Source organism: Papio anubis, chromosome 3, assembly GCF_008728515.1.
Source record: "Papio anubis isolate 15944 chromosome 3, Panubis1.0, whole genome shotgun sequence".
Taxonomy (NCBI): Eukaryota; Metazoa; Chordata; class Mammalia; order Primates; family Cercopithecidae; genus Papio; species Papio anubis.
Window position 1 is genome coordinate 124,011,962 of NC_044978.1, and position 72,089 is coordinate 124,084,050.

At 38.5% G+C, this 72,089-nt stretch overlaps 1 protein-coding gene and 1 pseudogene across 2 annotated transcripts; both read left to right on the forward strand.

The window, feature by feature from the left end:
• Window positions 1-8,271: 8,271 nt before the first annotated feature.
• FGF5 (fibroblast growth factor 5) lies at window positions 8,272-29,097 on the forward strand. 2 transcript variants are annotated; one of them, XM_003898710.4, is made up of 3 exons: window positions 8,272-8,902; window positions 16,537-16,640; window positions 28,096-29,097. In XM_003898710.4, the coding sequence occupies exons 1-3, from the start codon at window positions 8,548-8,550 to the stop codon at window positions 28,441-28,443; spliced, it is 807 nt and encodes a 268-aa protein (XP_003898759.1). In that variant the 5' UTR covers window positions 8,272-8,547; the 3' UTR covers window positions 28,444-29,097. The 2 variants fall into 2 exon arrangements, with proteins under 2 accessions (XP_003898759.1, XP_009205129.1); XM_009206865.1 differs by lacking the exon at window positions 16,537-16,640 and having other exon boundaries at window positions 28,096-28,317.
• A 40,482-nt stretch (window positions 29,098-69,579) lies between these two features.
• The window catches only part of LOC101023372, a 2,513-nt pseudogene continuing 3 nt past the window's right edge, over window positions 69,580-72,089 (forward strand).

A 72,089-nucleotide genomic window follows, 5' to 3' on the forward strand; every position in this document is an offset into this window, starting at 1 on the left:
GATCCTTGTAACATCCAGCTCTGTGGGTAATCTTTCACAGGATCATGGAGGTTCAAGAAATTTCCCAGAGCTACACCCCATAAATATATGTACCTACTATGTACCCACAAAAATTGAAAATAAAAATAAATTTAAAAAAGGAAAATTTTTCTGAGCCAATATGGATTTCTATGTATCTTAAGCATGAGCAACAAAAGACTAGGATTTCTAAAGATAAACACTGGTACTAAAATTTATCTTTGAAAAAATGTGAGCTTTTTAATTTTCTCTTTCTCTTTCCTTGCCAAAGGTTGTTTTTGTTTTTTTTTTTTTTCCATTTTGTTTTCCTCCATTTCCACGTGTAGGCATAAGCCGCATTTAAGTATCTAAACTGTCAAGGGAATTGATAAAGACTTTTCCAGGGACGTCTATTTTACTGGATCTATGTTTATACACAGAACTAGCCCAGTACCGCTAATGCACTCAAAATGGTCACTTTCTGAAAGAAATGATCACATAGAAAAAAATCATCTTTGTCCCTTTTTTCATGTCAATATTTCTTTGTTTCCTCTCCCATTTCTTATTACTTCCCTCTTTCACTCTTATCACCTGGATATTCTCCTATAAAAGGCATTTAGATTTTGATGCCTCAAAGCCCTCATATCTCTTAAACTATTTCCTTTAAAAAGCGATTTTCCTCAAGTTTGGCCACATTCAATCATTCGTTAACAGATGTTGTGGCCACAGGCTGCATTTCTCAGAAGCAGGCAGAGGAAAGGGAATGTATTCATAGACATCTTCGGTCAGAAGTCAATAAGCTGTCATTTGACTCTCCTGGGCCCTAAGCAGGTGCTCCTTCCTTTCTTCTGACAATTGCAAAGTTTCCCTAGACCCCCATGACAGCTCCTGAGTTAGTACTTAGTGGCTTCACTGACAGGTGTTTCTCTGTTTAACCAGACAACAGGTGTTTGCCCAATGCAGCCTGCCAAAAGCCAGGGATTCAGAGTAGAAAACAAAGCCTATTTGCAAAAATGATTACTGTAATTAAGAGCCATGGTGACGCAAACGATGAAAACACTTGTACGTACACCCCCCACACACATACACACTCACACTCACACTCTTTCAAATCCTCACTCCCCTAGAAAAAGGAAACAGCAGGCAGAAAAAAAAAATCATTCACCATTACAATATGCTTTAAAATACTGTAGAGTCTCATTTCTTTGGGGGAGAAAATTTAAATAATTATTAAGTCATCTTTTGAAGCCACTCCTTATAAGGATCTTCATTTAGGATTTCAGTTAATTGTGCATTTGGGGGATTAAAAGGCAGTGTAAACTGACAGATTTCCTTTGAGGAGCTTAAGATTTACTTGAGACCATATATATCATAAGAAAAGTGAAACAGCTAAGCAAAATCAAATCACAATACATTTGATGGTGGCCCTGGTTACAACGTGGAGTTCCACTGTGTGCTCCTCTAGCTCCCAGAAGAAAATTGCCTTCTTTACAAGGAAGAAAAGTTGTATTACAATATGCTGTATGCTCCTAAATCCCCCCCTTAAGGATTACACAGGAACTTCAAAGATAGGGTAGACAGCAGGGTGATTTGCATGAAGTAAATTCTTTGTTTAAAAAAAAATCTGTGAATGTAAGATTAGTCACTTTTTTTTTCTTTTTTTAGGAGCTAAGCTAGGACCTTCTCATTGCTCTGACCTGGGCCAGCTACTGAAATGAAAAGCAAATGGACCAAGGGTGTGGACACAGTAGATATATGAGAAGTCATAGAATTTATCAGCATGATGGTCATAATATGAGCAAATGATCACAACATTAAAACTAAGTTGTATGTGTCATGTCTTTCTACTCCATTTTAAATCTCATTTTGTGTGTGACTGCATGGGAGCTAAAGTGGGGACCTGTAGTAAGTTTGATTTTAGTTGTTATATACCATGATTATCAAATGTTCCCATACTGTGCTTATTGAATAAATGGTCCAAGATTGTTGGGCTAGTTAATTTGCAATTTGAAAAAAAAATGATTAAAGGTGACAAAAAGTGCAGTTTACAAATAATTCCCTTTTAGGAGGCCACAGGAAAAGGAATTCTTTTCTTTACTTCTCTTCTCTCTTTTTCTTTCTCTCTCTCTCTCTCTCTTTTTTTTTTTTTTTTGTTAACAGCTTTTGTTTAAGTCAAAATCATTTTTTTGACTTCACACAAAGTGTCTGGTTTCAGAAAAAGTATGCAAGGAATATTTCTCTAGAATGTGATGCCTATACTTTTCCTCAAAGAAAACAGCAACAAAACACACCAAAAACTAAACTGAAGCAAATTATCTACTTGCTATTGTTGAGGACATCTTTCAGATTTGGTGCACTCTCACCACAACAGTTGCATCTCCAAGTATTGTCCCCCTGAAGAAAACTAAGCACTTTATTTTAAAAAAATAAATAAATAAAACATAGTCTGTGTGTTCTGGCTCTCAGACTTAGTCTGAAAAGTCACATTTGATCAAATTATTTTCTGAACAAACAGCCTTTGAATGGGTTGGTGAATGAATAGCACATGCATCATAGTTCCAGCAGCTTCCTACCTGTTTTCTTGCTGGTACCAGGCTTGGTCTCACTTCTGTTCTCTTCCTGCCCTTCCCATTTTGCACAGGAAAGATGTTCTAGAAGAGGACACAACTTTTCCCCCCATCCTCTACTCCCACTTTTCTTGAATGAGTACCCATTTGCTTATGGTCTGTCTCTGGATACAAACCAAACGCTAGAGCTATTCAAATAGCAGCTATGCTAATTTATCTTTTTTTTTTTTTTTTTTTTGCTTTTCTCATAGATAAGAAAAGTCTGATTTCCACCCAAGGCACTCCTTTAGAGGAATTAAGACTGGAAGTATAGGCCGGGCTTGGTGGCTCATGCCAGTAATCCCAGCACTTTGGGATGCCGAGGCAGGCAAATCATTTGAGTGCAGGAGTTTAAGACCAGCCTGGGCAACATAGTGAGACCGCCCCCCACAAACTCCCGTCTCTATGAAAAATACAAAAACTAGCCAGGTGTGGTGGTGTGTGCCTGTAGTTTCAGCTACTCAGCAGGCTAAGGTGGGAGGATCACTTGAGCATAGTAGATGGAGGCTTCAGTGAACCCTGATTGTGCCACTGCACTGTAGCTTGGGAGAAAGAGTAAGACCTTGTTTCATTTAAAAAAAAAAAAAAAAAAAAAAGACTGGAAGTACTGCACCCATCCACATACGTTTAGAATTTCCCCTTTGGCATTATTAGATACAGACTGTGCCAGTAAGAAAACCCATTGCAAAGAGCAGAGAGGACTTTATTTGGGGGGCAGGGAATGGTGGTATGATTTTAAATCATGATTTTCATATGCATGCGTAAGGAGTACAGGGAATTTTATCCTTCATCTTCTATGGCTGGCCATAGATAGGATAAAAGGCTTCCAGTTCTCAGGAGCAAGTATTTCCCTACAACTGAATAATGTATGCTAAGATAACTGGGGGTCTATAGTGCTTTGGGACTTAGTGCATGGATGTACCAGAAGCTAAAACAAAAATAGTCACTGGGATAATTGGAAAGCACAGGAGTTGGGCTTTATGAGAAAAACTGATTGCATTGAGTTCACTTAGGTCGCAAAGTACCTCTCTTTAGTAGCAAATGCTGCTTTACTTTCTGACTTCACAGATATAATGCCTGGTGGCTATTGGCCATTTGCAAACAGGCCTCTCCTCAGAGAAAAGGACTGGACCCTTGAGGAAGGAGAAATCTAACCTCAGAACTTGCACAATTTCTAACTATACCTTCATCACCCCAAAAGTAGACACTGCACACATTCTTCTGTCTCTCTTGGTCTTTGGTTCTTCCTCTCACAGCCAGCCCTTCCCAGCTCAGTGCTCCTTTATCCGCAGGCTATTTGTTGCTGTAGTTGCTGCCAACTTGGCTGGTGAGAAGCCAGGCCTGGAGGAAATAGAGGGTCCTGGCAAGAACATGGACTGAGGGCCCCCACCAGGTTAGCTTCCGAGTCCTGCAATGCACTGTGATTCTGTCTCAGTTGGCTTGGGTTGCTATAACAAGACAACCATGGACTGAATGGTTTAAACAACAAACATATTTCTCATCGTTCTGGAGGTTGGGAAGTCTGCCATCAGGGTGCCAATATGGAGGGAACCCTTCCTTGTTTCCTCATTTGAGGGACTGGGATTGTGAGAGGAAGCGAGCTCTCTCCTCTTTTTATAAGGGGAAGGGAGAGGGGCCTGCACTAATCCAACCTCATGACCTAATTACTTTCCAAATCCCCATATCCAAATAGTATCACATAAAAGAACAGAGTTTTAACATGAATTTTGGGTACCCAAACATTCAGTCCACAGCAGTCTGTATTAAAAAGTGTATGCAATTAGAGGCCATCGTGGGGCTCCCAGGACCTGATTAACAAAAGATGGTACTATCTGGGTATAGCCTGAGAATATGAAAGGGTGATAGGAATAGAGAGTTGGGTAGGGGTGAGGTGCAGAGGCCTTTAGGGACACGTTTGAAACAGTTCTCCCAGGAAAGCATTCTAAAAATCCTTGGGCTTTCTTAGGATCAAAAAAAGAAAACTTGCCCTTGCCTTCAAACTCCTACAGGCATCTTAAAGCTCAGAACAGGCAAATTTCTCATAGCACCTGCACCTCCAGGAGTAGAGATTTTGGGGTGACTGAAGCTCTTGGAACAGAAGTCTGTGTAAGATTGGCCTGGCACAGTGGCAACCTGGTTGCTGAGTCAGACAGCTTCCCAGTACAGTGGCTTGCATTGCCAGGGTTGTTCATCTTACTCCATCATCTGTCTCTGGTCCTTCCTTCCACCCCAGCATGGGACATTGTAGGATGAACAGTCTTGCCTTCAGGACTCTTGCCTCAGTGAGGCCTGGCCTCAGTTTAAACCCAGGGGAATGTTGTAAATATTGAATTGGCTCCAGAGTGAAGGAAATATTGGGCTTATACACTGACTTGACTTATACACCCTGACTTCTCTTTTCTTAGGCTTCTGGGTTCCAAGCGGAGGTTGCCGGTAACTTCATCTTCTTTTGCATTGATTTCTGTCTCTCATAACCAGATCACACTTCTAGTTACAAAAGGGATAGAGGAAATTCACCACCAGTTTTCCACACAGAAATAGGGGAGGCCCGGAAAGAAAGTTCAGATGCTGGGGTCCAGGAAAAGTGAGCCTGAGGAGGTTGGTGTAGGAAATGTGAGGCCCAGCGGGTGAGAAGCTGCTGAAAGGGAACCCAAGAAGAGGGGGTGGGGACCTAAGCCGAGGCCCGCACACTCACGGCCTGGCGCCTAGGTGGCTGGTGGAATCTGTTATTCTGTTGGGTAGTTGTTCTGTCCTCTGTCAGGTGGCCATGAGTGGAAACTAATCTTCGGGGCCGTTTGTCTTACCTTTGCAGGAAGCACAGCGCATGCACCTTCTCCCAAACTTGCTTTCTTAGCTGGGAGAACCGAGCTGTGGGCTCGAATCCGCTCATGCCCTGGAGATCTGGACCGAGCTCCGACCGAGGCTTAATGGGGAAAGCTGAGATGTACCCAGCAGGGGACTTTGGGTGACAAACTTTTCGGAAAGTCGCCAGATGAAAGTGTGGTGCAGGCTTGCGCTCTTTTGGGTGGAGTTCACGGGACTAGGGCTCCAGGTGGCCAAAACAGTGAATTGAGATTCCTCCCCGCCCCACACTCCCCACTGCAGGTTTGCTGTGGACACAGGCTCTGGAAGACCGGCTCAGCGTGGTAGCAGAATGTAGACCAGGGCGGGCGCGACCCTGGCGCATAGCGCCACCCTTTCCTCTCTCAGCGGAGCTACGGAGGAAGGCGGCTTGGCAACTCAGCTCACGGAACAAGCGCAGTGCTGTCTTTCGTGTTGCACTGTTCAGCTTTGGCAGCTTTTTAAAATGGCCCCATACGTAACCCTCTTGTGAAAAAAAAAAATTAAAAGTTTAATAGCATCCACCCTACACGCTTATGAGCACCAATGGAGATTTTAAGCCCCGCCCATGTGGGCACATTCCTCTGCCCGCCCAACCCCCAATCCTCCCACTCCAGTATGGAAGACAGTTGGGCATTGAGGACTGGTTTGCCAAATTCAATCACTGTCCACATCAGCTGGCCACTTGTCTCCTGTTGGTAAGCCCTTGGCTCTTTCTAAGTTCTTGGAATCCAGAAGAGTGTATCTCGCCATCCTCCAGGTTGAGGTAGACTAAAGTCTGAGCAGGTGTCTTTGCCTTCCTGGGTCATCCCTAGGCAAGGATTTGATCCCCAGTTTGGCTCCTGCAGGAGTCAAGAGGGAAACAAGGATGGTTACTTCAGTGCAGGCTGGGCTGCAGAAACCGAGAGAAGGGAGCAAAGTCAGGAGGCTGATATCAGCTCCAGAAACTGGGCCCCAGAGTCCTCTTGACCTCCTGGGTTTAGACAGGGGGCTGATAATGCAGCTGGGGCAGGAACCACTCTTGTCCTCTTTCAGCAGACTCCTAGGGAAAAGGAAAGCGAGAAACAAGCAACTGAATTTGCTTTGGAGAATCTTCATCACTTGAGGAATGGGCTGTGTATTTGCATGGCATGGGGGGACTTACAAATGGCATTCAGCAGCAGCAATGTGGCTTAAACGCTGACAGCTTTGCCATAGACTGAAGAAGGAACAACACCCAGGTTCAGAACCGTCCTACAATCATCCACCCCAGAAGAAGGTGATTTCAGTCAAGTAGACCATTTTGAGAGATACTGTGACTGTTCTCGATATCTACTTTTAGGGTTGCCTTGTAAGGATCTGCCTACCCACCCTAGTTAAGGGAGAAGTATGTAACTTGAGCCTAGAACAGTGGGGAGGGGATGTGTTCAGCCCTGGACAGTATCTCATATAGTGTGCCCATGTTATGCACATCTATGTGTGACGTCCTCTTTATCACAGTGGTTTTACTACACTTTCCAGGTAACCTTCTGTTTTACAAGTTCTTTGATGTTAAGTACTCTGGCGATGGAAGATTACAAACCTGAAAATTCTACATTCGTTTTATATGCTTTTCATTATTGAGATGGAAAACCTTAAGCAGGTACTCGATAATGGATAAGGCCATTTCTTAGCATCAACCTTGGCTCATTTGAATTGACCTTATCAGTCAATAACACGGGCCGTTTCATAAACCAATGAATAATGTATCATAGCTTAGCTTAAAGTTTCAAATATGTTTTTAGACAGAAACATTCCAAGAATGCAAGTCAGGTGTATTTCCCAGATAAATAACAGTCTGGGGGCGTTGAGTTCAGGGAAATTCTCCGTTCTCGAGGAAATTCTCCGTTCTCAGGTTTCCTAAGGTTGAAAACCAGCGCGCACATCATTAATTATTCGTTGGGGTCGGTCCCTCAGTCAATGGCAGGTCTGAGAAAGCTAAAGCGAGCAGTTAACTAATCCTTCCTGCCACGGGGATCCTGGGGCGAAAGAGGACAACTGGGCGGTCAGTCACACTTGCTGGTGGCCAGCCCCTGCCCCTCTTTCCCCGGTCCGGGCGCAGGGGTGCGTGTGCCCTCACTCTCACGAACACAGACCGAGAGCTTCCCAGAAGGAAAAACAAATTCGTCATAATGTTCAGCGCAGCCGAGAGTTTCCAACAAGAAAGCAGCTCCAGTCGTGGCCTGATGACTCAGGGTGGCGTTTTAAACGCCGAATAAACCCATTCCTTAGCTCTTTAATAAATCGGTAACAACAACAACAACAACAGCAACAGCAACAACAACAGCCTTCTCCCCCAGCCGCGCCACACCAAAGGCTTCTCAAGTTGGGCTGCGAATCCCTGTTTGGTTTTCCAACGCCGAAAGCCTTAGAAGCAGTGCGATCTCCTGGCGGGACGCGGTTCTCGAAGGGCTCCCGGGGAGAGGACAAGATAGCAGGGTTTACAGGGCAAAGAGAGGAGAACCTGAAAATCGTGTCCTGGGGGGCAAAATTGCGTCGCCCAGTCACAAGTGTGCTGTAGAGGTGGGAGAGGACGAGGATCCATTTCCACATTTCAACACCCCCGTTTCTGCAGCTGCCCCTGGAGGACTCCGCTGCTCACGCCGAGCTCCTTTCCACGCGGCTCTGGCCCTAATAGGGGAAGCCAGGTGACCGCGCGACCCGTGAGAAATGCTGGGGCGCGTGGCCCTGGTATGGGCGCACCCAGCGTCCGGGGCGCAGGTTCTCTCAGCCCAGCTTCTCCTCCCACTCACTTGCTCGGATCTCCCCCCTCCTTCACATCCCCCGCCCCCGGGACCGCGAGGCTCCCTCCCCGCACCGGCCAGTGAGTACACAAAGCCGCGGGTGAGGGGAAGCTTCGCAGGCGTGCACGGAGCAGTGAGATCACTGGCGTTATAAATATCCCGGTGCCAGCGCGGAGATCCGCTCGGGTGGCCTCTCTCTCCCCCTCTCCCCTTCTCTTCCCAGAGGCTATGTCCACCCAGTGCGGCGAGGCGAGCAGCGCCAGAGGCACGCAGCCGCAGAGGGGCCACAGAGCCCAGAATCAGCCCTGCAAGATGCACTTAGGACCCCCGCGGCTGGAAGAATGAGCTTGTCCTTCCTCCTCCTCCTCTTCTTCAGCCACCTGATCCTCAACGCCTGGGCTCACGGGGAGAAGCGTCTCGTCCCCAAAGGGCAACTCGGACCCGCTGCCACTGATAGGAACCCTAGAGGCTCTAGCAGCAGACAGAGCAGCAGTAGCGCTATGTCTTCCTCTTCTGCCTCCTCCTCTCCCGCAGCTTCTCTGGGCAGCCAAGGAAGTGGCTTGGAGCAGAGCAGTTTCCAGTGGAGCCCCTCGGGGCGCCGGACCGGCAGCCTCTACTGCAGAGTAGGCATCGGTTTCCATCTGCAGATCTACCCGGATGGCAAAGTCAACGGCTCCCACGAAGCCAATATGTTAAGTAAGTTACTCGCTCTCCTACAAAACCCGTCCTAGGCGGGCAGCGGAAGATTTGGGAGGGACAGCAGGTATTTCCCGGGCCACAGGCGCACCTTCCTGAGCCCAGGGCACTGAGACCAACTGATACTCAGAAACAGCCGGGCAGGTTGGGTGGAGATGCATCTATATGGCGTTCGCACACGCACCCCTCTCCTGGTCATGAGGAATTGCGATTTCTGAGGTGTATGTTACCTAGAGGCTGGTGCCCAGACGGGTACCTTGTTTCCAGTTTGCCCTAGCCTCAAAGACGAGTCTCCAGCCATGACGAGAGAGAACAAAAAATCTCATTTCTTCTCGTTCAATTTGTTTACCTTCTGCTTATGAACTAGCCTGGCATTTTTCATTAGGCATCAAAGTGCAGCCCTTCTCCCTATCCATAACTGAAGTTATTTTTTAAAAAGAGGAATCAAATCCCAAATACTTGCCTCTTCCATCCGCTACCATAAATCTCAAATTAATATTGTATATGTATATGCATATATGTATATATATGTATGTATACAATGTATACACATAGGTATATAGAGACACAAGATATAGATAGATAGATAGATACATAGATAGATAGATAGATAGATAGATAGATAGATAGATAGATAGATGACAGACAGATAGATAACTAGGGGACACCAGACAGACATTCCTGCTTGGAAGAAGATTGTGCTCTGGAAAACTGGACACGTTTAGAGAGGGAGACGTGATGAACATTGAAATTACTAACTCCAGAGTTGGATTTAACAACGTTTAGTATCTTGAGACCATGACTACACCGTGTTAGGAGAGTGGCCAGCCTTTGGTTCCCAAGAACAGTTAGGGGAAAGTTCTTTATTTTAGAAGAAATGCAGAGGTTAAATTTGGTAGGGGTGCAAATTTTGTAGGACTTTTTATAAACAAAGTTTTAAATTTTCCCTCTGAGTTTTTTTCTTTTAGCATGCGCTCTTTTTTCCTTTCTCATCTCCTCTTCCCTTCCACCCCATCTATGTTTCCAGACCATGGCAGCCACTCCTCTGGTTTCTCTTCACTGCCTCTAGGCAGCTGGGGGCAGAGGCGATTTGGGGCTGTGTGTAGGAGTGGAGAGATCTCTGTGGGGCTTTTGTTCAGTAGGGCCAGATCGCTCTTCCAGCGCGGGTTGGTCCACCAGGCAGAGCTCCAGCCAGGGCCTGTTAGGTACCCAGGGAGAGCGGAAATGTAGCCAGGAGACAGCAGCGTGCACAGTCACCTGTCTTTCAGTGTCAGCCTGGTTGCTCCTAGATGTTCCTAACTTGCTCCATCTCAGACCAACGACTCCACGGGCCACTGGGCTCCTTCTTACTACACAGGCTCCAGAGGAGCGTGGACGCCACCGGCGGGCTGAAAATTTGGCAGCCAGCGGTCTCCAGAGCGGGGTCGGAGGCGCGCAAGTGGGTAAGGCGGTAGGCTGACTAGCCTCCTCTCGTGGGTTAAGGGGGCCTAATGTGGAAGACCTGATGGTTAATGCTGAGAGAAAAGCAGGTCTATGCCCGCCCCCCTGCGCCTGTCTAGTCTATCTGATCTCGCTGATTCAGCAGCCTGCTGCGCACGTGGTGAGGGGGCCTGGAGCGCCCAGCTGGCGAGAGGGCCCTCCGCACACGCACCACGGAGTCCCAGGGCCCCCCTCACATTCTCGAGAGGAACCTATTTGCATATTTTAGAGTTTATTTCGCTCATCGAATAACTGCTCATTTGGGGGATAAAGGGCAAGATCTGTTAGGGTGAAGGGGAATTTTCTGAGATTTGAGGAATAACCAGGAACATCTATTTATTTCCATTTATCTTTCTCACTTTGTCTCAACCATCTCTTGACTCCATTAACCATCACAGCTTATTCCCACTTCCGGCAACCTTTCCTTCTCTCTTACAAGAAAACTTTCTCTCTTCAGTTCTTCTTGTGATTTATCCAGGAATCAGCATCAACAGAGGATAACTTCTGTGAGCTCAAGGGAGGACCCCTAACTACCATGCAGCAAGCAGCAGGTTGGAGCCCAGGGAGCTCAGATAAAGCTTCTGGGGAGGCTTTAGGTGTGCTAGAGATCTTGGAAAGCAAGGCTCATTCCCAGGATATTAACCATCTTCTTTAAGAAGACACGATATGAGACAAAGATAGTTTTACAGCTTAGGCCTTGCTAGAGGGGATGTTGTAGAAAAGCAAAGGGGGGGGAAACAAGAGCAGATCAAAAAGAATGCACCCAGATAAACAAGACATTGACCACTACCCAGTATGTAAAATGTACATTTTCTTTTAAAATCCATGTTGAAAGATATCTACAAGAGAACAGGGATGTGTCCTAAAACAGTGCCAACAAAAAACTTAATTTAAACTTTTTCCTAATTTATTCCTGTTTACAATAACCTTTCAGAGTTTAGTTTCTGTGTCTTTCACATGACTTGCTTTCATTCATGCCATAAATCATGTACCCAATATAAGATACCCATCTCATTAAGCACGATATTTTGGTTACTTTTGTGTTTGTCTTCCATAGAGTTTTTTTATTTTTATTTTTTTCCTAGAAGAAAGCATAGCAAATATTCAAATCATAGTGATTTTCCGCTTTGTGATATTTGGAGTGTCTAATACTACTTCATAAAATTTTTACTACCATTGATCAATGCAGAATTTGCATGTAATTTGAGAATTTAACATGGATCTCTGCCATTATCTACCTGTAAAAGAGAAACAGAAGCTAGCTAATTACAATCGGTCATTTACCTCTTTGAAGGCAGCATTTGATGTTTCCTGACATTCATGTAAACTAAGGTGTTGGCCATGACCTTTCTTAGAGTATGTGAGGAAATGTGTTTAAATCTCCTAAGAGAGGCTGAGAGGGCTGGGTCAAGGGCCGTAGAGGATACCTCAGTTTGATCTCATCCTCTAATTCTACTGTCTGTGAGTCAGCGATGACAGAAAACATATTCTTTTTGTTACAAACCTGATACTTCAGAAAAGTCAAAGCTTTGCCATGAAACTGCATTCTAACAAGTTATTTTAAACCTAATAATATTCTGTAGTATTTGTCTGATAGAACAGATAATCATATGTGTTTCACAACTATTATTTGACAGTAAGCTTTTTTTTTTTTTTCAAATTGCAAATATTTTCTGGTTTCACCATGAGAAGTACACCATGGCCATGGACTTTTAAATATTACTTGTTTAGTTTACATGGACCAATTAATATATTCTTAACTTCTCTTATACAATAGTTATCCCGAGTTTTGAAGACAGAAAATGAAATTAAGCTCATTGTATATAAATCCTTATTATGAGGAAATACTGTGGAAAAATGAAGAAATATGAACAAGAAAAGATAGATGACCCAACTATTGCATGGAAAAAAGGGTTTGCATTAATTTATATGCCTTCAAGTTTAATTTCAATACAGTGCTTCTGTTGACTTACCTTGGGCCACTGAAGAATAGGCAATCAAGTAGTTTTCAGTTTAGGGAAGAAAAGTTTAAGGCTTTGGCTATACAGACTCAAAGCGTTTACATAAAATATGAAAATTCCAAGCACACATTTTGGCTAATAGAATCATCAATGTTACTACTTTTTAAAAAAATCTAAACTCACTACCAATTTTGGGATCATGTGGAGTCATTAGACAGTCCCCCAAGCCTAGATAAATCAGAATCTATATCTACTATGCAGAAAAATCAAGTGGAAAATTTCAGTTGCTAATTTAATCAGTGAAGACTGCTAAACTGAATATTTCAAGATTCAGATTTGATAACTTGGCACAGCATATCTGTTACTTTGTGGATGCAAGTAGAGAAACTTCAGTTTTAAAATATTTTTCTCTGGGGATTTTCAGATGGGTTGTTGAAAGCTTCTGAATACATTGAATATCTGTGCTTTTCTATATTTTATTCATTAACAAATGAGAGAAAAAGGAAAAATTTGTATAATTGTATCAACCACTATCAATAAAGCCCTATTATATTAAGAAATCTGCAGAGGACTAAGTCAAAAATCTAGAAATATTTTTTATGGAAGTAAACTTACATCATAATGAATAAGTGGAATTGACTGTGTGTATAAGCTGAGAGACCCCAAGACATTCTTGCCTTCTTCAGCTTAGGTGTCAATGCTGAAATTCCACAAAGAGAGAATAATTCCTTCTGTTAAGCATTCTCCTCTTCCTTTGACCCTCTTAAATGGGAATGCCTTAAGAAAAATAACACACTGTCAGTAGCACTTTAATGTGAATTTATTTACACTGAGCCACCCCTCCGCCCCATGCCTTCTCAAGCAGGAGAAGGCCACAGTAGCAGGAGAGTACTAAGACACCTGTCCATACTTGTGTATGCATAGGGTGTCCTGATGAGAGAAAAGAGAGGTAGTGAGAGGATAAAAGAAGGCAGTCAAATTTAGCAAACAGTCATTGACTATATACTATCTATGAGACAAGCTTGGCCTTCCACAATTTTGCTTAGAAATACTGCCTTGGCATCCATAAGGAGAATTGTAAGTTTCCATCAAATTTAATATATGTGACTCCTGATGATAAAGGTCAGAAAATTGCTGAAATTAAAAAAAAAAAAATAAGTGTCAGAGAAATGTTTTCTGAAACTTATATATTTGTGATTTAAGGCCCATGGGTTTAAAAAATTATGTAGAATTCCTGAATGAGTTACTGAGATTTGTCATAGTAAAATCAATAGGCCTGTGATATTTTGGGGAGGAGGGCAGGAAACTGAACTGTGAGACTCGTTGAATCTGCTCCAGAAAACAAGGCATTGTGAAATCACTGCTGACATTACTTTGGAAATTATGATCATAACAGTGTTCTTAATATTACGTCATAATTATAGTAAGATTTAGAAGATCAATACCAAAGTCACGCATATGAAAAATAATTCATTCATCTAATCTCATCTCTTATATCTCTTTCATTCTTTATAATATTAAATAGAATGATATATGTAAAGTGTATTTTTAAGCTTTCAGTTAAAGATAATTTTCTTAAAGTTATAAAATCCTTTAATTCTCAGGCAATATATCATTTTTATCCTGGAACTTTTAAGAAGAAACCCTGCAATATGTAACACAATAATAACACTTTCACATATATTATTTCATCTTCCCCATATTTAAAATACATTACATGCAAATTGTATATAATATTTACACACAGAGTGTACACTGTATTGAAATACAAGTTAAATGCATCTAAATGGATATTTGCTTAAAAAGAGAATAAGCTAATTATCAGAAGCTATTTATTTAAGCAAAGCAGTAGTATTTCTATTAAAACAAATATTTATAAAGCCTTTTTATCTCAACATCTTAAAAGTTAGCATACAAACACATACACTTATGAGACTTTTATGTTTTACTCTACCATGTATTTTTTCATTAATATACAATATATCTGCATGTTCAAAACCAGATCATTTTCCAGAGAATGGAATTGAAAGCCTCTAACAATTTAGTACCATGATTAAATTGGAGTAAATATATAACCAAATCTCTCCTCTATCAACTCCGTGTTGCCCCTTTTGTATCTATCATTCCACACATATACGATTTCTCACTTTCTTTCTTTCCCATTTTTGAATGTACATGTTTACATAAATATTCACAATCACATCCCCCATCTCCCAAATATCTAAAATCATTAATGCTCTTCTCAATATAATTCCATAATTCTGATAGAAATTTAACTTGGTATCACTGTTATAGTCATGCTTTAGTAATAATATTATTACAACATATTACATCTGTGTAGAGTATTTAACTTCACAAAGCATTTGGTGTGTTTTGTTAATATCTGATAAAATGATACGCTTCTAAACGTTTAGAAGCACACTCAAATAATGTTTATAATAAACTCTATTATAAATAGCATTTAAAAAACATTTTGAAGGAAAGGATTTATACGACACTAGTGGTTTTGTTTTTTCTTTTTTTTCTTTTTTTTCAGTTTCCTTCTAACAGCAAAAGTAGCTTCCAATAGTTTTTGGTTTTTGTTTTTCAATTTAAAGAAACACCTATTAATGAACTGGTACCTGCAGTTTCCCTAAGGTGTGTTTTATTTACTTTGGGCTAAAAACATTTATTTTTTAAAAAGTTGTTCAGTTATCCCCTTTTTCACATAAACTTTCTAATCAAGTTTTTTTAAGAAACCAAGTTGAATAAATAAACAGCAATGCTTGCTAGAATTATAGATGTTAGCTCACATTGCACAATATAAATGCTCAATTTTATAAAATATTTCTTATTTTTGGTAAGCAGAATAATTTTATATGTGCCTCAAATACTGCAGGGAGAGTTTGCTGTTTCAAGAAAATCTGATGAATCTCTCTATTTGGCAGAGTCCTATTGAGATATCCTAATTAGTATATATGCTCAGAATATTATAGATGGAAATATTGAGATGTGCTTTTTTTCTTCCCCTCTGTTCTTTATTTCCTTCTTTTCTTCCTTCCTTCCTTCTTTTCCTTTCTAAAAGTAGAGATGCAGTGTCACTATTTTGACCAGGATGGTCTTGAACTCCTGGTATCAGGCGATCCTTCAGCCTCAGCCTCCCAAAGTGCTGGAATTACAGGCGTGAGGTACTGCACCTGGCTTCCCTTTTTCTTTTCTAAGACAGGTCCCTTTTTAGCTCTATTGAGCTAAAAATCTTTTTTTGAAATAGACAACTTTTGAAATTTTGAAATGGACAACTAATAAAAAACATTGTGCTCTTTTCATGTTCATATAAAATACATAATTTATTTTAAATAAGCAGGCTTTCTAATTAAGTGCAGACTATGTGTTTTATCTTATTAAACTACTCTATGAACTTTGGTGTGTAATTCTCTTGATCCAGTAGATGTGAACTTTGAAATTACTGTAGGAGACAGGGAACATTGACTTCATAATGCTAACTATGAAATACAAACTATAAACAATAATGTAATAAATTATCTCATTAATTTTTTTCTAGGAAATGATTCAAAATGCCAGATGTCTCAAAGCATAATCCATTAAACATTTCATTGAACCAATAATTTTAAGTTATTTATAATGCTTTCAGTATCTTACATGTAGTCTTTAAATGCAGTCACTAAAAGACTGAGTATAGTATATGTTTATTTGTAACTACCATTATAACCATGATAATTAGAGTAGAGGAATTTATTTAATGTAAATAAGTATTATTTTCCAGACTTTCAAATAGTTATACTAGTCTTAAGCACAGATTTGTGCTTTAATATTCAAAGTAGTGTATTATCTTTGATGAAGAAATAATGGAGAAGAATTATTTTGCAAACCATTTTTTAAATGTCTTTTTAATTTCTTTAGAACCTGAGAAAACTTCATGCTCATTGTGTACTAAAAGTGACTTATTTGTCCAAATAATTACTGATGAAGTAGAATCAAATTTTTTAATCTTGAAATTATTTTAAATGAACACTTGAATCCTAGCCTTCTTTGTTTTTAACATAGTAAATGTCATGAAAAATAAGGATGTTAAATACTAAGTTCTTTTTTTAAATCACAATAATAAAGAATGGAAAGAATCTATGTAGAAATTTAATTCTTCACAATGATATAAAGAAGAGCCTGTGTTTTATTTTGGGATTTCTGTCATCCTAGGTATTTTGGAAATATTTGCTGTGTCTCAGGGGATTGTAGGAATACGAGGAGTTTTCAGCAACAAATTTTTAGCGATGTCAAAAAAAGGAAAACTCCATGCAAGTGTAAGTAGAACCACTTTATATTTGTTAAAGGTGCTATAAAGATTTTACATTTGTAAAACAGAATAATTTTCCAAGTTGGTAGGTAAGACAATTTGCCCAAAGAACTTAATTATTTAAAAAGCATATTTACATTTAACCAAGGGAATTTTGTATGCTTCTAGAAGTAATAATTTAAATATTTAATTTACTTAAAAAGATATTATAGAGTCTACAAAAAGTTTACGCCTAAGTGTATTTGAAAATAGCGTTCTCAAAGGGGTAGCCATCCACTTATTTCTTAGAAGTGGGCCACATAAGAAGAAACATGGCAATAATATATTTCACCACATTTTAAACTTACAAGTTTATAGTGATTGTGTTTGTGCTAAGTAGATGAGGTTCTTACTTAATTTTACAAGCTACTCATAATACCAAAAATCGGGTCTCATTAATGTAAAATATTTTCATATCAACAAGTAGGGAGGGAAGAAACCAATAATTAGAAGACTGTGACTTTCATAGACAAATTTTAATTAATTTGAAGAATTTTTATCTTGTATTTTTGTCACATCAAAAATAACGATTTCTTAATACTATGAAAACTAATTTTGCATTCTCAAAAATTTGTTCAGACCAGTTTTATATATTGTGATCAGTTCATAAACTATTTATTTGCTTTGTTATGAAAGTTTCCATTACCTGGGAAGTATTAAAACATTTTAAAGATAATAAAATATGTTCAGCTTAGTTTTCCCACTCACAGATTCTATTTATTTGTATTAGTATATACACACGGAACTTAAAGGTGCTTTATGCTTTTTCTGTGGCATACTTATTTTCTTCACATTAAAACATTTTGAAAGCAATTATTGTTTAAAGTTAGTCATTTAATTCTGATTCTTTATAGTCTTTATTAAATAAATTATTGGAATATCACTTTTTCAATTTTCAAAGTTATAGAAAGTTTCAACTGATAGCAATCAATTGAAACTTACTATTTATAATTTTATTTTATAGATCTTTAAAAACTTCAACGAAAACGCCACTTGGTTTAATGTGTAAGACTTTTATAATTTTACTTTTCTTAACATCTAAAGTGATTTGTTAATATCTTTTGGAAGAGACAGAATTTGAGCAATTTCTGTAGTTACTTGAGGATTCGATGAGATAATACATGCAATGTGCTAAGAATACTATCTGGTGTGTTATAAGTGCTCAATAAGTATTGCCTATTATTATAGGGTAACAATCTAAATATAATCTAAATATAATAAATTGCTAAAATATCAGTTTAGCAGCATAAATGGAAATCCTTTGTTAAATTCTTAAATCGCCTATTGCAAGAACTATTAAACAATTTACCATTTCATTTTTTGAGCTGGTTACTATGCTCTAGCAAACTGTAATATAGTATTCATAGAAATATATTTTTAAATTTTTTTCATTTATTTAAGGGACAACATTCTGCATCACTGTGAAAAAAGTAGAGTATTACATTTTTTAATTTTATTTTTTATTTCAATAGGATTTTAGGGAGCAGGTGGCATTTGGTTACATGAAAAAGTTCTTTAGTGGTGATTTCTGAGATTTAGGTGCACCCATCACCCCAGTAGTGTACACTGTACCCGATGTGTAGTCTTTTATCTCCAACCCCCTCCCCTTTCCCCCTGAGTCACCAAAGTCCAATGTATCATTCTCAGGGCATTTAATTTTATTTTAAAATATTATTTAAAATTCACATACAGATGAGTTCTCATGAGAACTGTATAAAAGCAAAAAAGAAAAAAAATCCACATACAGAATAGAAAACAATGATTAAACACATCTGAACAGAATAACTTTTCCTCAGTCTACTTTTAAGTTTATAAAAGATTAAAACACCTTCAAAATCTAACCTCATAATAATACACAGTGCATGCAAAGAAACTTTCTCTTACTGGTTTGTTTTGAGTGAAAATCTTAACTTTTAAAATATTCTGATTTATGCCATAGTACTTGCAAAAAATAGACTAAACTTGGAACAGCTTAAGGATAATTGCCCCAGAAAGTAACATATTACAAATGGAAGCCAATTAGAAAGGTCAAACTGAGAGGTTAAGATACATGATTCCTCTGTCAAATGCAAGTAACAAATTTCTAGAAATTTGACCCAAATGTCTAAGGATGGCTGGTTGAAATAATGCAGATAATGCAAAAACAGCATCTGTTATTCTTTCTCATCTTGGCAGGCTAAAGTTATTTCATAGAATAATGACTTTTAAACAGTACAAAGCAAGTCTTGCTCTTGTCACTCTCTGAAGCTCTTTGATATAAAAGTCATTCTGATGACTTTGAGCTAAATTGTAGATAAAAATATTAAGCCCTATGATTATGTGGATTCTTTTTAAACCAATTATCCAAGCCCACTTTCTTTTATTTGAGCTTTTATTAGCACTTTTCCTTTAGGTGAAAACCTAATTAAATTATAAAGTGATTTACTTTTTAAAGACGTTAAATTTAGAAATAGTATTAATGCTAGTAATTACCAGTTTTATGCCCACTTGATTTCTTTCCTGTTTTCACATTCTAGTTAAACATGTTGGGAAATTGTTCTTGTAACTCTAAATATGACTATTTGATTTAGTTAATAGTTTTGATTTTTACAGCTTTACATCATCCCCAAAAAGGTTAAAAACTCATAGACTTTTAGGATTAAACTTGTAATTTGTGAGTTGCTTTAATTTAAAAATTTTGCAGAGGCATTTAAAGAGTACTTTTAGGGTTCTATCTACAAAGCAAATGTAAACTAAAAATATAAAACATTAATAGAATTCTGGGAAAAGTAATCCCCCATTGTACTGAGAAATATTCATTGATACTTGTAGATATTCAACTCAGTTTTTGTAATAATAATCAGAGTACTAAAAATTAGCTACTAGGCAGAGATAATGTACTTCCATAGCTCTTTAAAAGCTCTTTTGCTCACCTTATCTCATTAGATAATGAGGTGACGAAAGAGTCTCCTAGTTGTTAAATTATTTTCCCAAGGTTACACAGTTAACAAGTGATTGAACCAGAACTATAGCCTCCCAGAATTTTCTCTTTCTCTTTAAATGCTATAGTGCTTGGTAAATAAAAGTTAGCTTCAAAGAAGATATTAAGTTTTGTTTGGAACCAATTACATTGTTTTCACCTCTTAGTGTATAGAAATTAATATGTGCATGAAAATATTTTTGTATTACATATAAAAATGAATACTGTGGCACATCATTAGAATATTTATAGCACTCTATTTAATAGGCAAATAAACAGGCAATTTGAGATTTATAGTTAAAGTTGCAAATTTCCTCATTCTAGGTACATGTTTTTCTCTTTGATTCACATCTCTTTTCTGAACTGGCGTTTCCCCCATCTCCTGTGTCTCCAGTACTTCACTTTAAAATCTAGAGAAGAGGGGACGTGTCGCCACAGAATTTTACAAATGTTGGTTATCCATTGTCAATGACAGTTGCATAGGGAACCCCTCCCTCCCAAGATAAACTTTCAAAACAGAAAAGAGACCTATTTTGCTCACAGAAATCTTCATTTAGTAAATATTTTACTGTTCATAGACACAAATATGACACACTGAAAGGGTAGCGCAGAGCAGATTCAGGCAGCATTGATGCTGATTCCATTTTTGTGCTAAATTTGTTAATCCCATCAGAGAAGTTTTATTTGAGCTTCAGTGATCTAAATGTGTGGGGCTCCCTGGACTCATTCAAGCCCCTGGAGCCTGGCACATTTAAATGTAGCAAACCTGCACATTGTGCACATGTACCCTAGAACTTAAAGTATAATAAAAAAAATATATATATATATAAAAAGTATGTGTGGCTCCCTGGACTCATTCAAGCCCCTGATCTACAGGCAGCTCTCCTTCAAACTTTTATTGGCATACTCTAAATAGGCAGTGCAACTAGATTCCTATCATGCAGGTTTTTCAGCATTCTTCACAAGGATGAGGATGTATGGTCTTCTCTTTGTCCAAATGTATCAAAAATCATCAAGAACAGGAGGAGATAATTGCTTTCTAAAGATCCATGAGGGCTACTCCAAGCCACAGCTGTGGCCTTTACCCTCTTTCTCAACACATTCCATGCTAAGGTACCTTCTGAGACTGAGCACTCTTCCTGCCTTAACCGTCTGTCTGTCCCTGCTCCCTCCTCAGGTTGGCATCCTTACTGAAAGTCCCACAGAGAGCCTTTCTGGATTTATCTGAGGTGGGTCCAGACTAGGAGTCAAAGACCTTGAGTGTGATGGTAAAGACAGTTAGATTGCCCCAGGCTGAATCCTACTCTACCACTTCCTAACTGTGTCATTTTACTTCATCTTTCTACTCCTTGGTTTATCAACTACAAAAGAAGGAAAATTGAAGTCACAATCTATTGGGGTAGTTAAGTGTTTTAAACAAGATAATGCATATAAAACAGAGTACTGCCTGAAAAGTATTCCACACTTAATGTTTAAACAGATTTTCCTGAATTTGCTCTCAGGCAGCTGTTTGTCAATCCTTAATCTCTTTCTTTCTGATTTTGGGGTCAGGCAGCTGTGACCCTTAAATTATTCAGACCAGCCTCAACTCCGATTTATCACTGATCTTTTCTTCCCCACATCCAAACTTTGTGTGCTTATAGGTGTCCCTTATCTACTAGGTTTTCCTTTCTCCCAGGAACCTAATTTCAAAGCAAAATTTCCAAGCTCAACCTCTTAAAGAGGCATGGATTTCCTATGGTCATAATCTTGCCATTTTTTTCGTAGCTCTGTTGTCCATCTTGATTTTTCCCTAAAAAACATAAATCTTGGAAAAGGTGATTATCATGTATTCTTCAGTATACTTCAGCATACTTCATAAAGTATGCAGAAAGCTCATTGCTTATTGGGGAAAAACATGTTAGCTTATTTTAAAGATGCAGAGAGAAGCATGTGGTGGAATTATTTTTGTTTCTCAGGGTTTTAGGGGATCATGTTTGAAAGGAAAGCTAATTGCAGAGTTTACGAAACAGGCATGGAATGTGTGCTTGATCAGTCCTAAGCAAGGGCTAGAACATCCTCCTTTCCTGGTTTCAGAGTGTGCCAGCTGGCTTGCCTGGGATGAGACTCCAGACTGGACTTCTTGCACTGCAGGCAGAGTGAAGAGGAGTAGGCAGCCCCTAAAGCTGAGCATATTTACTGAAAGGAGAAATGGAGGCTTGAGCAATACTTATCTTCCTCATTAAAAAATGACTTACTAAGCACTCCACTCTGCCAGTCAAGACCATGCATTAGCTAGATCAAGGCATTTGAAAAGAATTTTTTTCTTTTTTTGCCCTCTAAGGATTTTCAATATACAGTAAAATTGAATGTCTAACTACTCAGGCACAAAAATGGGTTCAAACTCTGCCTTTGCAGTAAATGCCAGTTTCCCCTCAATTTTGCACTGTGGAAGTCATTAGAAGACCTGTTTTATTGAGGAAATCTGGGTGTGATGAATTGCCTTGTAGATTCGGAAATCCATTTTAGCAGAAAGTGAGAGATAGTAATATATTTCTTTGATGATTTGAAGAGTGACACTTGTCATTCATCAATATTTTAACAGGAAGCAACTTCAGAGCAAGTAAGACTGTATAAGAAAAGCCTAGGAAATAGCTTTGGTTTGTATAGTGTTATGGAGAGACCCTTAGTCTAGGAATCAGAAGATGCAATTTAAATCACAGGTCTATTCTGGTACTTGATAAATGCAGGGTGATAGATGGATCATATTCTTTACTTCGCTGGCTGAAAAAATCAGATAATACTATCCTAATAGCAGCCATGGAATTACTGTGAGTGAAATTATATATGTAAACCACCTGACACACAGTAGTCTCCAATAGTCCAGCTTTGTGAAGTTATTAAGGTCCTCAGAAAGAAAGTCATGCTATTCCATGTTTTGCCTGGTGTGGTCCTTACTTCACAGGTGTCAAAATCACATAGGATGCTGGTTAATGATACATGAAGCCCAGGGTCTCACCTCAGACTTACAAAAACATAGTCTCTGGAAATAGGGCTTGGGGAGCTGTATTTGAGCCTGCTCTCTAAGTAATTTGAAGGGAAATTATATAAGTGAAGAAAAGAGATCCTATAGTTGATATTCTTTACTACATTATCTCAGCTTGGGTAATATTAAAACCAGCTTGTGTATTTTGTCTGTTGCTCAGTATGAGGAACTGAGATATAGAAGGAATGAATGGTACCAAGCAGGAGATATGGCTGTGCCTGGGAGATAGCACGGCAGGGCTACAACTGGCCATTACACAGTTTATATAGTAAAGAGTAAGAAGTAGCCCTTTGGGTGCATGCTGCCCTGTACCAGGGCACAAGTATAAAAAATGAGCCGAGTTTAGGGCACCTGTCCCAGGCGGCTCCATTGGTGGAGGGAAGGGATGGGAATTAAGCAGCTCTAAAAGGAGGTAGGGGAACTAGAAGTGATGAATGTGGCGAAGAAACTTAGTTTGTAGCAAAATTTGGTCTATAGTTGTTTTTCTTACAGTCTATGATAACCTTTTTGTTATTTAATAATATTAGTCTAGAACAACATTTTAATTATTTAGATTTGGCTTTTTTTCCCCTTAACTTTATAAGGTTTTTCAGGAGAAAGAGGCAAATCAAAGAAAACAAGCTGAAATAAATAATTAAAATTGATTAAATACACACAGATTCCAAGGTTTATACTGGTGTCAGTTCAAATTCACTCCTATTTCCATATCTCATATACTACATATTTACTTCTATAGTTGCACATGAGAGTCGGTAATTGCACAGCTTTAATTCATACTATACAAGATACTCAATCATCATAGATCGTGATATTTACTAAGGAAAAAACTACAAGAAGAGATTTTAGAGAGCTTTTTTTAAAAAAATATCATTTGGGAAATAATTTATTTGGTTTAATTGACCTGTTTAAATTCAGCTTGGCAGAATTAGTCATTTCTGGAATATTGTAGTTAATTGGAGCTGTGCTTTCTTTGAATTCAATTTGACTTTAAAAAAAATATCTGTTCTTTAAAATGGATCCTTCACTGTGAGAAGGGATGAGTAGAGCCACGACAGTTTACTTCTAGTGAAAATGTTCTTTTTTTTTTTTTTTGAGACGGATTTTTGCTCTTATCGCCTAGGCTGGAGTGCAATGGTAGGATCCCAGCTCACTGCAACCTCCGCCTCCCAGGTCCAAGCGATTCTCCTGCCTCAGCCTCCCCAGTAGCTGGGACTACAGGTGCCCACCACCACACTTGGCTGACTTTGTATGTTTAGTACAGACAGGGTTTTACCATGTTGGTCAGGCTGGTCTCGAACTCCTAACCTCAAATGATCCGCCTGCCTCAGCCTCCCAAAGTGCTGGGATTACAGGTGTGAGCCACCATGCCCAGCAAAAAGTTCTTATTTCTCTTAATAGCATTGTGTTTCCTCTCCTTGTAATAATTTAGATATTCAAGAAAAAAATAGTTCAATTTGTTTAAAGTTTTTTTTTTTTTTTTTTTTTTTGTCAATTAGGAGTATATACTAAACTACAAAAAATGATGATTTTAAACATTTATTTTAATTTTGCAATTATGGTTTATTGAATGTAACCTGTTTTTATTCTTGCCAGATCAAGGAGAAATTAAAGAGATTTTAATGTAATTTAAGTCAATGAAAACATGGGCAGGACTATGTCAATATTGTTTTCCACTGTAAAAGTGGCTCCTAGCACAGTGCCTAGCATGTGATATCTGTGGAATAAATTAGTGAAAAATGAATATGAAACATTTTTAAACAAATATTTAAACAATTGCTTTCACTGTAGTGGCTGATGGTGGTAAGGCAATTAGATGAAGGAGTCTTGATTTCAGCAACTTATCTGAAATTTGATTCATGCCTCAACATCATACTCTTAACTATAGAAAAAGTGTGTTTGTTAGTTTCAGTTTTTTTTCTAGAAAAATAATGGAGTTCTATTATTTTAAAAGTGTATATTTTATTAGAGGACTTCTTATAATTTTAAAAAAAGGTTTAAAAAATAAAAATCAGCCTGGAAAATTTATTGTCCAAAATTTTCTAATGGCAAATGTATGTATTTTAGTACCTCTAGCTAAGACCTATGACTCTTTGCTATAAAGATGGTCTATGCACAACACTATATACAGAGATGTACTGCTTAGGGTCACCATCTTGTCTGAGCCAGACTGGGAAGACTAATAGGAAGAGTCGATCCTTCAAGATGAATAAATTCACTGAAATGTTTGCTTCAAATGATTCTGTGTTCCATCACAGCTGGAATAATTTTGTAGACAAAACATTAAATTAAAAGTCAATTAAGAAAGTCAAAACAGTCTAACTGCGTTTACTCCTGTATTAATGTAGAATGTAGGATTTGGACAGCTGAGGGGCTGTGTGTAGTGTGTGGGTCCTTAGGACTCTGCACATTTCTACCCTGGGTAACAGTTAGGTGACCTCTGAAAAATCTGAATTCCGAATAGCCATCTCCTTAAAGGGGCTCCTCTTAAGAAAGAACTTTAGAATATGAATCTGGAGGAAAAGAGGAGGAAAAGAGAAAGATTTTAGATGAAACAATTGTAGCGGGTGGGGCAGGTGGGTTTCACTCATATGAAAGACCCTAAAATGGAAATGATATAGATTTCTGTTTTTTTAAAAAAAGAAATGCTGTGGTGTGTGTCTGCACATGCACCTGTGCATGTGTATGTGTGCCTGTCATCTACATCAATTAAAAATGGACATGTTCGTTCTTTATTTTCTTGGGCACTGTTGGGGGAAAATATTAAAAAATGAGGTACATTTTAACAACCTAACTCTGTCAAAATTGAGTAAAGCAATCACTGCTATTTTTGTGAAACAGAGGTAGAAGTCAGGTCAAGGCATAATGTATTACACATTTTCAAAAATGTCATTCGACTGCATTGTAAGAAAAAAACCTGAGACAAGGTAAATATACTAGATACTCTTTTTAATGAAATGTTTCACACCTTTCTAAACTTCTTATTATCCGTTTATAGAGCCAGAAACATTCTAGATGTCTATAGCTTTTATTTTGAAATAAAATATTGGGATTATCTAATTAAATGGGAAAGCCACTTTAAGAGCTAAGCAGCTGTAGACAAATCTACAATGAATTTGTAAGCAAGTCTTTCTAATAAAAAATAGGAATAGTCAATGTGTGATCTTTGAAAGTGGTATCAGCATAGCAGTCCTGGCCTAAATGTAGGCTGGCAAGGTGTATCGTAAGACAGGGTGAGAGGGATGCCATACATAGGTGGTGATTCTTTAAAATACCTGCCTTCGGCTGGGTGCAGTGGCTCACACCTGTAATCCCAGCACTGTGGGAGGCTGAGGTGGGCAGATTACCTGGGGTCAGGAATTCGAGACCAGTCTGGCCAATATGGTGAAACCCCCACCTCTACTAAAAATACAAAAATTAGCTGGGCATGGTGGCACACACCAGTAATCCCAGCTACTCGGGAGGCTGAGGCAGGAGAATTGTATGAGCCCGGGAGATGGAGGTTGCAGTGAGCCGAGATCATGCCACTGCACTCTTGCCTGACCAATAGAGCAAGAACCTGTCTCAAACAACAACAACGACAACAAAAAACAAAACAAAACAAAACAAAAAACACCTGCCTTCAGTCTGCTTGAGATCATAGCCAAAGATTCGCCAGTAAACTTGTGAAAGATCTATATATATGGCTTCATAACCCCCAAATAGAACTTTGTTGATTGAACTACACTTAAATATAAGTAACTCCAGTAAACTATCGTACATAAAGTTAATGTGCTCTTGTAAATGCTCTGATATCGGTTGGCTTCTAATACTGTCAGTATCTTGCACTACTCACAAATTCCATGTGGATTTCAACAGTGGATCTATGTAGATTGCCTTACAATATTCAGATTTTTAGATTTCAGTGTTATGATCAGTATTCCAAAGAAAAGTTTGGCATTATTAGAAAAAGCAAGGAAAAAAGGCCATTTTATTCTCACATAAAACTTCTTGATTTGATATAGAAGTATGTAGCTTTTAGTGTTTTTATACATAGTGGACAAAATATTTGGTGTTCTCAAGCACAGGAATTCTGTGTAAATAGTACTCCTTGAAATTATGAAACCTGGTAGTCTGACCTAGTACAGGAATTCTTAATTCTTTGGGCGTTATGGACTCTTTCAAGTTTGATGAAAGTTACAGAATCCTCCTTTGGATTCTCATAAAAGCCCTGTTGTTGTAAGTGTTATGGATAAGGAGGCTAAGGCTAAGAGCTTAATTGGCATCACTGGTTTTTGATTGTATGTCTGATTCCAAGTTCACACTCTTCCCCCATTCTCCCGCATATTCCTTCAAATTTCACAACATGGCAAAGTAAGTCCTTTCAGAGCTGGTGCTGACCTACATTGTCAGGCTCATCTCCTTATTTCCCAGGTGCATCCTAGGTAGAGGTCACGCTGAACTACTTACAGGTATTTGAAAGTGTCATGTTGACCTTTCAACACCCTGTTCCCTCTCCCTGAAAATCCTTTCTTATTTTGTCTGCCTCTCTAATGTTAGTTAGAGTACATTCCTAGTTGTACTTGAAGACTCAGCTCAAATGTCACCTTTTATAGGAAGACTTTTCTGCCCTCTTCTTGGCCACCTCCACCCTCTTAGATGCCCTTCCTCTATGCTGTCATTGTACCCTCTGCATACCACTGTCATAATTCTATTTATCAAGCTGCACCATGACGGATGTCTACTTGTCTGTTTTTCCACTATTCTGTAAGTATTTCAAGGGCAGATATTCTGTGTGTGTGTAAGATCTGGCCAAAGCATAGTAATTCCAGTGACTTTTTTCTTCTTGGAGTCAAATATACTTTCCTGTAATGCCTGAGTAAAGATACATTTTTTTTTTCTAAAGAACTCTAACACCTGCAATATTAATGGGGGCCATATGCTATTTCTCTCTCAGCAGCCTCAATCACACTGATAACATTGAAAAAATGCATGCTTGTTTCAAAGGAATAATTTTGACCCCATTTCTATGAACAGGAATTTATATTTTACCAGGCAATTGTTTCTTAGTAATATAGTTCTATTTATTTTCTTGGTGAGTTAGGAGGAAAAATAGTATGTTAAAATATTTGTAACTATACATTTCAAAGTATTTAAACAATAGTAACAAGGTTTAAATGTATCAAGAGTTCTGGTTACTTTTATATTCATCGATACTATGTCACCAAATAGGTAGTGAACAGAAATGTGTTACAAAGATAAATGAAGTAGAAACATAAAAAGAAAAATAGTAATTTTAAAGCAACTTTAAAATAAGCAAACATGTCTTTATAAAAAGGAACGGAGTAGGAGGAACAGAGATCGACAAAATTATTATTATTTTTTTCCTACAAGAACTTATATTTTATTACATGCTGAAAAGATTGTCACAACTTACATTTCCTCTTTTTTTCTCCTCCCTAGGCCAAGTTCACAGATGACTGCAAGTTCAGGGAGCGTTTTCAAGAAAACAGCTATAATACCTATGCCTCAGCAATACATAGAACTGAAAAAACAGGGCGGGAGTGGTATGTGGCCCTGAATAAAAGAGGAAAAGCCAAACGAGGGTGCAGCCCCCGGGTTAAACCCCAGCACATCTCTACCCATTTTCTCCCAAGATTCAAGCAGTCGGAGCAGCCAGAACTTTCTTTCACGGTTACTGTTCCTGAAAAGAAAAAGCCACCTAGCCCTATCAAGCCAAAGGTTCCCCTTTCTGCACCTCGGAAAAATACCAACACAGTGAAATACAGACTCAAGTTTCGCTTTGGATAATATTCCTCTTGGCCTTGTGAGAACGATTCTTTCCCCTCAGGAGTTTCTATAGGTGTCTTCAGAGTTCTGAAGGAAAATTTTTGGACACAGCTTCAGCTATACTTACCCTGTATTGAAGTCACGTCATTTGTTTCAGTGTGACTGAAACAAAATGTTTTTTGATAGGAAGGAAACTGGAATTCTTTGTACTAATACAGGGAGCACACTGCTTCAGGTCAGCAAGACATAAAGCCTTTTGCTTTATGCTTGAGGGATATTTAGAACTTTGTATTTTCGGAAAGTTAAATAACATGGACTATGTATTTTTCTGACTTTTACAGATCAACCTGAAAGAACATACATGGTACATTTTTATTTTTGGTTTCCAAAGAATATTTTGATGCAGATAAAATATTTTGTTAACTTTTGTTTTTTTGTTTGTGTTCTTAAAAGTACCTCTGCATTGAGCATATTTTCTTACTTTTATTATTTTAATTAATATGACAGAAGCAATCATTTTATGCTGTTTATGAATTATAAATGTGTTTATATCTCATTTGTAATGTGGAAATCTTTTAAATTTTTTCTATTCACTGCACTTTTTTATTGTTTTTTATTTCTAGCCATACCTCAGATAATATGTTTAGTTTTACATTTTACCCAGCCTGGGCGACAGAGCGAGACTCCGTCTCAAAAAAAAAAAAAAAAAAAAAAAAAATGTTTAAATTCTCCTTCACAGCACCAAAGGCTCCGCTTGGATTTGTGTGTATGTGTATGTAAATTCATGACTTTATGTGGAATCCTACACCTTTGGTGGCTGGGATATGATGGGTTATAAGCAAGGAAAAAATATAAGGACTTTTTAATAGAATTAAATGTGGGAGGTAAGGAAAAGGATTTAGAGGTAAACGTACACTAAGTTTACAACATTGATTGAGATCTAAGTCTGTCTTGCCTTCATTTCTCTTTTTATCCCCCCCTTGCCCTCATTCTTGAACAGCTGGAGGAATACATTTTATTCTGTCCGTGAAGCATACACTACGAGATTGGAGTGCTTAAAAATACTTCTATGATTCTCTGCTGTCCCACTGTGTAGATCCACAGGGAGCAAACACTTAGAAACGACAGAGAACTGAAGGAGATGAATGGTTTAACAGTTATCCATGCCAAGTCCCGTTGTCAGAAATATTCTTATTACTCAGGCAAACACTCTTTGAGCTTCCCTTCCTAAAGGTAACCATTTCAGTGAATAGATGTGCACTTTTATAAGGAAACTTCTGATGTTTATTTAAAAAACTGGCCTTTTGATAGAGGTAAATTAATCTGGGAATTCAATGTGTTGAAAGTGGCATTTAATTTCTCCTTAAATACTGACTGCTGGACATAAATCACAGAAAATTTAACTTAAGAAAATTTACAAAATTTATTATCAGGTAATCATTTTAATAAAGTTCTGCAAAATACAAGTGTTTACATTACATTCCAAAATGTGGCAAAAAAGATATAGCTAATGGTTAAAAGTATGACTTTTGTAGTAACAGAAGAGTTCATAGAAATTTCATGGTTTGCATTTAAACATGTTTAAAGTATACTTATAAACTATTTTTTCCTTAAAGCAAACTATGATTTATTTTGGTGCAAATACAAAATGGAAACTTGTCAAAATTGAGCTAGTTACCATATAAGCAGATTGCTTTAATTTGATGGGAAAACAGTACACACATATATATAACAAATAACATATCTAAAAACCCATCCATCAACTAAAACATTATACGTATACATTAGTATAGTGTTTTATTATAAAGCCAATTATCTGATTAAACATTCTTTCCGCTTAATGCATAATTTTTAAATAGCATAAAATGAAATGCTACAAAAAATTGAACTAATTTATACTTTAAAGTATTTCTGGGTTAAATGGAACAATGAAATTTTTTAAACAAAGATATGCCCAACTCTTATTCAAATGGCATATCACCGTGTTTACACAGTATAAAGTTAAAAATATTACTCTAGTTTATTCTAATCTATTGTTAAGTATTGTGCGCCGTATACCAAGTTCTTAGGGCACATGAAAAATTTCAGTTGCCAAACAGAAACTAGTAAACATATGTTCCTAATTAGTGAACGGAAAGATAATAATGATGGTCAACAACAGGCCACGTTAATGAATAAGTTCTATAGGCTAAATGTTGCTTGTAGGCTACATTAAATTCAAATGTAATAGTTTATCTTATACTCCTGGTTTGATTAGATTAGCATATGAACATGAAAGTAGGATAACTACCAAATATATATTACGCAAGTCAGGAATCATTAATTTCAAAATTTAAAGCCATTCTAAAATTAAAAAGAAAATATTAAATTACACAATTACACTTCTCTTCACTGGCCATACACAATGATTTTTTTTTTTTTTTTTTTTTTTGAGACAGTCTTGCTCTGTCACCAGGCTGGAGTGCAGTGGCATGATCTCGGCTCACTGCAACCTCCGACTCCCTGGTTCAAGCGATTCTCCTGCCTCACCCTCCCAAGCAGCTAGGATTACAGGTGCGTGCCACCACGCCAGTTCATTTTGTATTTTTAATAGAGACGAGGTTTCACCATGTTGACCAGGATGGTCTCAATCCTGGCCTCTTGATAGTCCTGACCTCATAATCCACCTGCCTCAGCCTCCCCAAATTGCTGGGATTACAGGTACAACGATGCTTAATGAATGCTTAGTGAAGCATAAAGTTACCTACATCAATTAATTAAATGAACCTATGTACAGAAAATGTGTATAAATATAAGTCCATACTAATGCTTACAACTTTCTAAGAGGGTTCTTGCTTACATAGCTTTTTATTATTTTAAGTAACCAGAACTACCAAATACCAAAATTATTTGATTATGGTTATGTTCATCTAAACACAACAATAAATTTTGTATTATTGTTTAGGAGTCTATTTTGCCTATAGGTAACAAACATCTCCAGACTAACATGTCAGTTTTATCAATTATATTATGTTTAAATATTTAAGATTTCTTTATATGGAACATCTATAGAGATAAATAGAGGTTTTCAATAAGATGTAGTAACACTGTGATTTTTCTGTCACAGAGTCTCTCTTCACTTCCTTCTAAAGAGACTAATTTGAGAGTATAGGTGTATATTAATTTTCTTGATTCTTTCAGCTGAATTACACTGGTCCAGAAGTTCAAAATCATGTGACAACAATAAGAGATACTGACAGAAGTCATTTCCAAGTTTGTACATATATTTAAAAAATTACATATATAAAACTGAGACTTTTATTTCTGTTATTTTAAAGCTTTTATTTCTTGTAGCTAAAAATAAAACATAAATCTGGTAGGTAAATTTCTTATGAAATCGATCTTGAAATAGAAAATGTACTGATTTTCTTACCATTAACATTTTTTACCCTTCCAAAGAAGGGAGGGAATAAATCATGACTTATTCCATTTTCAATAACAAAATGAAACTATGGCACTAACCAAAAACTTGCATTCTGGCATCATTTTTACAGTTGCAGAGAATTGTTTCTGGGCTCATTAAAAATATATGATTCCATTGCCGCAATGGAAAGCAAACAATAACTTCTTAAAGGAGTTCTACACCTCCTTTAAGATTTATTTCATTGCTACCTCTAAATTCTGATAATTTAAAATCCATTTTAAGGTGACAAAATTTTTAAAAATTTTGGAGGAAACCTCTGGATAAATGGACAAGGCCTTTTTTTTTTTTTTTTTTTTTTTTTTTTTTGTAGTCAATCCAAATGTACTGGCCAAGCCAACTTTTGAAATAAGATTATATGATTAGGTATTAGCAGAGACAAAGAGTTACTGCCTCCATCTTACTCTGCCCTATTTGAAAGTCTCAGGGGAGAGAAGGGAACAAGATGCCGACCTAACCTGAGTGGAGTCAGGTGAGGCATCTTTACATCTAAGAATTTTTATGACATTGAATCAGTCAACTGGGCTACACATCATCAATCAGTATTTCAGCAATTTTATGCAATAAAAATAACATTAGATTATAAACCAAGAACTCTCATTTATGTTTTAGTTTATTAAATGGTTTTTGTCTTTATTCAGACATGAATCACATCACTCTCTAGCACCTGTTTTGTCCTTTACCATTTGATCTCTAACATGATTTCTAGCTTTATTACCAGTGATTGTAGGAGTCTTACAATGTTGAAAGTTCTATGAGGTCATAAAAAGGGACATGTTCCCTTCTGTAATGAAACCAAATTTAAATTTATGTCCAGATGAAACTGGACAACCACATGAGAAAAAAAGCTGTCAATGAAGTTATAAATATAGATCTTTAAAAAATATCTTTTCTTAGTTTAAAAAAAAATGCCACTGAGTAAGTGTGTGAGATTTGATCAAGATATTTACAAAGCTGGGATCGATTTTGGGCTTCGCATTTTATGAAGGATGTAAAAAATTTGAATTAACCTGGAGGGGGAATGGTCAGAGTGGTATCATTGTTGATAATAAATAGCTCTACTTAATTAAACATGTAATTTTAAAAACACTTCTTTTGTGATTAAAGTTCCCCATTCACCATGAAGCCTTCTAGAAATTCTTGAAGAAATATAAGTAATTTCTTCTTGACATCATGCCTCCAAATAAGGATAGCTCAGGACACAATTTTCTGTCACCATTCCCTTACTTTCCCCAAAATTCAGGAAGTGATTTCTGAGATCCCTCCTTGCACAAGGCACTGAGCTAGTAAGACATTCTTTGACTTGCTCAGTGCTTGTTTAGTAGTTCTTTGTGGATATTTACATCAACGTACTATCATATTTTGAACTTCTGGAGAAAATATACCTGCCCTCGTTGCATATTTCCCACGCTAAAATCAGGCTAATAAAATTAACTTAATAAATGCTCTTAGTGAAAAGCAAATTTGAATGATGTGTTCCTCTGGCTTAAACACTTTGTAGAGGCTATTGGATATTCTAGTTATTCACCAAACTTACTGTATAATTATAGGTTCCTGGCATATGTTAGTTGCTCAGAAATGCTTTTAGGATGTATACAGGTGCTGAATAAGTTTTATCGGACAAAAATGATGATGACAGGTAAGATAATTTCATGTTAAATATGAAATATATCCTACAATAAGAGTAAGAACATCCGCTGCCCCTCCTACTGTACTTGAAGTTCTCAAACGTACATTTTTAGACCAAACTAAATATATCAGGCACTTGCAGCTGCATTTAATTATCAATACATGTCATCATATGACACTTCAATTTCACTGGCAATCATAAAAATAGGTTACTATGCAAATCCCAATGCTTTTGCTATTTGTAGGCCAAACAAGCAGTCTGGTAGGATGCCAGTAGGTATCAGTGGGAGAATAAAGGCATTTCTTTTTGGTAATTTATTTCTAGATGTGTTTGTCCCTTTCCCTAGATAAACTCTCTCAGAGAAGACTGACATTTTTCTGTACCCTACAGAGAGATTAGTGAATGCATAATCACACAGTGACAGGTCCGGCTCCAATGTGTTTCTCATTAAATTCTCTGTCGTTCCCTCTGCGGGAAACTGGACAATTTATCAGATTTTCATACAGGGAGGTGAATTTCTGCTGAGGAGGCAACACAATGCCTTTTACTCTCCGGAGTGCAATTATGGCTGAGCTTCCCCGACAGTACTCCATTTTATGATAGGGTTGTCGTTGTAGGAGGTATGCATTCTACAACTCGTTTCTATATTCTGACACCGGTTATATATTTACACTTTTTAAAGTTAGCTAGTTTTCCTACATTCGCCTTAATACAGAATGTCTGAGATTAAGCATACCTATATACTAGAATATTAATTGTACAAGGAGAATATAGAAAGACTTCTCTAACAGTCACCATCTTAATGGAGCATGTGAGAGAATGAGTTTCAATTTTGGAAACAGAAAAGAGTGTAAAAGCGTGTGTTCTCAGTCAATTCTTGTTTTTTCTTTTTGAATAAAAGATGAATTTCAAAGGGGAGAAAAAATATGTTTTCTGTTTAAGTAATGAAAGAATAACAATTATGGAAATAATTACCATAAATTTTACCTGAGATCTGGAGTTCCTGTAAGTTATGATTAGGAGGAAAAGTCATGCCCATTTATTTATGTTGCCACATTAGTTGTATCACTGTGTAAAACAACAGATCAGCTCTGACAGAGAGTTTGTTTTCACCTTAGATAGCATGTTGCCTAAGATTCTCAGCCTTTACCATTTAGTGAGTAAGCGAACAAATGAAAAAAATGCACATGCATCCCACCTCACTGGTGCAGAGCAGAAATCACAAGATTTTGCTACTAGTCAAGGGAGTTTAATGTTTAATGATACAAAATCAACTCAGTCTAGCAAAACTCCAAGGTCCAAAGGAACCAAGCAAACAAAAAGAATAATGATTTCTTGATTGCTAATAATTTATGGCAGAAACCACTAATAAGTTTCTTTTCTTTTTGTTTAGTATTAATTTATTTGATCCTCATAACTTTCCATCATGCAGATACTATACTATATTCCTACTTTACAATTGAGGAAAATAAGGAATAACTGAGCTTTTGATGACCAATCAAAATAGGCAGTACCTGCCCATGGTATTAGAAGACTCTGTCCTAAAGTTTGTTCTTACTGTGCATTTTCTCTCTTTCTTCTCCTTCTTTCTTTCTTTCTTTTTTTTTTTTTTTACAGTTTACACATGATTTCTTTTTTTATATATATATATATATACTTTAAGTTCTAGGGTACATGTGCACATTGTGCAGGTTTGTTATATATGTATATATGTGTCATGTTGGTGTGCTGCTGCACTCATTAACTCATCATTTACATTAGGTATATCTCCTAATGCTATCCCTCCCCCCACCCCCCTCCCCCTACCTCACGATGGGCCCTGGTGTGTGGTGTTCCCCACCTTGTGTCCAAGTGTTCTCATTGTTCGATTCCCACCTATGAGTGAGAACATGCAGTGTTTGATTTTCTGTCCTTGCGGTAGTTTGCTCAGATGGTGGTTTCCAGCTTCATCCATGTCCCGAAAAAGGACATAAACTCATCATTTTTTATGGCTGCAGAGTATTCCATGGTGTGTATGTGCCACTTTTTCTTAATCCAGTCTATCATTGGTGGACATTTGGGTTGGTTCTGAGTCTTTGCTATTGTGAATAGTGCCGCAATAAACATACATGTGCATGTGTCTTTTTAGCAGCATGATTTATAATCCTTTGGATATATACCCATTAATGGGATGGCTGGGTCAAATGGTATTTCTAGTTCTAGATCCTTGAGGAATTGCCACACTGTCTTCCACAATGGTTGAACTAGTTTACATTCCCACCAACAGTGTAAAAGTGTTCCTATTTCTCCACATCCTCTCCAGCACCTGTTGTTTCCTGACTTGTTAATGGTCGCCATTCTAACTGGTGTGAGATGGTATCTCATTGTGGTTTTGATTTGCATTTCTCTGATGACCAGTGATGATGAGCATTTTTTCATGTTTCTGTTGGCTGTGTAAATGTGTAAATGTCTTCTTTTGAGAAGTATCTGTTAATATCCTTTGCCCACTTTTGTATGGGGTTGTTTGATTTTTTTCTTGTGAATTTGTTTAAGTTCTTTGTAGATTCTGGATATTAGCCCTTTGGCAGTTGGTTAGATTGCAAAAAGCATGGTACTGGTACCAAAACAGAGATATAGACCAATGGAACAGAACAAGGCCCTCAGAAATAATACCACAAATCTACAACCACCTGATCTTTGACAAACCTTACAAAAACAAGAAATAGGGAAAAAAAGATTCCCTATTTAATAAATGGTGCTGGGAAAACTGGTTAGCCATATGCAGAAAGCTGAAACTAGATCCCTTCCTTACACCTTATACAAAAATTAATTCAAGATGGATTACAGACTTAATTGTCAGACCTAAAACCATAAAAACCCTAGAAGAAAATCTAGGCAATACCATTCAGGACACAGGCATGGGCAAGGACTTCATATCTAAAACACCAAAAGCAATGGCAACAAAAGCCAAAATTGACAAATTGGATCTAATTAAACTAAAAAGCTTCTGCACAGCAAAAGAAACTACCATCCGAGTGAACAGGCAACCCACAGAATGGGAGAAACAACTAATAAGTTTCTAATAAAAGCATTCAGTGTTCATTTAACCCCTTATACCTGGCATTATGCTGGGGTTCTGGCAATAGAATTAAACATATTGGTTTGAGGGAAATTTACCTTCTTGCTGATAATATTAGGGAAGTGAACCACAGCTTTAGAATGTGATATTCAGTTCTTGGTAGGATAAAAATGACACTTATTCTTGCCAAAAAAATTTAGTTTGTTGGGTCACTGTTTACCAAGATAGACCCAAAAGCTTAAGCTATAGTTTACATTACATGTTTTAGAAGTAACTCACAAGTTCCTTTGATGCTCCTTTTGGGAATTTATAGCATTTTTAAACTGATTATTAACCTACAGGATCTTATCAAAGATGCAAGATATTTCTATGCTTATTTTAAGATAATTAGGGATCCACTAGAATGTAAGAAAATTGTGTGCAGACTTTTCTAATTCTATCTGCTATAACAAACATTTACCTTACAGCTGGGATTGGAAAAGCAATGCGATCTGATTTCAGGATTGCTCAGAAATTGGAAAAAAACTGACCTGTGCTTCCCAAATTTATTTCCCAAGACAAAGATGTCTATAGCACAGAAACGTTTGCATGAATTAAAAAATCAAGATGTATTATTAAATATGGTCCTGAGTATTGCTTAACATTTCAGTTCTTTTTCTACCTGTTTGCTGGAAGCAAGAACATTGTTAACAATTTAGCACCTTTTTTATTAAACACCACCTCCCACTGTTGGTCTTAAATAAAGGATTATATATATCAGACTTCCTCTGAGAACAGCTGCTGCTTTTTGGACTGCTAGGATTAGTGCAAACAAACCTCCCCCAGGACATTTAAGGGGGTTGGCAAATGTTGCTGTGTCTACTTTGGTTGTTATAGACGCACCCTTGCAGTGGTTTCAGCCAGCGTTCCTGTAACATTGGCCTGCAGTCAATAAATATTTCATGTCTCTTTCCCCTAGGGTGTGCTCAGAAGACCACCCTGTAAGTTTCTGCCTCTGTGGTCACAGCTTCATGCCGTGGGCGTAAAGGTGGGTGTGCAGCCAGAGGCAGGATGTGCAGGCAAGATCCAATGTGGTTAAAATTTGGGATCACTAGTCTGGCTTTAGGGAATCTGGAGACTACTTCATGTTAACACTCATTTTAAGAGAGAAAGCATGTCCATCAGAGGACTATCATTAAGCATCAGTGTGATTCACTCAAGGGTTAATAGAAGGAAACATTCATAAGAGGCGAGGTTTCAGGTTAAGAGAGAAATAGAAGCCTCTTGTTCTTCTCCCCTGAGTGTAGAATGTGTCCTTCCCCTTAGGAAGAAGACCCTCAAAGTTTCCAGAAGGTTCCAAAGGTTCCTAAAGGGACCCAAGTGGGAAAGGATCTATGTCTCCTTAGCTCTTTAAAACATGTCATGACTCATGCATCCAAACAATAATGCACTCAGTGACTGAGTGAACATCTAGTGAACCGAATGATTCAGAGATTGGTCAAGATTTATTAATTACCTAAAACAGAGACTCAAAGGCCAGGGAGTATAGAACCAGTTTTGCTTTGCTTAAGAAAATAAGAGGAAAAATAAAAATGATGTCGCACGTTGATTTTGAGGCCTAATATCACTTTCCCTCCACCCTCGCGGAGGGTAGGTCTAACTGTTGTTAGTTTCCATTTGGATGGTTTGCTTAGTTATTCCCTGTCTGTTTTCCATAGACATTGCTTGAGTACCTACTACCTGCCAAATATGCCCCAAGTGATGGGTGCCGAGATAAATAAGACCTGGTTTCTTCCCTCAAGAAGCTTGTAGTCTAGATGAGAAGATGAACAATTAAAAAAATACGCTCTATATATCCCACGGGGGCGGAGCTGGACTACTATAATAAGTACTGCCACCTTACTTTTGAACAGTCCTTTTTAGTTTTAATGTAGCACTTAAAGCATTCAGAATATATTTAGCTGCCTTAACTAATAAGATACAGTTATTAATAGGAAATGAATGGCTTCTAAGAAGTTAGCATTTAAACCTAAGATACCTTGATGCTTGGTCCAGATTCCCTCTTCAGTGCTCATAACTCAGCTGCTGAATGTGCAGCTGCTCAAGGCTGTGCCTCTTACCTTAGGCAACTGCCAAGGGTAGTTACATTCATTCCCAGGGTACCCTGAGGCCAATAACTAGCTGATTCAGAAATACAATGGCCTGACCCTTTGCCACGATTTTTAATCAACATGAAGGGCCATAGCAGCTTCAGGGCACCCCTAGGATCAGCTGAGGCCTCAGTTGCTGACATAGAGAAGATAATTTTCTCCCTCCACCCTGCCTTTTTCATTTCCTTACAGGTAGGGACACAGATGCAAGACAATACTCTCGGTTAAATTTGAATTCTAGGTAAACAATTCATAATTTTTTATATAAGTATGTCCCAGATATTGCATAGCTATCCCGTATGTTTATTTGCTAGGTCTGGCACTACTATGTACCATCGTAACTTTGAAGATCACTCCCTGTGAACCAACTGTGTGCTACTCTCAGCCTCAGAGTGTTGCTGGGGAATCCATTCCCTGGGAAAATGTATTGTGGTCAGGAAGCACAAGGGAGGGCCTGGGCTGCCAAAGAAAAGTGTGAGGGGAATAAGAAGAGGATCCTCTTTCTACAGTCGGAGATGAGGGCATATTTCAACATTCTCATGGGCATAAAGAAGTTTATACTCATAAGCAAGGCAAAATTCAAAAGTTTCAGTGGTTATACAAAGCTTAAAATATTCTTTATCCAAAGCATGATCTTGAGGCCTTAATTCTTTGTTCAGCCTCCCAAAACATTAGCTGTATGTGTTTGTACATATAATACTAAGGCACACAGACTGTCTTTTCCTAAATTATGCAAGGCATGTGATCAATTTGGGACTTATTACTGATATTTCTTAAAGTCTCTCAAAAAGTTGATCACCCTTTCTTCATAAAACACATTTTTTATGTGCTTTACAAATTGCCACATGCACCTGGCCTTTCTACTACCTCAGCAGCTATTTCTTCCTGTCTCTTTGGCTAGCTCCTCTTTTACCTGACCTGTAAACCTTGCGGGACCCCAGGGCTCAGTTTTTGCCTCTTTTGTATTCTCTCTGTAAACTTACTTCCCATGTGATTTCACCTCTGCCTTACATACCAGATATATGCTGATGACTTCCACATTTAAATCTGCAGCCTCAACCTCTCCCAGAATTCTACGTTCACGTAGCCAACTGCCTGTTGTAGCAATTCTATATTGCTGCAGGATATCTAACAGGCATCTGAAGCCTGACATGTTCACAACTCAACTCTTGTTCCCAAACCAGTTAAGCCTCCAGACTTCTACAGTTTAATAAACAGCACAATGATTTATTCAGTGACTCGAGCCAAAAATCTAGGAATCATCCTTGTGCCTTTCCTTTCTCTCATAACCCTCATCCAGTACACCAGCAACTCCTTTTGGCTAAACCTTTCAACAAATTCTGAGTTCTGTCACCTTTCTCTGTCTCTACTCCCTACCTCTCTCTACTTGATCTGTTGCTATAGCCTCTCAACTGGTCTCTCTTCTTCTCACTACAGTGGATTTGACAGAGAAGTCAAAGTGAAATTTTAAAAACAGAAATCACGTGTTTTTCCTGCTCCGAACTCTTCAGTGGCTTCCCAGCCCACTAAGATGGATCTAGTCCTTTCCTCGCTCTCTTGTTCCATCCCCTAGTCTCTTCCACCTCACTAACTCTGCTTTAACCCAACGCCTGGAATGCCTTTCCCCCAGTTGTTCAGCTATTCTACTCTTTCCCTTCTCAGAGATGTCTTCCCTCATGACTGTTTGAAGTGTCTTCCCCCACTTACTCCATCTCATTGCTCTTCTTATTTTTGTTAGTGCATTTTTCATGCTCCTTGATTATCTTGTATACTTTGGTGTTTACTGATTTCCTCAGGGTTATATAAGTAGTCTGTTTCCCCCGAGTAGGATATAAACACCTTGTGTAAAGACACTTGGCTTGGCTTCTTCACTGCAGGATTTCTGGTGCCTGGTGTGAACCTGTCACAAAGGAGGTACTTGATATTTATTTATTTATTGGAATGACAATATTCCCTATTCTAGAAAAGGCTCGAGGGTTGAAATTAGCCAGAATGATTAGTCAAACTTTAATTCTAATAAGCTCTCCAACTGGAATGCCAAGTTTGTCTGAAAATGCAATTCATTCTCTGGCCAAACATGAAAAACCTCACGATGATTTACTGATTTTTCAGTAAGATAAATTTTGTAGAAGGATTAGGAAACCCTTAAATCCTAATGTGGTATCACCATGTTTGCAAGCTCCCCTAGACAATTTATCTGTGCCCTTGCTGGATGTGGTCAAGATTCTAAGGATCTGCCTTATGATCAACAGTTAACAGTTGAACACAAAATAGCATATTAATATTAATAAATACCTGTAAGGCCTAAAACTGAGACATTCACGAACAAATACGCAAATACATAACTACTCTTCGATTATTTTTAGGATACTCCACCAAAAGCAATGTGAATGTCCCACTTTTCTTTTTATCCAATATTAAAAAAATTTTAATTGACACATAATTGTACATATTTATGGGATACAATTTGATGTTTCAATACACATAATGATCAAATTAGGGCAGCTAGCATTTCCATCATCTCATGTATTTATCTTTGTGGTGAGAACATTCACAAGCCTCTCTTCTAGATATTTTGTATTATACAATACATTATTGTTAAGCATAGTCACCCTATTGTGCAACAGAACACTAGAACTTATTCCTTCTATCTAATTGCAACTTTGTACCTGTTGACCTACCTCTCCCATGTTTCTTTCCTCCCTCCCCTCCCCACTCAGTCTCTGGTAATTACTGTTCCACTTCCTGCTTCTACAATATCAACTTTCCTATTTGTTTTTCTGTGTTTGACTTTTTCACATAAAATTATATCCTCCAGGTTCATCCATGTTGTCCAAATGACAGGGTTTCATTTTCTTTTATGGCTGAAAACTATTTCATTGTGTATATTTACCACATTTTCTTTAAGTGTTTATCCATTGTTGGACACTAATTTGATTCCGTATCTTAGCTATTGTAAATAGTGCTGCAATAAACATGGGAGTGCAGATACCTTTTCAACACGTGTGTTTCTGTTGGATATATCCCTAGTAGGCGGATTGCTGGATAAGAGGGTAGTTTTGTTTTTAATAATTTGAGGAAATTTCCTACCGTGTTTCATAATTGCTGTACTAATTTACAATCCCAAAAACCATATGTAAGTGTTCCCTTTTCTCCACATCCTTGCCAATAGTTTTGTTTTGTCTTTTTTGATAATGGCCATTCTAACTAGAATGAGGTGGCATTTTGTTGTGGTTTTCATTTGTATTTAGCATAAACGATTAATGACATTCAGCATTTTTTTTCATATACCTGTTGGCCATTTGTTTGTCTTCAAAGTCTACTGAGGTCTTCTGCCCACTTTTAAATTGGATTATTATTATTATTATTATTAGCTGTTGTTTGAGTTTCCTTTATATACCGGGTATTAGCTCCATGTCACATGTATAGTTTACAAATATTTTCTCCTATCCTGTAGGTTTTATTTTCACTCTTGTTTCATTCGCTGTATGAAAGCTTTTTCATTTGATATAATTCCGTTTTTCTATTTTTGCTTTTGCTGCCTGTGCTTTGAGGTCTTACTTAAAAAATTTTTGCCCAGTCCAAAGTTGTCAAGTGTTTCTCCCAGAAAAATTATGCTATGAAGCATTTCTTCCAGTAGTTTTGATAGGTGACAAAGTGCTAGCAGCCCTCACTCTCAGCGCCTCCTCGGCCTCAGCGTCCACTCTGGCGGCGCTTGAGGTGCCCTTCAGCCTGCCGGGGCACCGTGGGAGCCCCTCTCTGAGCTGGCTGAGGCTGGAGCTCCCTCCCTCTGCTGGCCAGGTGGTGTGGAGGGACAGGCGCGGGCGGGAACCGGGGCTGCCCGCTGCGCTCGCCGGCCGGTGTGAGTTCTGGCGGGCGCCGGCTCGGCGGGCCCCGCGGGCCCCGCACACGCAGTGGCCGGCTGGCACCGCCGGCCCAGGGCAGTGAGGGGCCAGCAGCTGCGGAGGTTGTGCCCGGTCCCCCAGCAGTGCCTGGCCCGCCGGGTGGCACTCAAAGTCTGGCCAGGCCCTGGCTGCCTCCCTACGGGGCAGGGCTCTGGGACCTGCAGCCCGCCATGTTTGAGCTCCTCCCCCTGCAGTGGGCTCCCGGGCAGCCTGAGCCTCCTGCCACAGGCGCAGCCCCCTGCTCCGTGGCACCTGGTCTCACGGACAGCCCAAGGGCTGAAGAGTGCAGGCACCACTCAGGACTGGCAGGCAGCTCAGCCTGCAGCCCTGGTGCAGGATCCACTGGGTGAAGCCAGCTGGGCTCCTGAACTGGATGGGGTCTTGGAGAACTTTTATATCAAGCCAGAGGATCCTATGTGCACCAATCAGCACTCTGTGTCTAGCTCAAGGTTTGTGAATACACCAATTGGTACTCTGTATCTAGCTAACCTACTGGAGACTTGGAGGACTAGCACTCTGACTCTGTGTCTAGCTCAAGGATTGTAAATGCACCAATCAGCACTCAGTGTCTAGCTCAAGGTTTGTAAATACACCAATGAGTACTCTGTGTCTAGCTCAAGGTTTGTAAATACACCAATGAGTACTCTGTGTCTAGCTCAAGGTTTGTAAGCGCACCAATTGGTACTCTGTATCTAGCTAAGGCTGTATCTAGCTAACTAGCACTTTGTGACTCTGTCTAGCTCAAGGATTGTAAACGTACCAATCAGCACTCTGTAAAGCAGACCAATCAGCGCTCTGTAAAGTGGACCAATCAGCGCTCTGCTCTGTAAAGTGGACCATTCAGCAGGATTGGGTGGGGCCAGATAAGGGAATAAAAGCAGGCTGCAAGAGCCAGCCTGCGGCAACCCGGTGGGGTTCACCTTGAAAGTGTGGGAGTTTGGTTGTTTTGCTGTCTGCAATAAATCTTGCTGCTGCTCACTCTGTGGGTTCATGCTGCCTTTATGAGGTGTAACACTCACCAGGAAAGTCCGCAGCTTCACTCCTGAAGCCAGTGAGACCATGAACCCACCGGGAAGAAGGAACAACTCCAGACGCATTGTCTTTAAAAGTTGTAACACTGGGCCGGGTGCGGTGGCTCACGCCTGTAATCCCAGCACTTTGGGAGGCCAAGACGGGTGGATCATGAGGTCAGGAGATCCAGACCATCCTGGCTAACATGGTGAAACCCCGTCTCTACTAAAAATACAAAAAAAATGAGCTGGGCAGGGTGGTGGGCGCCTGTAGTCCCAGCTACAGGGGAGGTTGAGGCAGGAGAATGGCGTGAACCTGGGAGGTGGAGCTTGCAGTGAGTGGAGGTGGCGCCACAGCACGCCAGCCTGGGCGCCAGAGCGAGACTCCGTCTCAGGAAAAAAAAAAATAGAGCTGAAACACTCACCACAAAAGTCTGCAGCTTTACTCCTGACAGCCAGACCACAAACCCACCAGAAAGAAGCAGCTCCAGACACATCTGAACGTCTGAAGGAACAAACTCTGGACACTCCATGTTTAACAACTGTTAACAGTCACTGCGAGTGTCCCTGGCTTCATTCTTGAAATCAGTGAGACCAAGAACCCACCAACCCACCAAGTCCGGACACAGTTTTATAGTTTTAGGTAGTATTTATTGATTGAATGAGTACTGTCAGTTTTACTACAACAGTTGTTTTGAAAATCCTAATTTGGTCCAACTCCATTGATTGATTAGGAAAACATTTGAGTGTAATGTAAATTTTGTGTTGATTCATACGCAATTTCATCTGTGAGAAACACTAGATATTTCAGCTGAACTGAGCTATGTGGGAATACACAATATATACATCCACATCATGAGATCAATGAGCCATATCTATTCATATCTGTCATTACAATTTTCCCTCAGATATTCCTCCTTCAAACCTGTTGTGGACTAAATTGTTTCCCCTAAAAATTCATATGTTGAAGTCCTTACCGTTAATATAACTGTATTTGGAGATGGGGGCTTTAAGGAGATAATTAAGGTCAAATGAAATCAGAAGGATGAGCTACTGATCAGTTAGGACTGGTCCTTAAAACAAAGGAAGAGACCCTGGAGCTCTCTTTTCCCTCATACACAGGAAAACACCAAGTGAGGACAAAGCAACAAGGCAACCCTCTGTAAGCTGGCAAAAGAGCCCTCAACAGGAACTGAATCTGTTGGCACTTTGATCTGGGACTTTCAGCTTCCAGAACTGAAAAAATAAATTTGTTGTTTAACCCACCTAGTCTGTGGTATTTTGTTATGGCAGCCCGGGAAGGCTAATACAAACCACTTGAGGATACCTCACAAGCACAACCCTTTCTATTGCTACCGTAGCCATGCAGCCCAGCATGCATCCTACTATCGATGTCCCTTTCTATGCTTTTTTGAATTTTTCCTCTTTTCTTTTTTCTGTTTCTCTCTTTATCTTTCTTTTATGATAGAAGCTTTTTTTGCTCAGTTTATTTCTTCTCTTCTTCTTTTACACAGAATACACTAGAAACTTAAGTACAGGCAAACTTCAGACCATTTTAAAGGTAAGATGCCCTATTTATTATGGTATTTGTATGTTTCTTAAACTTTTAACATGTTTGAAACTATGTGTACTTCTTACTGGGCTCTTATCCTTTTTTCCATTTCTCTGACGACGGTTTGTTTTTTGAAATGGAGTCTGACTGTGTTGCCCAGGCTGGAGTTCACTAGTGAGATCTCGACTCACTGCAAGCTCCACCTCCCGGATTCATGCCATTCTCCTGCCTCAGCCTCCCAAGTAGCTGGGGCTACAGGCGCCCACCACCATGCCTGGTTAATTTTTTGTATTTTTAGTAAAGACAGTGTTTCACCATTTCAGCCAGAATGGTCTTGATCTTCTGACCTCTTGATCTGCCCACCTTGGCCTCCCAAAGTGCTGGGATTACAGGCGTGAGCCACCGCGCCCGGCCAGTTTTGTCTTTTAATTTTATTTATTTATTTTTATTTTACTTTAAGTTCTGGGATACACATGCAAAACATGTTTGTTTGTTTACGTAGGCTTGTTACATAGGTATATGTGTGCCATGGTGGTTCGCTGCACCTATCAACCCATCATCTGGGTTTTAAGCCCCGCATGCATTAGCTATTTGTCCTACTGCTCTCCCTCCCCTCGCCCCCAACCCCCAACTAGCCCCAGTGTGTGTCGTTCCCCTCCCTGTGTCCATGTGTTCCCATTGTTTAATGCCCACTTATGAGTGAGAAAATGTAGTGTTTGGTTTTCTGCTCCTGCGTTAGTTTGCTGAGAATGATGACTTTCAGCTTCATCCATTTCAACGCAAAGGACATGATCTCATCCCTTTCTATGGCTGCATAGTATTCCATGGTGTATATGTACCACATTTGCTTTATCTAGTATGGTATTGATGGGTATTTGGCTTGGTTCTGCATTTTGACTATTGTGAATAGTGCTGCCTCATGAAGTTTTTGAGTATTAATCCCTTAACCTCATTTTCTTATGAGTCCTGTGGTTTTTATTCCATAATTTTGCATTTTGCAGTGATGTTTTTTTGAGAAATACATGTTGAGCTATAACAGAAATGACTGGCTTTTACCCTCACAAAAACTTAGTAAGGTAGAAGAATGTATCCTTATTTTACAGATGAAGCAGAAGATTGAAGCATTAGGTATAAGCCATAATGTGTTCTTTACTGTGCCAAATATACTTTTGTCTTGAATCTTCTGATATTAACTTTTATTTTTTAATGTCAGTAACTAGCTTTCATCTGATCAACCTTTAAAAAATCGTATTTTGTAGTATATTTATCTTGGCACAAGGAAATGAGGACATGGCCTAGATAATTTAGGTCCAAAGTCAACCACTAACCGTATAATCTAGATTAAAATTTTAAATAGTATGTTCTTCTTACTAGGCTCAATTAACTGAGTTGACAATTGCTTGATGCATGCTTCATTTTATCTTGTGGGTCATATACAGATTATTAAATAATATCAGTTTCAAATTAAACAGACTCAGCAGCAATTAAAAATTAATTATATTAACATAAATAACCATTTAAAATATAATTTTAAGAAGCCATGCATTTTGTTAACAGCTAGTATTTATCAAACTTACTATATGCAGGTGTATAAAAATGACTAGAGAAGTCTTATTCGTCCTCTGGTTGTTCCATGTGTTTTGTCTTATTGGTTGTACAGGTTCTCTACAGCTGGGAGCCATTTGTGTTCTCTGCTCTATAAAGGAAAGAACTGAGACTGGCCATAGAAATTTATTCTTGAACTTAGGTCTGCTACAAATTAACTGAAAGGGCTTGGACATCTTATTGGGGTTTGACCTGATAAATTGTAAAGTTTCCCAGCAATGAGACCTGGGTTTTCTGCTGCTTCCTCTCTAACTCGGTTTCCGAATTGGATACTTTTAGGACTGAACTGTCTGTTCAGACTGTAAATGTTATCATGAAGAACTTTGCTCTTTCACCATAATTCCCCAGAGCTCTGTAAACTCCCTTTAGAAAGACACTGGTGTATAGATATGAATAAAAGAAAGTCTTCTCTTAGAACACACAGTCAATCAAACTTTTGAACCTGGTGCACTCAGGAAAATGATCTATTTAATAGTTTTAAACTACGAGGTGTGGGGGGAGGCGAGGATGCCAGTAGGACATAGTTTAATTAGTACAGTTGATTAAATGGATAAAAAATTTACAAATATTTCTTCACATCTCTTGCTGGTGTAAGTCAATTCTCTGAGGTCTTTTAACATCATTGCATTCTGGGGTAGAAAGAATGAATGAGATGATTCTACCTTAGGGGTAATCAAAAACATGAAACGCTCCTATGAGGTTTAAGCCTTACCTTAAGCTTGACTCTCCCAAGATAGAGCATCCTCCCACCAATCTCTGATACAGAAGCTCACTTCTTTCCTAAGACTCTTTTATTCTTTCTCAGAATAAATTCTTTTCGAATGAAAAGAGAAAGAGAAGGAAAAAAATCAAACAGTTATAACCACAAACATGACGACAAACCAAGGCAAAGATAGAAATGTATACACAAAGACATAAAAAGTTGGAATAATTTGCTGCTAAGGCACTATTAAAATATAAGGTTTTATAAAATACGTAACTCATAGTTGTAACCATGTTGGCTGACCAGCTGCTACATTAATGATCAATTAAGACATTTGATTAAAAGCTCACTAAAATGGAAAACGATGGTAATAGCCCTTATAAGAACTGAGCTTAAGATGCGCTTAAATATTTCCACAATAAGCCACACATTCAGGCACTCATTCAAAAAGCATATGATCTTGTGTCTAACAGGTTTTCAAAGACTATTTTCCACATATCTTGAGTAGAAGAAATGAGAACACTATTGTCAACAGCAACAAAATGAGCAGACTGCTGAATGCCACAAAAGATGGTTTGTTTTGTCTTCAAAAAACAATCGAGGGCAAAAGAAAGGGCACTTGAAAAATGACATGCGTATTTTTAGCAGAAGTGATGACCACTCATATGATTTAACAGAAAATATGTCACATCTACATAATAGCTTCATATTTGCTATTGTGCTAATTGAACTATGTACTTTTGATGCATTCCCTATTCATCTTAAAGTGTGGGTAACAAATGATGGAAGTCAACAGTCATGGCAATTGGACACACAGGATATCTTTATTCTATGACTCTGAGTCAGTCTTCTCAGTGGATTACTAAACACATTCCAGAAATCTCATAAGTTACTACTGGTTTAAAAATGGATATAATTAAATATGAGTAAACCTACCGCAGAGCTTGATGTAATCTTTAGGCTAATTAACACAAACTATTTACAACAGACTTTTATTCCACTTTTTTAAAGATTGCTTATATGTTACTACAAGTTCATAGACCTTCCCATCACAGAAGTGACCACCTCCCCAACATATTCATACAAAGAAAGGAGATACCTGTATTGTAACCAGTCTAGGTGAGGTAGATCCAGTAACTATGGTTGTAAACTTTAACCAGAGTCAGCCTAAGATCTGGGAATCTTTAATGAATTTCATTATTTTGAAGGTTTACCAGTAGATACCTCCGGGTTTAGAAGTACTGTGATTTAGAGCAATAACTTCCAATTCTTAAGATCTGATTGCCTCAACTAGGTTGTTTTTTAAAAATTGCTGTGTTACCAGCTGTTCTCCATGGTGAGGGAAGAGATAATTCATTCCCCAAATTGTTTTTCATTCCAGGTCTGACAGAATGTTACTAAATTCTTAAAAATAAGGCTCCTTTTCTTGCTGTCTCCAAATTTGCCCTTAACTCAGACACTGACTTTCTGTATTAAGACTTTCCATGCTATGTGAACTAAATAGAAGACCTATGAAAGAATAGGACATTTCTGGATAATTTGTCCTATCTTTGCATTCATATTCAATACCAGGTACCGTACTGAGTGCTTTCATCCTCTCTCTTCAGTTCTCATGACAATGGCATGTGTATGAGTAATTTCGTCTCTTTTAGGTTGAAGAGACTGAGATTGAATAATTATATAAATTCCCATGATTCACAAGGCAAAGCTCATATTCAATTATTTTCTCCTTTTAGTTCAATGTTAGAAGAATGGTTATTAATTACTAAGTTTTAGTTTATACAGTATGTTCATCTTTGATATGTACATTCATAGTGTGTTACATAGTTCAAAACCTACATTTTTCCTCCTCTATTGAGACAGATATGAGGGTGCTCTAGGTTTAGAAAAGAAGAGCAAATGGTCAGATCTAAGTTTGGTTCACTGAGCCAAAACAAGAAAAGTGTATAAATTTATGTGCTGGTATAAACAAATGTTGCACCAAGCACTGAGGAATTACTTGACCAAATGAGAGGTTGGTTACGGAATTCAGATATTGAGTTGACCTGCTTTAGTCACCCTATACTTCTAGAGGTGCCCACTGATGTTTGGTATTGTTAATCCTTCTTACTTGCCCATTCTGATCTTTGAAAAATAACACAGAATTTTTTCCCATAGTTACACCTAGAGTTATGTCTGGTGTACTTCCATATTAGGGATTAAAATCAACTTTGATGATTTTTTTTTTCTTGGCATCAGAGATTCAGAAAACAAATATCAGAAATCAGTTGTCAGTAAACCCAGGATCCAAATTCTGTCTTCCAGATACCTTAGTGTCGTTATAATTTGAGCTGATAGTAGTTTAGGAGTGGTTGAGAATATTTCCCTTTTTCTTAGCTGTCAGGATGCAGTTGATACATCACAGATCCCTAAGCTATGTAGGGAACTCTCCCCTTAATTCCATCCACTTCATTTCTAAGCATCTGTAATAGTCACAGCTGGGTTCAGTGAGAGTTCTGCTTGCTAGAAGTGTGAGATCATGCCCTAAGTAATTACAGTGAGCATGCAGTGAAAATATGTGGTGAATATAATGTCAGGAAATCATGCAAATTTTATTATCATCCGTGAAGTGGTGGCTGGTGGAGAACTTGTCAGTAGTTGCAACTTGAAGCCTCTAATTACCTTGATTTACTTGTAGTACCATTCATAACCTTGCTTCCGTGCTGTTCCTGACAGCACTTTTGCATTTTACAAGAAAGGAATAATGCCTTGTAAATAATTTAAAAACAATAAATCATTTAGAGTGGCTTTAAACCAAAACCTAATGCAGTAGCTGGCTGAGTATTTGCTCCACTTGACAGGTAGCTGGCATGCAAGGATTCCTCTGTGTCTAAGAGGTACTTACTTTTAAATTCAGAAATCCAAAACAGGCAGACTGAAGAAAAATGAGACCTAAGCCTTCTCCATGCTGAATAGTCCATTTCACCTCACTGAGGCGAAATGGGAAACAGGGAAATTAAATTCTACATGGGGTAATTCTACTTCAAACACAGATTTGCTGAGTTATGCTAGGTAAATGACTAATTAAGGCTGATTCTAGAGCAGAGCTGGCTGAGTGTTGGAGGAATATACAAACATGCCGGAGGCACCACCCCGACCCACGCAAGAGCTGAGGGAGAGGCTGGGAGCAGGATGAGAGAACGGGGCTAATACATTACCAGTTCAGGGAAGGCGACACTCATTTCTCTCTGGTCATTTCTAATCACACAAGACAAGGTAGATAATGAAAATGAAAAATCCTTTGAAAAACTCCTAAACAAAAAAAGGTAGGATGACTTCCTTTAGCCAGAGGGGGAACTGGGGCTGGCAGCTGCCTCTGGACAGTTGCGTTCCATGAGTGCCAAGCATGTTATTATCTCTTTTAATCCTCCCAACAATTCTCTGAGGTAGGCATGATTATTCCCTTTTATACATAAGGACAAAACCTGAGCTAGATTAAGTAATTTGCCTGAGATCACCAGCTAGGAAGTGACTATAAGGATTAAGTCTGAATCTGTCTGACTCAGGCAGCTCTTTCTGTCCATCCCCTGCTTTGCCCTCTCTTCCAACCCAATTTCTTTCTTAGCTCAATCTATAAATTCACTTACATCGGTGACATATTTTTAAGATAGTCCTATGAACATTCAGAATGATGGTGTCCCTGGGGTGAAAAGGGGTTCTAAAATCACCCAGTTGGGCTATGTCTGAAATATCCCCTCTTTACCTTCCAGAAAGGCTCTCCTAGTTTATTCTGCCTGAATACGCTCATGATAGGGCAGTAGGCACACAGGCAGCGTGTCTAACGCAGGTAACAGCTCCATTTCTTCTTCAACATTGCTCCTACCCCCTAGGGTTCTTCTTCCCAAGTTCCCAGACACTTTATTTCCCTTAGTATGTCTTTCTCTTTCAGGGGAAACCTTGCCAGGTCTGTTAAAACCCTAAAGTGTTTGTTTCTTTCTTCCAAAATACCAACATTCACATATGTATGTCCCTGGAGCAGTGGTTCTCCAACTTTCGTCCGCATAAGAATCACCTGAAAGGCTTGTGAAAACAGGTTGCTGTCTTGTGAATTAAAAATTCACAATATAATGCTTTGGTTCATAGTAGGCAGTCAGTGAATGTTAGTTCATTTTTTAATTGTAAATTTTTAATGATCTACATATTTTCTTTTTTTTCTTTTTTTCCTTTTTTTGAGACAAAGTCTCGCTCTGTCACCCAGGCTGCAGTGCGGTGCCACAATCCCGACTCATTGCAGCCTCCGCCTCCTAGGTTCAATCATTTCTCCTGCCTTAGCCTCCCGAGTAGCTGGGACTACAGGCACGTGCCACCATGCCTGGACAATTTTTGTGTTTTTAGTAGGGACGGAGTTTCACCATTTTGATCAGGCTGGTCTTGAACTCCTGGCCTCAAGTGATTCGCCTGCCTCGGCCTCCCAAAGTGCTGGGATTACAGGCGTGAGCCACCGCACCTGGCCTGATTCACATATTTTCTTGATTTAAGTTTATCCTGGCGCTCCCCAGACTTTAGGTTTCAGTTTTCATTTACCAGCAGGAGTTTCCTTGGATTAATGAATTTAGAAGGAGGAAAATTAGGGGAATATTTTATCCATTTATTTATACTGTGTGAAGAAGCAAAATGTAACATACTTGCTACCCATGTCTACATGGCATGTACAAGAGACATTGTAGTGTCACCACAGTGGTGCTACATTTATATCTTTAGAAGAGTACTCCTTTCAAACATTATTTGAAATGTTCTGAGGAAAAGAGGGTTATTCTGTAAGAACTAAAAGCAAATGGCAGTGTCTTGCTGGCAAAATCTGCTAGAAGGTTACTCATGCTATTGAGAGGCCAGTACATTTGCTAGCCGTGAGTCACTGATGAGAAAGGAAGTAGTCAGGGACTTGGTAGAGTGAGTTATCAAAGAATTTTGCCTTCCACAGAAAAAAATCATTATAGAGGAAGGAATCCAGTAGGGTTTTGTCAACTGCTAAGGGTTCTCAAAGTGTGACCCCAGGACCAGTAGCAACAGCATTACCTGGGGTCTTAGAAATGCAAATTCTCTGGTCTCACCCCAGATCTTCTGAACTTCGGGCATGGGGCCCAGAAATCCATTTCAGCAATTTCTCCAGTTGATTCTGATGAGCAGGAAAGTTTGAGAACACGGTCTTAGAGAGAGTTTTCTAAGTAAAGTAACAAAAAGATTAGAAAGTAACAAAGATTGCATTGACCTAACATTTGAGCTGTGAGTCTGATCTACCATCTCTGGCAGAATCTTTCATAAGGACAATTAAAACGAGCAGATGCTCAAGAAGAAAGGTCCCGTAGCTCTCCTCTGGAGTGTGGGGATTCTCAGCCCTGATTATACGTTAAAATCACTTGGGGGCACTTAAAAAGAAATATTATTCTGTTTTTTACAATAATAGTAATAACAATAAAATACTGTTCCAGGCTACCTCCTGGCAATTCTTAGTCCATTGTTGTAAGGTGGTGCCCCTTGTTTCCGTATTTTTTAATTCTTCGGCTAACTCCAATGTGAAGGTCTGAGTTGTGAGTTACTGTGCTAGAGACTTGAGGCTGTGAACATGGCAAAACTTAATACTGTGAGAGAAAGTTAGTAACATTTCCTTAAAGCACGATTTAATTAAACACTGGATAATAAACACCTACCATTTAGCTGAGTTATTAAAGCTCATGTCCCAATGAGGAGACTCTACAGAATGCAAACCACTGTCATTGTTCCTAGTATGAACAGGCTGTTCCTAGTATGAGAGGCTGTTATGCAGCCTTTCCAGGGCTCCTGGGCATTAGAAATGTCTACCCTTAAATCAAGCCCACCGCCCCCTTTGCGACTATTTTCTGAGAGGAAAATAAAAAAGTTCATGGAAAGAACTTTGGTTTCAGAGTGTGACAATCTGCACTGTGGCACCTGTCTTGCCATTAACAAGCCCCATAATGGCCAGACATGGTGGCTCGCACCCATCATCTCAGCACTTTGGAAGGCTGAGCGGGGAGGATTGCTTGAGCTAGGAATTTAAGACTAGCCTGGGCAACATGGCAAGACTCCATCTCTCTACAAAATAATAATAATAAAAAAATTAGCTGGGTATGGTGATGCACACCTGTAGTCCCAGCTATTCAGGAGGCTGAGGTAGGAGGATAACGTGAGCCCAGAAGGTTGAGGCTACAGTGAACCGTGTTTGTGCCACTGCACTACAGCCTACATGATGGAGTAAGACCCTGTCTCAAGAAAACCCAAAAAACAAACAAAAACAAACAAACAAACAAAAAAAAACTTCACAATAAGGCAAATAACATAAATGTTCTGCACCGGTTTCCTTACCTGTCTTGCTCAATAAGTTTCCTCCCAGCTCAGAAATCACAGCTTTGCTCGTAGTTTCGTTTCATAGAAAGTGGCTATTTGTACATTTATGTGTTATTAAGAGACCACATAGTCCATTGCATCATAGATCTCAATCCCCAAGTCCTATTCCTTTGGCTTTTTCATTTATTAAAGTTAAACTTTTGCTTTTTGGTAAATAATGTAGAAATTGCCAGGATTATGTTCATACTGGGAACTAAGAGACTCCACATTATCTCACCCAACTGTAAAATCACAAAAGCCACCAGGAGCAACCCATTAAGTTACCTGTAAAATCAAGTTTTCATAAGAGAATTGCCCATAGAAAGTAAGAAGCATCTCAGGCTGCATTTTTTTTTTTTTTTAACACTACTGCTAGATGTGCTTCCGTTTGATTTTGTGATTCTTTCTTATTATGAAACCAATTTATAAGCTAAGACTGAGAAGGGATTGGATGCAGCACATTCCCTTCCTCTCATAAATGATGGTCGAGGTAGTATGTGATTCTGAAAGGTACCATATGAAGTGTATCACACAATTTTTATGTTCCATCCATCATGATTGGTTTCAACTGCTGAGTTTGGAAACCATGCAAGGATCAGATTCTAAATGGAGTACTTAGGAAGGAGACAGATACGGCCTCTGTCTTTATTACCTTGTAGTTTATCCCTCTTACATTTAATGTAAATATTCTTTCTGCTGTACCATAAAAGATATTTTTCTTTTATCATCTCTCTCTCTCCTTCATTTCTTTCTTCTTTCTCTCTTACTCTAATGTATCTTCAACTATTAAACCAGAAGATGTCATTTGAAAGTTTCATGTAAACTTTTATTTTTGTTGAGGCACAGGTAAATCAATAAATGCCAATTTTGATTTACATGATTTTGACAAACTTTGATTCACATGCACACACACACACACACACACACACACACATTTGCTGCCTCCTTAGCAAAACCATCTTCCCTTTAACCAAAACATGGCCTTGGAGGTAGTCCCATGACCCAGTGCTAGAGGATGAACCAAGAAGTATTGGACCAGCAGAAATAAGACTTCGTGAGATAAAGATGCACAATACCTTCTAATTAGCATGACAACTGATTGTTACCAGGGAATATGGAAATATATTTATTGGATTTCAACAAAAATTCTTTTTTTTTTTTTTTTTTTTGAGACCGAGTCTCGCGCTGTCGCCCAGGCTGGAGTGCAGTGGCCGGATCTCAGCTCACTGCAAGCTCCGCCTCCCGGGTTCACGCCATTCTCCTGCCTCAGCCTCCCGAGTAGCTGGGACTACAGGCGCTGCCACCTCGCCCGGCTAGTTTTTGTATTTCTTAGTAGAGACGGGGTTTCACCGTGTTAGCCAGGATGGTCTCGATCTCCTGACCTCGTGATCCGCCCATCTCGGCCTCCCAAAGTGCTGGGATTACAGGCTTGAGCCACCGCGCCCGGCCCAAAAATTCTTTATGGAATTAGCAAAGGAGACTTAAAATGGTATTTTAATTCAGTAAGTAAAGCCTACAGTATAACCCTCTTATTTGGATCTATGTAGTTTGTAAGGAATGATTTTTGGTTATAACACCCATTTAAAACAATATTTTGACACATACTGAATTTAGAAATAGCTTTCAGTAGTTATACCACAAAGTGTTAGACCAAATCTTTAAAAAAAATAAAATGTTCAATCATATTGGTCTTAATAAAATATTAATAACATTAGAGAGCAAAACTATTTCAACTATTGATAAGTAGCAAGTATTTAAATATAGCAAATTGCATTTTACCCCATCTTTTTCAGTTTCCATCTCGTGTTTTTATTACACACATGCTATATATAACACGTATTACATATATAATATATTAACATTTTATATTCATATGGAGGACCGCTTTTCTAGAGGACAATCTATGACAATTGGTAATGAAGAAAGATCCTAAGTAGATGAATGAAGGTAGTGTGACTTCACAAACAGAGGCAGCTGCAGTGCTTTTATGAAAACTAAACAACCAAACCAAAAACTAAGGAACAAAAACTCCTGTTGAGGGCTTAGTAAGAAGGATATGGCTTTAATTCAGCAAGAGAGATACAAACTATATATCAAGACATGTTCTCCAACTGTGAGTTGTGGGGTATTTCAAATACGTAAAAGTTTGTCAAGTAGAGTTACTTTGGTGACATAATTTGTGTGGCAGCTAAGTGGCTTGGGAAATTGGATGCCTAAGAGACATCTCACGATCTATTTTATGTTCACTAAATATTTTATGATATTTAGTCATATCTCCTGTATTCTATCATATCTGGATGTAAACAACAAAAATTTGGGGTGAGAGAAGTTTCAAGCTAAAACAAAGATGGATGGATTAATAGTGAGATAGATGGGTAGGTAGATGAATGAGGACTATTTTAGCATATACAACTCCAGTCCCAAGTCTCTGTATCCTTTTAAATCAACTTTGTTAGTAAAAAATTGTTTGAGCCCACAACCTGAATTTTTTATATTTATTTAAAAGTTATATATAAGTACCACTGTATCAATACATATTTATCAGCAATATATACAAAAACAATGTAAAATATTTTATACTAGTTTATAGCATATCTAATGGGAAATTTTTCTTGCAATAGTCAACATTTTAATCTACTTTATCTTCTATCTTTCATCAGGAGATGTAATTCTTGTTCACTGACACTTTTTGAGCTCCTACTATGTTCTAAGTACTGTGTTAAGCTGTCTAGGTGATTGTCATATCTCGTCTACTGTGTGCTTAGTACCTCTGAAAAGGACGCAGCCTACATGTAATAGCAGCTATTAATGTGGATATATGGTTCAATGCGGACTATGGTTGTCATCTTTTTATCTTCCATCCAGAGAGTACTGCCTTCTTGGAAGTAAAGGAGGCAATAAACTGAATGCTAAGGTAGAGAAGTTTAAAAATCATGTATACACAAATGTATGTGTATATTTTATATACTAAATCTAAAGTATTTCATTAATATCAATAGTAAACATTATAAATGAATGTTATAAATGAGGAATTTATAGTATATTCCTATTAAGTCTCAATTATAATTAAAATTAATGTGTGTAATGCATGTAAATTATTAGTGTATATTTTTAGGTAAGTAGACTAAGGACAGGAACAAAATTCAAAGTCCGTTTGAGAACTTACTATGTTCCAAGCACTGTGATACATTTTTCTATGTGCATTTTCTCATTTAACTCTCTAAAACACCTGATAAGCTAGGTACATCTATTATTCCCAGTTTATAAATAAGAGAACAGGCTTAGGAGAGATTTTGTAATTTTCCCAGTATGATATAGCCACAGAAGGGCAGATATAAGATTAAAATCTACATCATCCTGGTGAATAGCTAAGGCTCTGGGATCAATTCTAGATTGATTTTCCTTCCTCTTTATTAATATGGTTGCTTCAGTGCTTCATTGAGATTAAAATCAACAGGATTTAAATACCATTTATAGGGGCATGTTCAGATAAGTCACTTGTAAATAAACATTCTTGTGGTTTGCTTTATTATGAATTAATGATAACTTAGGCTATCAACTCTGCCAGATTTTAATATACATTTGATAACTGTTTTTATAACAGTTAAAACTTGACTTGAAAAAAATGTAGGAGTAGATAATTGCTAAAAATATGAAATACAACCTGCCAGGCTAGGAGACTAATTGCTTCAAGCTTCCTTGTGAGTACATATATTTCCTTCATAGAAGCACGTAATGTAAAATATCTAAGAACAGAGCTGAAGCTGTATTACAGATTAATCTTCTCCTTCTGGTGAAAGAGTTTAACAGTACTCTAAGTGTAGCGTCTTTGTCTCTTTTTGTCTCTCAGTCTCTTTCTTTGTCAGTGTTTCTGTCTCCTGATATATTAAACCACTTAAAAGAGACAATATTTTTGTGGAAAAACTTCATGGTCATACTCGTTGTAACATGTCCTGAGTTCTGGAGGTCACAGCCTGGGATCAAGAGGTTGTCCCTAAACTCAGTCTCCTCGGTGGTAAAACACCAACCTGTCAGCTGAACTATTGAATGAGTGCCTCAGAAACATAATTCTAACGAATGCAACCATATGTGGATGATACATGGATTTTGGACAGAAACAGAGAGACATGCTAAAAGCTTCGTAGTGTTCCCAGAACACTATAATTCTTGACTAATTTTTATTAGTTTGGTATCAGCTTTGTGCCAAATGCAGGCAGTTTTTATTTTTTAACCCAATCTGTAGCAACATGATTGCAGAAGCAGATTTCTATGTAGAAGGGAAAAAGTAGCCATACATGGTAAGTATTTACGTTTTATGATGTGGGGGATACCTACATTAAGAATTTAATTTGTCTTTTGCAGACAGATGTTCTGTTGTATTATTTATATTGCTACAAACTTATTGCCACTGACTCTCAGTGATGAGACTAACGGTTTTCTATACTTTTGCTATGTAAAATCATGTTATAGAGAAACTTGTCTCATTTTATGGAATCAAAGACGACTGGTCCTGTGATTGGTTAGGTAATATAATCTTCTCAGAATAAATAGTAATAACATCTTTATTTTAGCAGGAAAGTAAGAGCTTTACTATGTAGAAGTATAGTAGTCAAAGGAAACGATTGTCCAAACAATTTATATTAAAGAAGAGAAAACAAAAAGAAGAAAAAAGAGAATGTTTTCTTAGAGATAATCATATACCTCATGCACTTTATAACAACATTTCAGACAATGATGGATCACATATACAATGGTGGCCCCGTAAGATGATAATACCACATTTTTACTAAATTTTTAAATATTTAGATATGTTTAGATACAAAAATACTTACCATTGTGTTACAATTGCCTACAGTATTCAGTAGAGTAACATGTACAGGTTTGTGGCCCAGGAGCAATAGGCTATACCATAGAGTCTAGGTGTGTAGGAGGCTGGACCATCTAGGTTTGTGGAAGTGCACTCTGTGATGTTTGCTCAATGACAAAACCACCTAACAATGCATTTCTCAAAATCTATCCTTGTCGGTAAGCAACATATGACGGTATTAGTGAAAACTAGATTTTCACCAGATGACAAATCCAGATAGCTAAATTCTTATATCTGAATATAGTACCTGCAACTGCTTCATTTAAGGCCAAAACATTTTAAATAATTATTTTAAAAAGGGATTATTAAGAAATAAAACTATCTCTATTTGAGATGACATAGTTTTATATATATATATATATATAAAATTCTAAATAATCCATTAAAAATCTATGACTAACAGTCTCAACTAGATCATGACATACGAATCAATATTTAAAAATCAATTACATTTTTGCACTTGCAATAAACAGTCCAAAAGTGAAATAGAGTAAACAATTTCATTTACAATAACCTCAAAAGAAATAAAATTCTTAGGAATAAATTTGACAAAAGAAGTGTGATACTTAAACTCTGAAAACTACAAAACATTATTGAAAGAAATTAAAAATCTAAGTACACAGAAATATATCCTGCATTCATGGATTGGAAGACTTAATATTGCTAAGACAGCATTATTCCCCAAACTGATCTATAGATTCAACACAACCCCCATGGTAATCCCAACTGGCTTCTTTGTAGATCCTACAGTGCATACGGAAACTCAAAGGACCTAAAATAGCCAAAGTAATTTTAAAAAAGAAGAACAAAGTGGGAGGAGTTGCACTTCCCAATTTCAAAATTTTACTATGAAGCAATAGTAATCAAGACAATATTGGCATTAAGAATATGCTATATATCCATGGAATAGCGTCAAGAGTCCAGAAGGAAACCCATATGTCTGTGGTCAATTGATTTTCACTGAGGGTGCTAAGACCGTTCAATGAGGAGAGAAGAATTTGTTCAATAAACGGTGCTGAGACAACTGGAAAGTCACAGGAAAAAGAATAAATTTGGACTACTACCTCATCCTCCATATGAAAATCAACTTGAAGTGCGTCAATTAAATATGAATGCTGAAAGTATGAAACTCTTAGAAGAAAACATAAGGATAAATTTTCATGACCTTGGATTTGGCAATGGTTTTCTAGATACATTACCAAAAGAATGAACATCAAAAGAAAAAATACATTAGTTAGACTATCAAAATTAAAACCCTTTGTGCTTCAAAGGATATTATCAAAAAAGTGAAAGGACAACCCTCAGAATGACAGAAATTATTTGCAAAACATATCTGATAGGCAGATCATGTCAAGAATATGGAAATAACTTGTACAATTCAATAATAAAAAGACAAATAACCCAGATGAAAAATGGTTAAAGAATATGAAGGGACATTTTTTCAACAAAGATACAAATGGCCAAAAGGCACATGAAGAGATGTTTAATATTTTTTATGTTTTTTAATTTTTTAAATTTATTTTTATTTATGTATTTTTTTTATTTTTATTTTTTTTATTATTATACTTTGAGTTCTAGGGTACATGTGCATAACATGCAGGTTTGTTAGATATGTATACATGTGCCATGTTGGTGTGCTGCAGCCATCAACTCATCAGCACCCATCAACTCGTCATTTACATCAGGTATAACTCCAAATGCAATCCCTCCCCCCTCCCCCCTCCCCATGATAGGCCCCGGTGTGTGATGTTCCCCTTCCCGAGTCCAAGTGATCTCATTGTTCAGTTCCCACCTATGAGTGAGAACATGCGGTGTTTGGTTTTCTGTTCTTGTGATAGTTTGCTAAGAATGATGGTTTCCAGCTGCATCCATGTCCCTACAAAGGACACAAACTCATCCTTTTTTATGGCTGCATAGTATTCCATGGTGTATATGTGCCACATTTTCTTAATCCAGTCTGTCACTGATGGACATTTGGGTTGATTCCAAGTCTTTGCTATTGTGAATAGTGCCGCAATAAACATACGTGTGCATGTGTCTTTATAGCAGCATGATTTATAATCCTTTGGGTATATACCCAGTAATGGGATGGCTGGGTCATATGGTACATCTAGTTCTAGATCCTTGAGGAATCGCCATACTGTTTTCCATAATGGTTGAACTAGTTTACAATCCCACCAACAGTGTAAAAGTGTTCCTGTTTCTCCACATCCTCTCCAGCACCTGTTGTTTCCTGACTTTTTAATGATTGCCATTCTAACTGGTGTGAGATGGTATCTCATTGTGGTTTTGATTTGCATTTCTCTGATGGCCAGTGATGATGAGCATTTTTTCATGTGTCTGTTGGCTGTATGAATGTCTTCTTTTGAGAAATGTCTGTTCATATCCTTTGCCCACTTTTTGATGGGGTTGTTTGTTTTTTTCTTGTAAATTTGTTTGAGTTCTTTGTAGGTTCTGGATATTAGCCCTTTGTCAGATAAGTAGATTGCAAAAATTTTCTCCCATTCTGTAGGTTGCCTGTTCACTCTGATGGTAGTTTCTTTTGCTGTGCAGAAGCTCTTTAGTTTAATTAGATCCCATTTGTCAATTTTGGCTTTTGTTGCCGTTGCTTTTGGTGTTTTAGACATGAAGTCTTTGCCCATGCCTATGTCCTGAATGGTACTACCTAGGTTTTCCTCTAGGATTTTTATGGTATTAGGTCTAACATTTAAGTCTCTAATCCATCTTGAATTAATTTTCGTATAAGGAGTAAGGAAAGGATCCAGTTTCAGCTTTCTACTTATGGCTAGCCAATTTTCCCAGCACCATTTATTAAATAGGGAATCCTTTCCCCATTTCTTGTTTCTCTCAGGTTTGTCAAAGATCAGATGGCTGTAGATGTGTGGTATTATTTCTGAGGACTCTGTTCTGTTCCATTGGTCTATATCTCTGTTTTGGTACCAGTACCATGCTGTTTTGGTTACTGTAGCCTTGTAGTATAGTTTGAAGTCAGGTAGCGTGATGCCTCCAGCTTTGTTCTTTTGACTTAGGATTGTCTTGGAGATGCGGGGTCTTTTTTGGTTCCATATGAACTTTAAAGCAGTTTTTTCCAATTCTGTGAAGAAACTCATTGGTAGCTTGATGGGGATGGCATTGAATCTATAAATAACCTTGGGCAGTATGGCCATTTTCACGATATTGATTCTTCCTATCCATGAGCATGGTATGTTCTTCCATTTGTTTGTGTCCTCTTTTATTTCACTGAGCAGTGGTTTGTAGTTCTCCTTGAAGAGGTCCTTTACATCCCTTGTAAGTTGGATTCCTAGGTATTTTATTCTCTTTGAAGCAATTGTGAATGGAAGTTCATTCATGATTTGGCTCTCTGTTTGTCTGTTACTGGTGTATAAGAATGCTTGTGATTTTTGCACATTAATTTTGTATCCTGAGACTTTGCTGAAGTTGCTTATCAGCTTAAGGAGATTTTGGGCTGAGACAATGGGGTTTTCTAAATATACAATCATGTCATCTGCAAACAGGGACAATTTGACTTCTTCTTTTCCTAACTGAATACCCCTGATTTCTTTCTCTTGCCTAATTGCCCTAGCCAGAACTTCCAACACTATGTTGAATAGGAGTGGTGAGAGAGGGCATCCCTGTCTTGTGCCAGTTTTCAAAGGGAATTTTTCCAGTTTTTGCCCATTCAGTATGATATTGGCTGTGGGTTTGTCATAAATAGCTCTTATTATTTTGAGGTACGTTCCATCAATACCGAATTTATTGAGCGTTTTTAGCATGAAGGGCTGTTGAATTTTATCAAAAGCCTTTTCTGCATCTATTGAGATAATCATGTGGTTTTTGTCTTTGGTTCTGTTTATATGCTGGATTATGTTTATTGATTTGCGTATGTTGAACCAGCCTTGCATCCCAGGGATGAAGCCCACTTGATCATGGTGGATAAGCTTTTTGATGTGTTGCTGAATCCGGTTTGCCAGTATTTTATTGAGGATTTTTGCATCGATGTTCATCACGGATATTGGTCTCAAATTCTCTTTTTTGTTGTGTCTCTGCCAGGCTTTGGTATCAGGATGATGTTGGCCTCATAAAATGAGTTAGGGAGGATTCCCTCTTTTTCTATTGATTGGAATAGTTTCAGAAGGAATGGTACCAGCTCCTCCTTGTAACTCTGGTAGAATTCGGCTGTGAATCCATCTGGTCCTGGACTTTTTTTGGTTGGTAGGCTATTAATTATTGCCTCAATTTCAGAGCCTGCTATTGGTCTATTCAGGGATTCAACTTCTTCCTGGTTTAGTCTTGGAAGAGTGTAAGTGTCCAGGAAATTATCCATTTCTTCTAGATTTTCCAGTTTATTTGCATAGAGGTGTTTATAGTATTCTCTGATGGTAGTTTGTATTTCTGTGGGGTCAGTGGTGATATCCCCTTTATCATTTTTTATTGCATCTATTTGATTCTTCTCTCTTTTCTTCTTTATTAGTCTTGCTAGCGGTCTGTCAATTTTGTTGATCTTTTCAAAAAACCAACTCCTGGATTCATTGATTTTTTGGAGGGTTTTTTGTGTCTCTATCTCCTTCAGTTCTGCTCTGATCTTAGTTATTTCTTGCCTTCTGCTAGCTTTCGGATGTGTTTGCTCTTGCTTCTCTAGTTCTTTTAATTGCGATGTTAGAGTGTCAATTTTAGATCTTTCCTGCTTTCTCTTGTGAGCATTTAGTGCTATAAATTTCCCTCTACACATTGCTTTAAATGTGTCCCAGAGATTTTGGTATGTTGTATCTTTGTTCTCATTGGTTTCAAAGAACATCTTTATTTCTGCCTTCATTTCGTTATGTACCCAGTAGTCATTCAGGAGCAGGTTGTTCAGTTTCCATGTAGTTGAGCGGTTTTGATTGAGTTTCTTAGTCCTGAGTTCTAGTTTGATTGCACTGTGGTCTGAGAGACAGTTTGTTATAATTTCTGTTCTTGTACATTTGCTGAGGAGTGCTTTACTTCCAATTATGTGGTCAATTCTGGAGTAAGTGCGATGTGGTGCTGAGAAGAATGTATATTCTGTTGATTTGGGGTGGAGAGTTCTATAGATGTCTATTAGGTCTGCTTGCTGCAGAGATGAGTTCAATTCCTGGATATCCTTGTTAACTTTCTGTCTCGTTGATCTGTCTAATGTTGACAGTGGAGTGTTGAAGTCTCCCATTATTATTGTATGGGAGTCTAAGTCTCTTTGTAAGTCTCTAAGGACTTGCTTTATGAATCTGGGTGCTCCTGTATTGGGTGCATATATATTTAGGATAGTTAGCTCTTCCTGTTGAATTGATCCCTTTACCATTATGTAATGGCCTTCTTTGTCTCTTTTGATCTTTGATGGTTTAAAGTCTGTTTTATCAGAGACTAGTATTGCAACCCCTGCTTTTTTTTGTTCTCCATTTGCTTGGTAAATCTTCCTCCATCCCTTTATTTTGAGCCTATGTATGTCTCTGCATGTGAGATGGGTCTCCTGAATACAGCAGACTGATGGGTCTTGACTCTTTATCCAGTTTGCCAGTCTGTGTCTTTTAATTGGAGCATTTAGTCCATTTACATTTAAGGTTAAGATTGTTATGTGTGAACTTGATCCTGCCATTATGATATTAACTGGTTATTTTGCTCATTAGTTGATGCAGTTTCTTCCTAGCCTTGATGGTCTTTACATTTTGGCATGTTTTTGCAATGGCTGGTACCGGTTGTTCCTTTCCATGTTTAGTGCTTCCTTCAGGATCTCTTGTAAGGCAGGCCTAGTGGTGACAAAATCTCTAAGCATTTGCTTATCTGTAAAGGATTTTATTTCTCCTTCACTTATGAAACTTAGTTTGGCTGGATATGAAATTCTGGGTTTAAAATTCTTTTCTTTAAGAATGTTGAATATTGGCCCCCACTCTCTTCTGGCTTGTAGAGTTTCTGCTGAGAGATCTGCTGTGAGTCTGATGGGCTTCCCTTTGTGGGTAACCCGACCTTTCTCTCTGGCTGCCCTTAAGATTTTTTCCTTCATTTCAACTTTGGTGAATCTGGCAATTATGTGTCTTGGAGTTGCTCTTCTCGAGGAGTATCTTTGTGGCGTTCTCTGTATTTCCTGGATTTGAATGTTGGCCTGCCCTACTAGGTTGGGGAAGTTCTCCTGGATGATATCCTGAAGAGTGTTTTCCAACTTGGTTCCATTTTCCCCCTCAGTTTCAGGCACCCCAATCAGACGTAGATTTGGTCTTTTTACATAATCCCATACTTCTTGCAGGCTTTGTTCATTTCTTTTTCTTCTTTTTTCTTTTGGTTTCTCTTCTCGCTTCATTTCGTTCATTTGATCCTCAATCGCTGATACTCTTCCAGTTGATCGAGTCGGTTACTGAAGCTTGTGCATTTGTCACGTATTTCTTGTGTCATGGTTTTCATCTCTTTCATTTCGTTTATGACCTTCTCTGCATTAATTACTCTAGCCATCAATTCTTCCACTTTTTTTTCAAGATTTTTAGTTTATTTGTGCTGGGTACGTAATTCCTCCTTTAGCTCTGAGAAGTTTGATGGACTGAAGCCTTCTTCTCTCATCTCGTCAAAGTCATTCTCCGTCCAGCTTTGATCCGTTGCTGGTGATGAGCTGCGCTCCTTTGCCGGGGGAGATGTGCTCTTATTTTTTGAATTTCCAGCTTTTCTGCCCTGCTTTTTCCCCATCTTTGTGGTTTTATCTGCCTCTGGTCTTTGATGATGGTGATGTACTGATGGGGTTTTGGTGTAGGTGTCCTTCCTGTTTGATAGTTTTCCTTCTAACAGTCAGGACCCTCAGCTGTAGGTCTGTTGGAGATTGCTTGAGGTCCACTCCAGACCCTGTTTGCCTGGGTATCAGCAGCAGAGGCTGCAGAAGATAGAATATTTCTGAACAGTGAGTGTACCTGTCTGATTCTTGCTTTGGAAGCTTCCTCTCAGGGGGGTACTCCACCCTGTGAGGTGTGGGGTGTCAGACTGCCCCTAGTGGGGGATGTCTCCCAGTTAGGCTACTCAGGGTTCAGGGACCCACTTGAGCAGGCAGTCTGTCCCTTCTCAGATCTCAACCTCCGTGTTGGGAGATCCACTGCTCTCTTCAAAGCTGTCAGACAGAGTCGTTTGCGTCTGCAGGGGTTTCTGCTGCGTTTGTTATTGTTTACTGTGCCCTGTCCCCAGAGGTGGAGTCTACAGAGACAGGCAGGTTTCCTTGAGCTGCTGTGAGCTCTGCCCAGTTCGAGCTTCCCAGCGGCTTTGTTTACCTACTTAAGCCTCAGCAATGGCAGGCGCCCCTCCCCCAGCCTCGCTGCTGCCTTGCCGGTAGATCACAGACTGCTGTGCTAGCAATGAGGGAGGCTCTATGGGCGTGGGACCCTCCCGGCCAGGTGTGGGATATAATCTCCTGGTGTGCCCGTTTCCTTAAAGCGCAGTATTGGGGTGGGAGTTACCCGATTTTCCAGGTGTTGTGTGTCTCAGTTCCCCTGGCTAGGAAAAGGGATTCCCTTCCCCCTTGCGCTTCCCAGGTGAGGCGATGCGTTGCCCTGCTTCAGCTCTCGCTGGTCGGGCTGCAGCAGCTGACCAGCACCGATTGTCCGGCACTCCCTAGTGAGATGAACCCAGTACCTCCGTTGAAAATGCAGAAATCACTGGTCTTCTGTGTCGCTAGTGCTGGGAGTTGGAGACTGGAGCTGTTCCTATTCGGCCATCTTGCTCCGCCCTCGGAGACTGCAGGAAAATCTAAATCAAAACATCAATGAGATGCCACTTCACATTCACTTGGTTGGTTATAATCAAAAGTCAGAGAATAACAAGTGTTAACAAGATGTGAAAATTTTGGAACCCTTCTAAACTGCTGGTAGGAATATAAAATAGTGCAGCTAGTTTGGAAAGCAGCATGGTGGTTCCTCAAAAATTTATACATGGAGCTATCATTTGACCCATCAATTATACTCCTAGGTATACACCCAAGAAAAATGAAAACATATATCCATGCAAAAATGTGTACATCAATATTTATAATAGCATTATTCATAATAGCCAAGAGATGGAATCAGCCCAAATGATTATCAACTGATGAATGGATAAACAAAATGTGGTATATCTATATAATGGGACATTTTCAACCAGTAATAGGTATGAAGTACTGATACATGCTACAAGTTGGATAAAATATTATATTAAGAGAAAGAATTCAGTCCAAAAAAAAAACATGTTACATGATTCTATTTATATAAAATGTTCAGAATAGGCAAATCTGTAGAGATGGAATGTAAATTTGTGGTTGCCTGGGGCTGGGGGTGGGAATTTGGGTGTTTTGTGAGATGATAACTGAAGTACAGGGTTTCTTTGGGGGATGCTAAAATGTTCTAAAACTGATTATGTTAATTGAGTGCACAACTCTGTGAATATACTAAAAACTATTGAATTACAGAGTGTAAATTTGTGAATTGTGTGTAAGGCGAGCTATATTTCAATGAAGCTTTTGCCAAAACAGTATTACCTCTGAGGCAACAGTTACACAATTTTGGTATTAAGTATTCAGCCCTCTCCACATGGGTTTTTCAGTTGTATGTGTGCAAAACAACCTTAAATTTTAGGCTTTTTTTTTTGAAAAGTACTTTATTTGGTCTGGATAAGCAAATGTCCAATGCACTTTCAAAATACATTCATTTAAACTTGGTTTGTGACGTATCAGCATTGTGAAGTTAATGGTTGAAAAGGTCAAGAGATGTGAAATAGGAGAACAAATTCTTTAGACATTTTTCTTTTTAAAACAGGTGCACCCTATCCTGAGAAACAGTTGGTGTAATCCTTATATCCACTTTTGTTGTTGTTGACATCTCAGCAGAAAATACTATTTTCAGAAAGTATTGTTTTGCCAATGAGTTATACACTTACAACCTATCGTTCTTACCCAGCTATGAAAATTATCTTAGGGCCGTGCACCGGAATCCTGAATTGCTGGTGTAAGAGCCGATTCTGTTTGCTTCTTGTCTCTCTTTTGCCTGTGCACCTTTCTACTTAATAAATCTGAAAAATGTATTAGTCACAGCGGTTTTGGATTCTGCTTTCCTAAAGCTCTGTTCTAAGTGAGCTGTTGCACTTCTAAATGAAAATTTCCCTGTTCTTTGCCATCTTTCACCCTGTGCTTTTTCAGACCTAAAATGTCCAAGTATCAAGCAGGTGAAATTACATTTGGAACATAGGTTTGGTAGGAAATGACTCCATGCTTTCAGCAGATCTGTAGTTTCATTTTTTTTTAAAAAAACAAAACAAAACAAGGGACTGTTAATAGAAGATTCATTGAATCCAGTCCTTTGTCTCAAGTAACTACTATGTTTAGATAAAATACTTAATGCTGTAAAATAAAAGCAGTGTAGGCTATTTGCTGAGATACCTGAATGGTTATAGTAGACTATATTTTTGTTTAATTATTTAGAGGAGAGGGGTTTTAGGTACACTTGGATATACTTGAATATCTTTGTATGTGTGTGTAGCAGGGGTGGGGAAGGGCATTTGGACTAAAGTGGCTAAAACACTTCTTCTGATCCCATTTGGCAGAAGGTAAAAACGACTTTCTGTTTGCAAGGATCTTGTGCCTATGGAGCATCAGGCAAGGACATTCTGTTATGCTTCTTAAAAGAACTGGCACTACAGATCCCTTAACTAGAAGTACACAGTCATATGTTTGTGATTGGCAGTATATTCTTTTTTGCCTTTATTTTTGTTTTCCCTCCTCTCTTCATGTATTGGATTGTGGACCTGCATGACTCGGATTTTGTCTTACTGTGTTGCTGAATATGGCTGGAGAAAATGTTAGAATGAGTACTGAAAAAACAACTTACTAGAAATCAGGAGTCCTCCTGGCTTCCATCATTGGTTTTGCCACACTCTCTGGCCTTAGATAAAATTCCTTTCACTCAACTGATATTTTAAAACACATACCATGTGCAGGGTACTGTCTGTCTATATGTCTAGCCTCATTGAATCTCAGTTTTCTCATCTGTAAAATAAAACATGAAATTTAAGCTGTAAACCTGATTGATTATTCTGCCACGATCCAGAGAGCAGAAGTTAACACATTGGACTGTTAGAGTACCTTCCCCCACCATCAGAATTTTTACTCATATCGGCAAATTCCATAGTACAATTACTCACTGAGATGCCCCCTATATCCTTAAGTGGCACTAATAAATTCTAGTAAATGTGCTAAACTAAATTGAAAGTCATTTTAAATGAAAATTGTGTTTGTATATACAGCCTTATAGCAAGGTCACCAGTTGAGCTGTGAAACTGAGCAGCTTATGATAGAGTGTCACAATTCTGAAATGGCTGGAAATTTCTTACAATCTGACTATAAGGGATGTAAGATATTTTCCTATTCTTGAAAGACTGCTAGATTTTATTCCATTAGCTCTTCTATTTTTCAAGGAAAAAAAATGACCAAATGCACCTAGAAAATAATGTGGTTGTAGCCTAGTAGTTGTTGGCTAAAGTTCTTAGTTTTGGAGACAAACAGAACATGGGCCATGAGCCATTTTAAAAACTGTCCTTTGGCCCTGGTTGTGGATGCTTCAGCCTTGCTCAGGGTCAATATGCTTCCTCACAGTGGGAGATGGAGAGAAGTAGTCCTGCCTGCCCCTCCCCCACAACTGTTTTTTTGAGACGGATCTCACTCTGTCATTCAGGCTAGAGTGCAGAGGCATAATCACCATTCTCTACAGCCTCAACCGTCCAGACTCAAGTGATCCTCCCACCTCAGCCTCCCAAGTAGCTGAGATTACAGTGTGTGCCACTACTCCTGGCTAATTTTAAAAATTTTCTTTAGAGTGGAGATTGTAGGGGTGGTCTCACTATGTTGCCCAGGCTGGTCTTGAACTCCTGGGCTCAACCAGTCCTCCAGTCTCAGCCTCCCAAAGTGCTGCATTACAAGCGTGAGCCACCATACATGGCCATCCTTCTATTCTTCTCATTTCTCCCTACCCCAAATCAACATGGATAGGTCTTCATTTGTTCTAAGAAGTGCTGTGCTGTTGTAAGTAGCTTAATTAATCAAACGTATCTTTGATGATCCATTTATTAATTCATGTCTTCTTTCTTCTAGACAGCAAAGGACTGAATTGTGTTAAAACCCACCCTTGCTCAGAAGGCACTTATGAAGAAAACCTCCACAGTGAAACCAAAATTCAGGGGAGATGCGGTGTGAGGTCCGCTCCTGGCCGTGATGGGTGCTCTTTGGCTTCTGTTCTCTGCTGCGCCTGTGGCCACATGTCCCCCCACCCACCACCGCCACTGCCCCCATGCCCATGAAGGGCTGCTCCCCCATTGCCGCACCCTGCAGTTCCTGAGCCAGGGGGAGGTGGTGTTCAAAGACTTGGCGAAGGTCATGACGGTGAATTACAAAACACATGGGGAGCTGGGTGAGGGCACCAGGAAATCTGTGTTTTCAACATATCTCAAATTCAATACAAAATCCCATGAATACAGATCATGATGTTTAAGGACAGGATGTCATCCCCCTTCCTGTCTCCACATCCACCAATACTTACATTCTGGGGAGCAAGTCCTGTTGGATGTGGAGACCAAGAACAATAAGGAGGTTATCGAGTACATCAAAAAATCTTGGGGAAGAATGAGGAAATCCCCAAGAAAGAGGAGAAGGAGAAAAGCAGCTGTCTCACCCAGCCCACTTTGGCCCTGGAAAGTACTGCCTGCAGGATTGTATCTGCAAAGTGGAAGGACAGATGCCCTGCCTAGGCCTGATACCCAAGGAGATGATGGGGAAGTGCAGAGCCACTGTGAAAGTTAGTGCCCAAGACTAACACCCAAGGCCACTGTGCGCTGGGGCGATTGTGACTGACCAATAGGGAGATTGGTATGGGGTTACCTTGGCCCCAGGCAAGCCCTTGGTTCTGTCCTTGAAAACTCTGGAAATCCTTTTGCAATAAAAGGTTCCCATTTACACACCTGTGTAAAAGGGCATGAAGAGAGGAACATCGGCAGCCGGATATCCCTGCTCCTTGAGTAAATAAAAGGCTTTCTAATCACTGCAACAAAACAGCAACGACAGCAACAACAACAACCACAGCAATTCACAACATCCCAGGTTTTAGGCAACAGAATCATCTGGTGGGACTCAGTCTTGATACTTTCCCGTATGTGTCTGCTTGGATTTTTCTCATTTTGGTTACAGTTGCCATCACTTTTATTACCATCCCACTGTTCTTGTACAATCCCTTGCCTTTAGTGAAAGGCCAACTTCTTAAAATACTTTTTTTTTCTCTTAAATACTAAAGTAGAGTCAAGGGGATATAAACAGATTACAAGAAACACAAAAATCATGCTTACCAAGCACTGTTCTGCTATCACTGTTGTTGAAATCTTAAGAAACTTTGAGCTTTCAGTGATCATGTAAAAATAAACAATCATTTCAGCAGGAAAAGGTAGGAATAGGGGCTGAAAGTATTCAGATTCAAAATAACAAAGTTATTTTAAGAAGCAACACTAATGATCTTTGGCTGGAATTTCAGGTAGACTGCCAGGGGAGTTTTGGCTGGCAGGCCTGATGCCCTTCAAATCACACCACATTACAGCCTTCACCTGTGGGTGAAGTTGATCCTGCAGGGCACCATTGGCAGACAGAAGAGAAGCAGTGAATGGATCTTGCTGTCTGTCTGGGGAGACTCAGGCAGGAGTGCCACCCACAGGAGGTTGAGCTAAATGCATTACTTAGAGAAAGGTAAAGCAATATACACAGATGAAAAATACATCCTCAAGCCAGAAGCAACAGTCAACAACACAGCTAAGAAAGTAGGGTAGAATATGGGGCAGAATAGGAGGAATGACAAACTTCACCAGTGACACAAATGTCAGAAGCTGGTTGGAATGAAGTATATAGATCAGGTGAATTGGTTCTAGACCAAACTCCGGAACAGTGATTGGAAGCTGGTAGTTCTCTGATGTCTTGGGTCTAGACCTCATGGATTGAAGAGAGCAACATGACTTAGGAGAAAAAGCAGAAAACCCGATCTTTGTTTAATGCGGTTCATTTCTCACAGTTAACGTCACTGTTTATGACTTGTAGAAAACTGTAATGTATTATCACTGTTCTTCCATAGAGAAAGTAAGACAAACAAATAAATGGAAGAATTAGAATTGAAACTTGATTTTCTAAAACCTAGATCAGCACTTGGGTATTTGTTGAATGTTGGTTTTTCAAAAAGATTGTCTTACTTTTTTCTTGATCAAATCAAAGGATTTAGTACATTTTTATTTGTTAGTATCCACATACCTACACAAAAAGTACATTAGCCTTAAAAAACTACTGATTAGAATTGATTAACATATGGAAGAACAAATCAGTTATGGAATCATGT

What these genes read in the sequence shown, in the direction of transcription:
- FGF5 (XM_003898710.4), top strand. Translation starts at nt 8,548, where the DNA reads ATGAGCTTGTCCTTCCTCCTCCTCCTCTTCTTCAGCCACCTGATCCTC. An exon ending in CCACGAAGCCAATATGTTAA is followed by an intron (nt 8,903 to 16,536) that starts GTAAGTTACTCG and finishes CTGTCATCCTAG; the next exon opens with GTATTTTGGAAATATTTGCT. An exon ending in AAGGAAAACTCCATGCAAGT is followed by an intron (nt 16,641 to 28,095) that starts GTAAGTAGAACC and finishes TCTCCTCCCTAG; the next exon opens with GCCAAGTTCACAGATGACTG.